At 43.5% G+C, this 72,089-nt stretch overlaps 1 long non-coding RNA gene across 2 annotated transcripts; it reads left to right on the top strand.

The window, feature by feature from the left end:
* Positions 1-25,635: 25,635 nt before the first annotated feature.
* Positions 25,636-62,705, top strand: LOC132593529 (uncharacterized). Of its 2 annotated transcripts, XR_009559141.1 has the most exons (4): positions 25,636-25,997; positions 29,513-29,601; positions 49,713-49,823; positions 62,306-62,705. It is a non-coding gene; the product is annotated as an uncharacterized lncRNA (long non-coding RNA). The 2 variants fall into 2 exon arrangements; XR_009559142.1 differs by lacking the exon at positions 49,713-49,823.
* Positions 62,706-72,089: the final 9,384 nt, after the last annotated feature.

The raw sequence follows: 72,089 nt of genomic DNA, 5'->3' as shown, positions 1-72,089 counted from the left end.
TTGAGATATAATTCGCATACCACACAATTGGCTCTTTTAAATTCAGTGGTTTTAAATATATTCACAGAGTTGTGCAATCATCCCCTCAAATAATTTGGGACTTTTTACCACCACAAATGTAAACCCTTTACCCATTAGCACTCTTAATTTCTTCATATCACTTTTCATTTCCTCTCAACCTCCTCAATTCTAACCAAGCATTAAATTACTTTCTGTCTCTATAGATTTGCCTTTTCTGGACATTTTGTATAAATGGAATCATTTAATATGTGGTCTTTTGTGACTGGCTTCTTTTACTTAGCATGTTTTCAAGGCTCATACATGTTGGAACCTGCGTCAATATTTCGCTCCTTTTTATTGCTGAATTAATTATATTCCATCATATAGCTATACCACATTTTAAAAAATCCATTCATTAGTTGATGGACACTTGGGTTGTTTGCACTTTTTGCCTAACTATGAATAATGCTGCTATGAAAATTTGTACACGATTTTTTGTGTGGACATATGTTTCAGTTTCTCTTGGGTATGTACCTGTAAGTGGAATTGCTGCATCATATGGCAACTTTGTGTAAACACAAAATCTTTTGAGGACTTGCCTGACTCTTTTGCAAAGTGACTGCACATTTTACATCCCCACTGCCAATGTACAAGAGTAACAATTTCACCACATCCTTGCTAGTTCTTGTTATTGTCTGTCTTTTTTACTACAGCCATCCTAATGGTGGGAAGAGATGTCTCATGGTTTTGATCTGTAGTTTCCTAATGGTGGATGGTGTTGCATCTTTTCATGTGATAGTGGTCATTTGTTTATCTTCTTCAGAGAAATGTCTATTCATTCATGTTCTTAGCCCATTTTTAAATTGGGTTATTTGTCTTTTATTTTTGAGTGGAAGAGTTCTTTATATATTCCGGATACTAGTCCTTTTTTATATTTGTGATTTGCAAATACTTTCTCTCATTCCTTGTATTGTCTTTTCCACTTTCTTGATGATGCCCTTTGTAAGCACAAAAGTTATTACTTTTAATGAAGTGCAGTTTATCTTTTTTTTTTTTTTTAATCTACCAAACGTTTCTGGTATTATGTATAAGAAGGCCTTGCCTAACTTTAGGTCATGAAAATGTACTCCTTTTTTTTCCTGAGTTTTATACGCTTAACTCTTACATTTACATCTATTATCAATTCTGAGTTAATTTTGGTGGACGATGTGAGGTAGAGATCCAACTTCATTCCTTTGTGTGAGGCAAAGGAATACAGTTGTCTCAGCATCATTTGTTGAAAAGACTCTTCTTCCCCCATTGAATTTTCTTGGGACCAATGTTGAAAATCAATAGATGATCAATGTAGGGGTTTATTTCTTACCTCTCGACTTTATTCCATTGATCTTTCTATCTATCCTATGCCAGTACTACATTGTCTTGATCACTGTAACTTTGGGGTAAATTTTGAATTCAGGAAGTGCAAGTCCTCAACCTTGTTCTTCTTTTTCAAGATTGTTTTGACTATTTGGGGTCCCATGAGATACCATATGTATTTTAGGGTCACCTTGTCAATTTCTGGAAGACAGATAACTTGGATTTGTTAGGGATTGTATTGACTCTATAGATCAATTGAGGATTGTTGCCTTCTTAATATTAAGTCTTCTAATTCATCACCATTGAATGTTATTCCATTTATTTAGGAATTTAGAGCAAAAGTCTTGTATGTATTTTGTAAAATTTACTTCTAAGTATTTTTCCCTTTTGATACTAATGTAAATGGAATTGTTTTATTAATTTTATTTCATATTGTTCATTGCTAGTGTAGAGAAATAAAACTGATTTGTATACCTTGTATCCTGCAGACTTGGCAAACTCATTCATTGTAATAGACTTTAATGGTTTTCTTAGAATTTCCTTTATACAAAATTTTGTCATGTAAAAATATAGGTTTACTTGCTATAGAATTCTTTCCTTCCCCTCACAGCACTTTAAATATGACATCCCACTGCCCTCTGAACTTCATAGTTTCTGATGAGAAATCAGCTGTTAATATTATTGATGATCGCGTATAAGTGATGAATTGCTGCTTTCTTGCCGCTTTCAACATTCTCTCCCTGTCTTCACCTTTCAAGAGTTTGAATATAGTGTGTCTAACGTAGATCTTTTTGAGTTTATCCTGTTTGGATTTCACTGAGCTTCTTGCACATTTAATGTTTTTTAACAAATTTGGAAAGTTTTTGGCCACAGTTTCTTCAGATATTCTCTTTGCTTTTGTGTCCCTTTTTTTCTCTCCTATCTGTCTGGACTCCCATTATGTATACATTGGTAGACTTGGTGGTATCTCACATGCCTCTAAGCAACTCTTCATTTTAATTTCTGCTTTTCTTTTCCTGTTTGTTCTTCATTGTACAGTCTATATCAATCTATCTTCAAATTCACTAATTATTTTTTTCTGCCAGCACAAATCTACTTCTGACTCCTGCTGGTGAGGTCTTTCAATTCAGTTATTACATTTTCAACTCCAGAATTTCCACCTGATTCTTTTTTTGGTAATTCCTATCTCTTTACTGTTATGCTCTATTCAATGAGACATTATAATTACAGCTTCTATTATTTCTCTTTTTTAGAGTAAAACCAAAACATGTTTATTTAGAGCTGTTATTAAATTACTAATTTAAAAAGAAGTTTTTAATAATTTATTTTTAATATCAAATATAGCTATGATCTTGGGTTTTCTTTTTTTTTTTTTTTTTTTTTTGCAGTACGCGGGCCTCTCACTGTTGTGGCCTCTCCTGTTGCGGAGCACAGGCTCCGGACGCGCAGGCTTAGCAGCCATGGCTCACAGGAGCAGCCGCTCCGCGGCATTTGGGATCTTCCCAGACCGGGGCACGAACCCGTGTCCCCTGCAGCGGCAGGCGGACCCTCAACCACTGCGCCACCAGGAAAGCCCCTATGATCTTGTTTTATTGTTTATAAGGAGACCCTGCTCTTAGACTGTTGCATACAAAAAAAGGCAACAGTGAATAAAAGTAGTCTTGTTTTCTTTATTAAATTTAATTTTATTTATTTTTTTATACAGCAGGTTCTTATTAGTTATCAATTTAATACATATTATTGTATATATGTCAATCCCAATCTCCCAATTCATCACACCACCACACCCCCACCCAACCACTTTCCCCCTCTGGTGTCCATACGTTTGGTCTCTACATCTATGTCTATATTTCTGCCCTGCAAACCAGTTCATCTGTACCATTTTTCTAGGTTCCACATATATGCATTAATATATGATATTTGTTTTTCTCTTTCTGACTTAACTTACTTCACTGTGTATGACAGTCTCTAGTTCCATCCACATCTCTACAAATGAACCAATTGTGTTCCCTTTTATGACTGATCAATATTCCATTGTATATATGTACCACATCTTCTTTATCCATTCGTTTGTGATGGGCATTTAGGTTGCTTCTATGACCTGACTATTGTAAATAGTGCTGCAATGAACATTGGGGTGCATGTGTCTTTTGGAATTACTGGGTATAGCCCAGTAGTGGGATTGCTGGGTCATATGGTAATTCTATTTTTAGTTTTTTAAGGAACCTCCATACTGTTCTCCATAGTGGCTGTATCAATTTACATTCCCACCAACAGTGCAAGAGGCTTCCCTTTTCTCCACACCCTCTCCAGCATTTGTTGTTTGTAGATTTTCTGATGATGCCCATTCTAACTGGTGTGAGGTGATATCTCATTGTAGATTTGATTTGCATTTCTCTAATACTTAGTGATGTTGAGCAGCTTTTCCTGTGCCTCTTGGCCATCTGTATGTCTTCTTTGGAGAAAAGTCTATTTAGGTCTTCTGCCCATTTTTTGATTGGGTTGTTTGCTTTTACAATATTGAGCTGAATGAGCTGCTTATGTATTTTGGGGAATAATCCTTTGTCCGTTGCTGCATTTGCAAATATTTTCTCCCATTCTGAGGGTTGTCTTTTTGTCTTGTTTGTAGTTTCCTTTGCTTTGCAAAAGCTTTTACGTTTCATTAGGTCCCATTTGTTTATTTTTGTTTTTATTTCCATTACTCTAGGAGGTGGATCAAAAAGATCTTGCTGCGATTTATGTCAAAGAATGTTCTTCCTATGTTTTCCTCTAAGAGTTTTATAGTATTCAGTCTTAAATTTAGGTCTCTGATCCATTTTGAGTTTATTTTTGTGTGTGGTGTTAGGGAGTGTTCTAATTTCATTCTTCTACATGTAGCTGTCCACTTTTCCCAGCACCACTTATTGAAGGGACTTTCTTTTCTCCATTGTATATCCTTGCCTCCTTTGGCAAGAATATACAACTAATTATAGTTGGATAGCAGAGCATAGGTGCGTGGGTTTATCTCTGAGCTTTCTATCCTGTTCCATTGATCTGTATGTCTGTTTTTGTCCCAGTACCATAATGTCTTGATTACTGTAGCTTCGTAGTATAGTCTGATGTCAGGGAGTCTGATTCCTCCAGCTCCGTTTTTTTCCCTCAAGACAGATTTGGCTATTTGGGGTCTTTTGTGTCTCCATACAAATTGTGAGAATTTTTGTTCTAGTTCTGTAAAAAAAAATGCCATTGGTAATTAGATAGGGATTACATTGAATCTGTAGATTGCTTTTGGTAGTATAGTCATTTTCACAATATTGATTCTTCCAATCCAAGAACATGGTATATCTCTCCATCTGTTTTTATCATCTTTAATTTCTTTCATCAGTGTCTTATAGTTTTCTGTATACAGGTGTTTTGTCTCCCTAGGTAGGTTTATTCGTAGGTATTTTATTCTTTTTGTTACAATGGTGAATGGGATTGTTTCCTTAATTTCTCTTTCTGATCTTTCCTTGTTAGTGTATAAGAATGCAAGAGATTTCTGTGCATTAATTTTGTATCCTGCAACTTTACCAAATTCATTGACTAACTCTAGTAGTTTTCTGGTAGCATATTTAGGATAATTTATGTATAGTATCATGTCATCTGCAAACAGTGACAATTTTACTTTTTCTTTTCCAATTTGTATTCCTTTTATTCTTTTTCTTCTCTGATTGCTGTGGCTAGGACTCCCAAAACTAAGTTGAATAATAGTGGTTAGAGTGGACATCCTTGTCTTGTTCCTGATCTTAGAGGAAATGCTTTCAGTTTTTCACCATTTAGAATGATGTTTGCTGTGGGTTTGTTGTATATGACCTTTATTATGTTGAGGGAGAGTTCCCCTATGATGACTTTCTGGAGAGTTTTTACCAGAAATCGGTGTTGAATTTTGTCAAAAGCTTTTTCTGCATCTATTGGATGATCATATGGTTATTATTCTTTAATTTGTTAATATGGTGTATCACATTGATTGATTTGCATATATTGAAGAATCCTTGCATCCCTGGGATAAATCCCAGTTGATCATGGTGTATTATCCTTTTAATGTGTTGCTGGATTCTGTTTGCTAGTATTTGGTTGAGGATTTTTTCATCTATATTCATCAGTGATACTGGTCTTTAATTTTCTTTTTTTGTAGCATCTTTGTCTGGTTTTGGTATCAGGGTGATGGTGGCCTCATAGAATGAGTTTGGGGGTGTTCCTCTCTCTGCAATTTTTTGGAAGAGTTTGAGAAGGATGGGTGTTAGCTCTTCTCTAAATGTTTGACAGAATTTACCTGTGAAGCATCTGGTCCTGGGCTTTTGTTTGTTGAAAGATTTTACATCACAATTTCACTTTCATTACTTGTGATTGGTCAGTTCATATTTTCTATTTCTTCCTGGTTCAGTCTTGGAAGGTTATACCTTTCTAAGAATTTACTCATTTCTTCCAGGTTGTTCATTTTATTGGCATAGAATTGCTTGTACTAGTCTCTTAGGATGCTTTGCATTTCTGTAGTGTCTGTTGTAACTTCTCCTTTTTGATTTCTAATTTTCTTGATCTGAGTCCTCTCCCTCTTTTTCTTGATGAGTCTGGCTAATGGTTTATCAACTTTGTTTATCTTCTCAAAGAACCAGTTTTTAGTTTTATTTATCTTTGTTATTGTTTTCTTTGTTTCTATTTCATTTATTTCTACTCTGATCTTTATGATTTCTTTCCTTCTACTAACTTCGGGTTTTGTTTGTTCTTTCTCCAGTTCCTTTTGGTGTAAGGTTAGATTGTTTATTTGAGATTTTTCTTGTTTCTTGAGGTAGGCTTGTATTGTTATAAACTTCCCTCTTAGAACTGCTTTTGCTGCATCCCATAAGTTTTGGATCGTTGTGTTTTCATTGTAGTTTGTCTCTAGGTATTTTTTGATTTCCTCTTGATTTCTTCAGTGATCTCTTGGTTATTTAGTAACGTATTGTTTAGCCTCCATGTGTTTGTATTTTTTACATTTTTTCCCCTGTAATTGATTTCTAATCTCATAACTTTGTGGTCAGAAAAGATGCTTGATATGATTTCAATTTTCTTAAATTAACTGAGGCTTGATTTGTGACCCAAGATGTGATCTATCCTAGTGAATGTTCCATGTGCACTTGAAAAGAAAGTGTAATCTGCTGGTTTTGGATGGAATGTCCTGTGAATATCAATTAAATCTATCTGGTCTATTGTGTCATATAAAGCTTGTGTTTCCTTATTAATTTCCTGTTTGTATGATCTGTCCATTGGTGTAAGTGAGGTGTTAAAGTCCCCCACTATTATTTTGTTACTGTCGATTTCCTCTTTTATAGATGTTAGCAGTTGCCTTATGTATTGAGATGCTCCTATGTTGGGGGAATATATATTTATAATTGTTATATCTTCTTCTTGGTTTGATCTCTTGATCATTATGTAGTGTCCTTCCTTGTCTCTTGTAACATTCTTTATTTTAAAGTCTATTTTATCTGATATGAGTATTGCTACCTCAACTTTCTTCTGATTTCCATTTGCATGAAATATATTTTCCCATTCCCTCACTTTCAGTCTGTATGTGTCCCAGGTTTGAAGTTGGTCTCTTGTAGACAGCATATATATGGGTCTTGTTTCTGTATCCATTCAGCAAGCCTGTGTCTTTTGGTTGGAACATTTAATCCATTCACATTTAAAGTAATTATCAATATGTATGTACTATTACCATTTTCCTAATTGTAATGTGTTTTTTTTTTTTTTTATATAGTGCCTTTTCTTCTCTTGTGTTTCCCAGTTAGAGAAATTCCATTAGCATTTGTTGTAGAGCTGGTTTGGTGGTGCTGAATTCTCTTAGCTTTTGCTTGTCTGTAAAGCTTTTGATTTCTCTGTCGAATCTGAATGAGATCCTTGCCACGTAGAGTAATCTTGGTTGTATGTACTTCCCTTTCATCACTTTAAATATATCATGCTACTCCCTTCTGGTTTGCAGAGTTTCTGCTGAGAAATCAGCTCTTAACCTTATGGGAGTTCCCTTATATATTATTTGTCATCTTTTCCTTGTTGCTTTCAATAATTTTTCTTTGTCTTTAACTTTTGTCAATTTGATTACTATGTGTCTTGGCGTGTTTCTCCTTGGGTTTATCCTGCCTGGAACTCTCTGCGCTTCCTGGACTTGGGTGGCTGTTTCCTTTCACATGTTAGGGAAGTTTTTGACTATAATCTCTTCAAATATTTTCTCGAGTCCTTTCTCTCTTTCTTCTCTTTCTGGGATCCCTATAATGCAAACGTTTTTGCGTTTTATGTTGTCCCAGAGGTCTCTTAGTCTGTCTTCATTTCTTTTCATTCTTTTATATTTATTCTGTTCTGCGATAGTGAATTCCACCATTCTGTCTTCCAGGTCAATTATCCGTTCTTCTGCCTCAGTTATTCTGCTTGATTCCTTCTAGTGTAGTTTTCATATCAGTTATTGTATTGTTCTTCTCTGTTTGTTTGTTCTTTAATTCTTCTAGGTGGTGTTCTTTCATTCTTCTAGGTCATTTTTTTTTTTATGCGGTATGCAGGCCTCTCACTGTTGTGGCCTCTCCCTTTGTGGAGCACAGGGTCCGGACGCGCAGGCTCAGCAGCCATGGCTCATGGGCCCAGCTGCTCCGCGCATGTGGGATCTTCCCGGGCCGGAGCACGAACCCATGTCCCCTGCAACGGCAGGTGGACTCTCAACCGCTGCACCACCAGGGAAGCCTATAGATCTGTTTAATTTTTATTTTATTTTATTGTTTTCTGGTTCTAGGTCTTTTCTAAACATGTCTTGCATCTTCTAGATCTTTGCCTCTATTCTTTTTCCAAGGTCCTGGATCATCTTCACTATCATTATTCTGAATTATTTTTCTGGAAGGTTGCCCATCTCCACTTCATTTAGTTGTTTTTCTGGGGTTTTATCTTGTTCTGTCATCTGGTATATAGCCCTCTGCCTTTCCATCTTGTCTATCTTTCTGCGAATGTGGTTTTTGTTCCACAAGCTGCAGGATTGTAGCTCTTCTTGCTTCTGCTGTCTGCCCTCTGGTGGATGAGTCTATCTAGTATCTTGGTTTTTTTTTTTTTTTTTTTTTTTCTTTGCCGTACTTGGGCCTCTCACTCTTGTGGCCTCTCCCGTTGTGGAGCACAGGCTCCAGACGCGCAGACTCAGCGGCCATGGCTCACGGGCACAGCCACTCCGCGGCATGTGGGATCTTCCCAGACCGGGGCACGAACCCGTGTCCCCTGCATCGGCAGGCGGACTCTCAACCACTGTGCCAGTAGGGAAGCCCTTGTTTTTAAACAACACTTTTTTTTCCCTTCGATGATTTTGCTCAAAATCCAACAGCCAAATGAGGCAATTCCCAGAGAGCTTGGTTATCAAAATATTTAGCCACATAAAGTGCTTTCCACATTTTAAGAATTAGGAGCAAAAGTTTCACTTGAAGCAGCAAAATCCTCTTGGTGGATTTATCTACATATTTTTAATGATGATTGTATCCAATGTATTAAATAGTAAGATTAAGAGGAGTAGGCATGCACTTAGGGAAATTCACATTTTCCTTTGTAGTACACACCTTTAACTAATACTGGCATGGAGAATGCAACCAGCATACCTCATTAAGCTAGAAGTACTCAGAACTGATCTCTATCACCTATGTGAATTCCCAGATAGCTAAGTTTTACACATTACTGATGAAATCCATCTAAAATATATTATGTTTTCTTATCTTCTGAGACAACACCAAGCATATTTAGACTTTAAAAAAAATCATAACTGTTGCAAAGAATACCCATTTATGAAAGGAGCTATATAATGTGGAGAAGGCATATAGCTGTTGAGAGCTACTGGCCTATTCTCTCAGCAGCCCAACATTTTCATGCTCTTTTGTCCGGTTTTAAGAATGTCTCTTCCTTTGTTAGGCTCCCAGCCTTCACTCTAACTTCTGCCTGTGTGCCCTAACCTAGTCCTTTACTTCTTTAAGTATGGTCTCCTTTAGTTCTTTGAGCATATTTATCATAGCTGCTTTGAAGTCTTTGTCTGGACCCTCTCAAAGGCAATTTCTGTTTCCTGTTTCTCTTCTTGATTGGCCATACTTTTTGCTTCTTTGCATTTGGCATAATTCTTTTGAAAACTGGGCATTTTAGATAATATATTGCAGCAACTCTAGATATATTTCCCTCCCCTCTCCCAGAGTTGTTATCTTGTTTAATGACTTTGCTGGAATATTTCAATAAAATTTCAGCCAGTCTTATTTATCTTGGCTGCTGGGATGTCTTATAATGTAGGGGTTAGACAAGGTTTGAATTATGTTTCTGTCATTGTGCCTAACAACCTTGAATGTATGGTTTAACTTTTTGTGCTGCAGTTTTTCATCTGTTCAATGGGGACAATAATAATAACTTAAATTATAAATGCATATTGTGAGGTAGACACTGTTCTAGGCTGTTTATATGTTTTAGCTAATTTAATCCTCACAACAACCCTGTGAAGTAAGTACTTAATATTATCCCCATCTTACATATAACAAAACTGAGGCAGAGAGACTGAGTAATTTTCCCAAGCATATACAGGTAATGACTGGTAATTCTGGGATTTGAACCTAAGCGTCCAGCTCCACGGTTTTACCCACCACTTATTTTATATATATAACATTCTGAGTTCAATATATGTATTCAAATGGATTGCCAAAGAGATATTTTTTAAAATAAAAATCTGATTATGCCACCCATCTACCCACTCTGACCCAGTTTAAAACGCATCGGTGGTCCTACATCACTCTTAGCATCAAGGCAAAATCCTTAATCATGACCTCTAAGCCCCCACCCACCTCCCAGGCACTCTCAGGTCACCCTCTTCATCATTCTCTCTGCTCCAGTTACCCTGGCCTCCTCCTGTTCCCTCACACTCACCAGGCTCCCTCTCCTGCCACAGGACCTTTGCCCATGCTGCTCCCACTGTCTGGAATGTTCTCCCCCATCATCTTTCCTCCTCTCTACCTCCTAACTCCTGCTCATCCTACACTTCCTCAGGGAAACTCTCCCCATCAACCCAGATTAGCTCAGGTCCTTCCATTAGAGAGATTTGGGGCACCAGGTACCTCTCCTTGGTGCACATTTATATTTCGTTTGTGTGATTATTTTGTAGTATTTGGACTGTAAGCTCTAGGGTGTCAAGGGCACTGCTTGCGTTTCGTAATCCGTATCGCTTGCACCTACTTTAGAGCCTTGTACTTAGTAGGGGTTTACTCAATATACATTTAGGAATATTAACAAACGAATGAATGATCAGTAGGTGTCTCTGACCTAGACTGTAGCCCCAGGCCTCATCCTTGGCTCAAGGCAAGAATCCCGAAGTTGTGTCTCTGCTGCCCAATGCAGCTGCTCACCTTGGCCAAGGATGTCACAAAGACCTCATACATTTTTCATTCAACAAAGATGTATTTAGTCCTTATGTACTTGGTATTGTTCTAGCAGCTAGGGTTTTTAGTGGTAAACAAAAATGTCTTTGCTTTCATGGAACTAACATCCTGGATGAGGTGGGTGTATATAATAAACAAATATGTCGAGTACTGTCCAGTGGAATAAAACCAAATAGGGTAAGTAGAATGGGGTGGGGATGGGTGACCACTTTTGCTTGAGTGGCCAAGGAGGCTCCTCTGATGAGGGGGCATTGGAACAGAGACTTGTAGAAAGTGATAGAGCCTGGAAAAAAACACTCTAGGCAGAGGGAAGGGCAGAGACCACGATTCTGAGTAAGAAGCAGCCTCCCCTCATCTGCAAACAGGCAGGAGGCCCACATGGCTGGAGCAGTAAGTTGGGGGACCAGGCAAAGAATGGAGCAGAGTGCTGGGGGTTACACTCCAGCTCTTAAGGGTGAGGAGGTTGACAGCTACAAACATTTGTCGCTGTACTTAACCTGTTTGAGGTATTGCCAGAAGCCCCCACTCGGAAACAGTGGAGCTGGAAATGAGTCTGCTTAAGAGACCACTTGTGCCCACTCTCCAGCACCCTTGGGTGGGTCAAGCAGGCCCCTGCTGCCATGCTCACTTAGGATGTCTCGCTGCGGAAGTGCTTCTGTCCTGGGAATCATTGTTTTCAAAACGGAAGCACTTTTTGAATCCAGCCTTCCTCCCCCTCCACTCCCCTGTGCCAACCTAGTGATTATGTGTGTGGAGTGACCTGGAGAAGTCAACCAGGAGACTAAGAAAAACCCGCAGAAACTGAGGCCACGAGGAAGACCTGTCTCGAGATGCTCTAGCTCAGAGGACCTCACACTCCAGCAAGCATCGGCATCACCCGGAGCACATGTTGAAGCGCAGGTGGCCGGGCCCAACCCCCAGACTTTGGGATCAGTAGGCTCCCCTCCAGCACCACCTGTGGCCACTCCCTTCTCCACAATCTCACACATGTCTTCACACTCCATGGACGGCAACCTCTGCCTGCCCAGGCCTCTGCCAGTTTTATTATCTCCGTCTGCAGTGCCCTCTCCTGACTTCTCCGTGGGCCAACTTCTGCACTTGGGAGTCCTAGCTCGTGTGTCTTCCCAGAGCTCTCCCTGACTGCCCTCTCCACAGCCAGCATCCCAGAAAGCACTGGTCACTCTCTCCTGGGCTCCTTTAGCACATGTTTCAAGAGGATGTTTAGCATGGAAATTCAGAGGCCTGGTCCCTAACCCTGTCCATCAAAAGTTCTGTGGCACTGACCTCAATTTCCTCATCTATAATATGTCAGAGAGGTCCTCCCCAACCTCAATTTCTATTGCTCCCTTTTCTCATTTACAATAGAATAAATATTATTTATTTATACTTATTTGTTATATTATTATAATATAATGTAATATAAGGTGGAGATAGAGATGGCTCCCTCTTCATGGGTTTGCTAGGGGCATTCGGTGAGTTAATCTGCCTTCAGAGCAGTGCCGGGTACTTAGTAAATATTGAGTTAATCTTAGCTCTAGTTATTCTGGGGCCATTCTGGTGAACGTTCCAACTGTTAAACCCTCCTTATTTGTACCCAAGGTGCACTGGACAGCTCTTAACAGAATCACCTGAATACTTGTTAAAGGAGGATTTCTTCTCTAGCCCGTAACTCTTGGATCATAATCTGAGGGGATGAGTGAGGCTCTGGATTCTGCATTTTTTACCAACATCTCTGGGTGACTTTTCTTTCCCCTGGGTAATTCTGATGCAGAGTATGGCTTGAGAACAAGAGCTTGAGTTGGCTAAGCCTGGGTTTGAATCCACTTGAGGCAACTGTTATGGAGTGGCCTTGAACAAGGCACTTCCCTGGGACCACGGGAGCCTCGTGTATTAAAGTGGTACAAAAGGTGCAGCCCCCAGGCTGTCGTGACCAGCACATGGAGCCCTCAGCCTGGGCCCGGCGTGGCAGGAGTGTTCCACGACTTGCTGGGGGCGGGGTCCTGGCTGCTTTAACTCCTCCAGAAGCCTGACCTCTGACCTAGCCGGCACCAGGCCAGGCCCCTTGTCAGCGCAGTCAGAACTGGGCTTGAACTGGGCTTGCTCCTCCCTGGGTTCCCATCTGTCAATGTGGCCCTGTTCTTTCTCTTCCTTCCTCAGCCCAGGGTCCCCACCTGGGTCCTTACACACAGGATGGGCGGGGACAGAGCTGATTTCATAGAGGAAACAGGACTACACAGAAATTTTACACCATGCAATCTACTTATTCTTTTTAAGTTGTTTGAGATTGTAAACCATTAATGCTGAGTGCTGGGTGTAAGAGAAATGACATGAATGAATGAAGTCATGGGTGACGACCTGATGGATGGATGGATGGATGGAAGTCCTCCACCTGAGACAGAAGGCAGTCTCGCAGAGAGTGGGTGGCAGCACTGCTCTGCACAGAAGCCACACTTGGAATTGGGGTGGAGAAGCGCTCTTCCTTCCGCCCTCAGGGACCCTTCATCTACATAACCGTCCACCAGCTCACAGGACTTTAAAAGGTGATACCCGAAATCTGCCTTTGGTAAACTCTCTTTTTTCTATGCTTTTGGAGGGTGTATGTTTCTGTAGTTTCCTAGCTGATGTTTTATTTGAAAAATTTCAACTTGGTCTCAGGCTGCTCTAAGAAAAAGAACCTTCCCCACATTTCAGTAAAGCAGTAATTCTCACTTAATATTGACATATTCTCCCATGGTGCTTTAGAGAGTGCAAAACTGAGGCAGGAGATAGACGGTCCCTGGCTGAGCAGCTGGACAGACACTCCAAGATGAAGACAATAGCAGGAGGGAGGAGGAGCTGAGCTCTGCCCAGAGAAGAGATAAAGAGACCACATATTTCTCATTCTCAAGGTCAAGGAGACCTCCCCGACTACACATACGCAGAAAGGCTCCTCAGGGGCCAACAAGAGATGGGGCACCACCCCATAGTAGGTGATGTCCACCTCCCCGTAGACCTCTTCACTGGAGCCCATCTTGGCTAAGAGATGCACGCACACTGGGGAGGATCCTGAGATAAACCAAGTACGGATCAGAGCCAGGCAAAGCAAGATGATTAGCCAGCGGAAACGCAGAAGAAATGCCCCATATAAGTGATTCAAACTACCACAAGGGCACGACTCTCTCTCTCTGAGCCCACCTTTGTGAGTCTATTCATGCATAATCTTTTTCCTCCTAATAAAGACTTTACTTGCTTCACTACTTTCCTTCTCTTTGTGGAAATTCATTTCTACAAAGCCGACAGGCCTGGGCCTTGTCACTGGCCACTGGCCCTCATGGTCTAGTGGCTAGGATTCAGCGCTCTCACTGCCAGGGCCTGGCTTCAATCTCTGTCAGGGGAACTGAGATCCTGCTTCAAGCCACTGCAGGCTGAGGCCACCTGAGATCAAAACCTGCCTCTACTAACCCTGCCACCCCCCCACCCATGCCCAGGTGTAAGACGCTGTGCTCCCCCAGGGCCCGGCACCAGTACTGACTCGCAGCCTGAGCTCCAGCAGTGGTACTGAATGGTCCGATTTGAGCCTGTAATGATGAGTCATCCTAGTTTTATCATTGGAAACTGAGGCTCAGAGGAATGAAATGGCCTGTCCATCCTGCCCAGCCAGACATTGGCACAGCCTAGACCAGAACTTAGGTATAGAAGTCACATCTCTGATGATCCAGCATGGTGAAGGGCCCGGGGGAGGGACCTGGCACTGGGAACACCAAGAGTGGGAATTTGCAGAGAATAAGAGGTTTTCACTTCAAGGGACTTGCTGAGTCCAGGCTCTGGCTCCTGGCTAAGACTTGTGACCTCCAAGCCGCAGTTTCCATCGGTAAAATGGGAGGAGGGGGGTTATAACTGCTTAGCAAGGTCGCTGGGATTAGATAGGACCCCGTGTATAAAGCACTCAGTCCGCAGCAGGGACTAGGAAATGTTAGTGTCCCCTTGTCCCCTACCCCGAAATCAAGGATGGCCTCCTTCCTCGCCCTCCTCCATCTCTGCCCTCCACAGTCTCACTTGGGCTTTGGCAGCAAGATGAACACTCTCCTGTATTGAAGACTGACATGAATAAAAGGGCCCAGAACAGCTTTTTTGTTCCCAAAATTTTGCAAGAAAAAGACCTCTTAAGTTCTCAGTTACCGTCTCTCTGGCACACCCTGACTGGCTTCCTGAAGAATGAATGACAAAGCTGGTTGCTACTTCACAGAGAGGAGGCAGAAAAGGAAAACAGGACGCACATTTTAAGGCTTTTCATGTCAGTGACTTAGCAGGGGGAGCTGTGAGCTAGAATTCTGCTTCCCGAGCTTCTGGGCCTTCATTTTGCTCATTTACATTCTGCATTTCAGCCCACTCTGCCCCTATTGATTGGCTTCAGTCTGACTTTTCTAATCTGAGTAGCTCTAACTGGCCCAGGAGGACAACTGCATGGCAGATACTCTCCAGGGTTGGCACACTTTGGGGACTTTAACCAAGGATGGCACAGAAAGACCACAGCTTTGGAGACAGACAGGCAGGGGTCCTTCTCTGGATGACCTTGGGCAATACAGGGATACTCTGAGCTTCGGCTTCCCTGCCTATAAGTTGCAGAGGATGTCTGTGACTTCCTAAGATCATTGCAGGGGTAAACAAGATCAGATGTCATGGCACAAGGAAGCAGAGATTTTTGACAATAATCCACTCCATTCTCACAAAAATTTTATTACACCTAAGAAAATATATAAGCGCTGAAATACCAGGTAGCAACAATGGCTCTGTGAGCAACATGGCACAGGTGACATCTGTTGTCAAATTTCAGACACTTACTACTCTCTCCAGGTCATTACAAATCCAGCAATTGTTCCTGTGGCCTGTGGTCTAAACTGAGAAATAAAATATGAACACGATGTCTGGAAAATGACTTTGAATTTCGGCACTTAGATTAGAAGTCAGGTTCAATTCTCTGGCTTTAAATGTTGGTGTTTCTATCAGTTATAACAGGTAAATATGTGGAGGCAAGACTGATCTACTGTTTCATTGCTTTTAAGAAACGACGAGATGAACAACTTCCCTAAATCAATGTGTCACTGCATTTAATTTGATGATGTTGTTTAGAAACTCTATGTACTGTTTTCCAGTCCAAAAAATATGAACCATTCATGAGAAGAAAGACAAACGACCAATTCCCAGTAAAGAGGGAAATTACGGTGGTGGTTGATTGTAAGCACAGTCTCCGTTCCCAGGGGAAGGGCCGGGGCTCTTTCAGGATTAGAAAACAATACAAAGAAAGGCCGGTCATGCACAGGGGCTGAGCCTGGAACCAGAGACCTGGGACTGGAGACACCGTGCTGCCCAGGTTCCAAGGCCAGGGGCAGTTCACTTTCCTGCCTGCGGGGTCTACAGTCCCTCCTAGTCCCCTTACTCTTGGGTGGCCTGAGGCTCCACTGAGGGACGCCTGCCAGAATTGTCACTTTATTCCTCAGATGTCATTTAATCTTCACAAACCCCGTGAGGCCTGTGACCTGCCCAAGTTCTCAGAGCTAAGAAGAGAGGCCGGGATTAGAATGCTAGTCCACTTGCTGTCACTATGAACTGTGAGAAAACACAACAAGCGCTATTGTACATATCATGGCTGTCAGGAGGTTGCAGCCAATATAGAAAGACACTCATTCATTCATTAACAGATATTTATTGTATAGTATGAGCCAGACACGTTTCCAGGCATCAATATTATGGTGGCTTGTGGGCACAGCCAGGGAGATGGACAATAAGCAAGAAAATAAATTAATTTTGGATGGTGCTAATTGCTATGAAGACAGTAGAACATGGATTTTCAGTGATGGGAGGTGAAGGGTAGCAAATTTAAGCTGAGGTCGGGGAAGACATCTCTGAGGAAGTGACTTCTGAGCAGACATTATGGGGAGTGGGTCGTGGAGAGCTATCGGGAAGCCCAGGCATAGAGATCAGGAAGAGCAAAAGCCCAGGGAGGGACTGTCTTGGCCTGTTGGGGTTCAAGAGGACGCGGAGTGGTTAGAACTCGGTAAGGAAGTGCTGGAAGACGAGAGCAGAGATGGGGCAGGTCCTGTTATGAGGCTTTGCAGAGAGGGGTGAGGAGACTAGATTTTCTTTTCCTTTTTTTTAAATTTTATTTTATTAGGGTAGAGTTGCTTTACACTGCTGGGTCAGTTTCTGCTGTACAGCAAAGTGAATCAGCCATAAGTATACATATATCCACTCTTTTTCAGATTTCCTTCCCATTTAGGTCACCCCAGAGCATCGAGTAGAGTTCCCTGCGCCATACAGCAGGTTCTCATTAGTCGTCCATTTTATACACAGTAGTATGTATATGTCAATCCCAATCTCCCAATTCATCCCACCCTCCCTTCCCGCCTTGGTTTCCATACGTTTGTTCTCTACGTCAACGGAGACTAGATTTTCTAAGTGAGCTAATTATTTAATTCATGTAAACTTTTTAATTGATCTATTGTTGGACAGGTAATATGGTCATTCGATTCAAAATGCAGAATTACCAAAAGATAAGCTATCTCCTCCCAACCTGCCCAGATCATCTCCCTGGAAGCCATTTAGGAACTGGTTTCCTGTGTTTGTTTAATATCTCTGTAAGCTATCACACGCACGTACAACCAGACATGTGGGCGAGCACACACACACTGCCCCCCCTCCCAAATGGTGGCTTAATAGTCACACTCTGCTCTTTTCTCTTCACGTCCTGGAGATCATTTGTATCTGATAGTACTGACAGAGTGTTCTCGTTATCATTTTTGGGTAGGTCTGCACGTATTCCTTTCCACAGGTGTACCAGCATTTATTTAACAGTTTTCCTAGCGATAGTCATTAGGATATTTCACTTGAGTGCTTTAAGAGGAAGGAACATTCAGATTTATATTTTAAAGTTACTTTTTAAAAAAAATTTATTTATTTAATTTATTTATTTTTGGCTGCGTTGGGTCTTTGTTGCTGCACGCGGGCTTTCTCTAGCTGCGGCAAGCGGGGGCTACTCTTCGTTGCGGTGCGCGGGCTTCTCATTGAGGTGGCTTCTCTTGTTGTGGAGCACGGGCTCTAGGCGTGTGGGCCTCAGTACTTGTGGCACGTGGGCTCAGTAGTTGTGGCACACGGGCTTAGTTGCTTCACAGCATGTGGGATCTTCCCGGACCAGGGTTCAAACCTGTGTCCCCTGCAATGGCAGGCAGATTCTTAACCACTGCACCACCAGGGAAGCACCCAGATTTATATTTTAGACAGAGCCCTGCTGCATGGAGGATGACTCATGGGAGAGAGACGGCGGAAGCTGCAGTCTAACTGCCCAGTTAGGGAGGGCTGCCACTGTTCAGGAAAGAGAATAGGGTGGTGGCAGTTAGGGCATTAGAAATGGGTGGATACGGGATGTTTAGAAAACAGAGCCATCAGTGCTAGCTGATGGCTTAAATATGAGAGGTAAATAAAATGGGATCAAAGACAACTTTGAGCTCTAGGAATTGTGGGGGGGATGGTGACTCCCTTATTCTCTCAACAGCATTTCATGTCTGACTTCTGCAAATGGGGCAGAAGGTAAAGGCGGGAGAACTGGCAGTAAAGGATGGATTCTCTGCATAACACTTAGCCTTTTCTTTATGTGGCCGAAAACAAACAAGAAAAAAGCACATATTATATACACTGAATGTTACATAACCCTTATTTGGAACTTTCCACCTTCCATGTCTGAATGGAATCCATCCCAAGGAGTTTCCTCTGGTCTCACCAGCTGCTCTTTCTCAGGCTCCTTTGCAGGTTTCCCTCTACCTGCTGCCTGAACATCCACTGGCGCTCCTCAGGGAGCAGCCCTGAGCCCCTCTCCTTCCCTGCCTACAGTTCTCTGTCTCCCTGGAGGATCTCATTCTGACCTGTGGTTTTTAATGCATCTCTATCCTGAGTCACAGATTCCTATCTTCGGCTCTTAGATACCCAACTGCTCACTTGACATTGTCACCTGGATGTTTAACAGACGCCTCATGCTTAACATGTTCTATACGGAACACTCCACTTATAAGCCCGTCTTCCCAGGTCTGCCACAGATCAGTAAATGGCCACCCCATCTACCACATGCACTAATTACAATCCTAGGAATCCTATTTGATCTCCTATCTTCTCTTCGGCAAACCTCATCAGTGCTAACTAGAAGCATCATCACTTCCCTTCATCTCACCATCCCCACCTCTCACCTCCATCATCTCTCACTGGATAATGCTACCCCATAGCCACTTATCTACTCTCTCTTTCTCCATCTTCATCTTCCTGGAGCTATTCTCCACACACCAGGTAAGTCAGCTCATGCCAGTCCCCTGTTGAAAATTTCAGTGTGTTTTCATCACAGCTGAAATAATGTTAAAATTCTTTCCCATGGCTCCCGACCACCTCCCAACTCCACTGACACCTCTCTCCCTTCTCCTTCCTGAACCTGGGACCAGGGTGTTTGCACTCACTGTCACTCTGCCTGGAAGACTCTTCTCTTGGTTCCCCCCCTGGCTGGCTCCTTCACCTTCAGTAGTCCTAGCTTGAAAGTTCCCTTCCCAATTTGATCTAAAGCCCCCTAACCCCTACTTCATGCAGCCTGCATCAGTGGGAGTGGGACCACTTAACAGCTTACCGACTCTGAAATAATCCTGTGTGAAATTCATAAGTAACTGACACCATGTTTCCCATCTGTCCCCTTGATTTTTTTTAGATGAAATTTACATATTTATTATTATTTTTTTTTAATTTTATTTATGTTTAGCTGCATTGGGTCTTCATTGCTACAGGCGGGCTTTCTCTAGTTGCGGTGAGCAGGGGCTACTCTTTGTTGCGGTATGCGGGTTTCTCATTGCAGTGGCTTCTCTTGTGGAGCATGGGCTCTAGGCATATGGGCCTCAGTAGTTGTGGCTCACAGGCTCTAGAGTGCAGGCTAGCAGTTGTGGTGCATGGGCTTAGTTGCTCCGTAGCATGTGGGATCTTCCCGGACCAGGGCTCGAACCAATGTCCCCTGCATTGGCAGGTGGATTCTTAACCACTGCGCCACCAGGGAAGTCCTCCCCTTGATGTTTTAGTGCTGCTTATGGATTAGTGCTTTGGGCAGCTGTGCAGGTAACTCACCCTTTGATCTGGCTCAGCCTGCTACATAGTACAATAAATGTCATGATAAATGTCAGCCAGCATTACAGTGCTTCCTTCACCGACCCTAGCACAGAAGATTTCAAATAAAGATTGTTCTGTTGATTCATTAACTTTCCCTAGTTCACTGCCATTTTGATCATTTGTACACTTTTTGCTTAAAAGTTCTGTGAACTTCACTTTGGTAAACTAAATAGTTTCTCAAAAATCCACACAATGACTTTGGCAATGTGCAACCTTCATTTCTCCACTTGGTAACAGCGCTTAGCATTTAGCTTAAGCTTCTTTCTGGAACCTCCGCCTCCAGCAGAAGTAGTTAAAAGTAGTTAAAAGTCAATATTTTGTTGTATTACAAGAGAATAGTTACTAAATTCTTTTATTAAATTCAAGTTTTATAAAACAGATCATCTTCATGAAGGAAGAACTACACATAATCACACTAAATGACTTTAAGTACCTTTATTTCAAGACTGCCACATCACTCAGTTGAATGGTCACCCTGGACACAATTTCCTTCAAGGAATTGTACTTCCTTCTGGTACAGCCACCTCAACTGCTTAATCAATGGCTTAGAGAAGGCCAGGAGTGTCGGAAAGCCTGAGAGATCGTCCAAGTCCATCTTCTTTCTTAATGAAGGAAATAAATACCCGGTAGTGTTGCTGCCTGCTTTCTAAGATCAGTTATGTTCACTGAATCATACACAGTGGATGTTTTATACACAAAATTGTGTTCTAATTGCATCGTCATGCTGTTCTAATGAATCACCATCCACTCCATTTGTAGAGTGCCCTATAGGTATAGTTAGAAAAACACTGGTCTTCTCTTAAGCAGGGTACATGGGCTGCACAGGGTGATCCACTGGGGTGGGAAAAGAGAATATTAGGATTTGTATTTGTGTTTATTTTAAAATGAGGTGGACATTAAGCTTCGTTAGTATTTACTATGCGGTTTGACCCCAGAGGCCACCCTCAGTCATGTGTCATGGACAGTAAGCATGGGAATTCTAGCATGGGAGCCTGGGGCTCTCAGTCAGTTACCGGCCTTCAGCATGTTACCATGGACCGCAGTTTCCCTGCTACAGGAAATCACCACCAGCGTTCATCTGACAGAACTCAGATCTTTAAATGGTAGAATTTTTACAATACTTTAAAAGTTGGCTGCATAGGCTTCCAGATTTTTTCCCTAAGCATTCGCTAACAAACGGTTCTATTAAAAAACACAAAATAGGTTCATAATCTACATACATTTTCCACATCTTTTCATGTCAGTATAGCTTCAGCTGATTTTTTCCTACCCTATTCTTTTTTTTTATATACACATTTATTTATTTTTGGCTGCGTTGTGTCTTTGTTGCTGTGCGTGGGCTTTTCTCTAGTTGTGGTGAGCGGGGGCTACTCTTCATTGCAGTGCGCGGGCTTCTCATCGCCGTGGCTTCTCTTGTGGCGGAGCACGGGCTCTAGGCGCGCGGGCTTCAGTAGTTGTGGCGCACAGGCTTAGCTCCTCCGCGGCATGTGGGATCTTCCCGCACCAGGACTTGAACCCGTGTCCCCTGCATTGGCAGGTGGATTCTTAATTACTGCTCCACCAGGGAAGTCCCCCTACCTTATCCTTTTTAATATTTGCATAGAATAGTCCTCCCTCTCATTACAAGACTAATTGCTCCTAAAAAAGTTCAATAAATTTATTTAATTTGGTTAGGATGCCATTGCCCCCACCTCCCACAGAACCCTGGGTTTTCTTTGCAGCAGTTATCAGTCATTATAATCAAGAGTGTGATTGTTTAAAATGCATCTCTATCACTGAACTGAGAGCTCTGGGAGGGCAGGGACCCCATGGAACTCTTCATCTCTGCATCCCCAATGCCCAGCCCAGGTCCTGGCATAGAGTAGGCACTCAATAAATAGTTACTGAATGAATAAACACCTTGTATTTGGCTGTTCCCTCCACCTGGAAGGCCTTTTTTATTCTCATCCAACTGGCAAATTGAGGCCAGCCAGATCCTCTATCTCTCTGATTAGACTGTGAATTCCTTCACAACAAGGTCCATGTTCCCAGTGCCCAGTAAGGGCATGGTGACACATGGTAAACCTGCCAATTGAAGCAAAACATGTTTACTTCTCTGTGTGTCCAAGTCCTACATCTTAGTCCTACTGATAGTTCTTGAGTCAAGAAGTAGATACCAGTTATCAATCTTCTGTCCAATTCACAATGACAATTACTGGTAGAAACAAATAATACAGAATAAAACTGACAATGATTAAGATGCACCTGCTGCAATCATTTTTTTTTCCTTTCTTTTTTCTGCGGTACGCGGGCCTCTCACTGTTGTGGCCCTTCCCATTGCAGAGCACAGGCTCCGGACGCGCAGGCTCAGCGGCCATGGCTCATGGGCGCAGCCACTCCGCAGCATGTGGGATCCTCCTGGACCAGGGGACGAACCCGTGTCCCCTGCATCGGCAGGCGGACTTGCAACCACTGCACCACCAGGGAAGCCCTGCAATCATTATTTTTCAAATACTCAGAGATGGATGGACAAAGAAGATGTGGTACATATATACAATGGAATATTACTCAGCCATAAAAAGGAATGAAATTGGGTCATTTGTAGAGATGTGGATGGACCTAGAGTCTGTCATACAGAGTGAAGTAAGTCAGAAACAAATATTGTATGTTAATGCATATATGTGGAATCTAGAAAAATGGTACAGATGAACCTATTTGCAGGGCAGGAATAGAGACACAGACGTAGAGAACGGACGTGTGGACATGGCGGGGTGAAGGCGAGGGTGGGATGAATTGGGAGATTAGGTTTGACATAAATACACTACCATGTGTAAAATAGATAGCTAGTAGGAACCAGCTGTATAGCACAGGAAGCTCAGCTCAGTGCTCTGTAATGACCTAGATGGGGGAGATGGGGGTGGGGAGGGAGGGCCAAGACAGAGGGAATATATGTATACATATAGCTGATTCACTTCATTGTACAGCAGAAACTAACACAACATTGTAAAGCAATTATACTCCAATTAAAAAAAAAAACTCAGAAGACTCATATCCTGAGGGTAACATTGAAAATCGCAAAAGCTGGGAAAAATCAGATCTGGTTGAAATAATCAATCTAACTAAAATAGTCAGTCCATGTGAAATTTGTTCCTTATTAAACATTTATGGAGGACTGCCATTGACAAATTTTAGACCTGAAAAATTCTACCATAGAAAATTGAACTTGCTAGTGGCAATGCCTTCTAGCCAAAGACCCCCAGGAATGCAGCTGTAATTGACCAAGCTGGGTTTATTACTTGCTGCAGCCAGTGAGAACACACACCACAGGGGAACTACGGAGTATCTCAGAAAAAGGGTTAGAAAGAAACTATTATAGGATTTGAGCTCTGGTTGGTTGATTTGGGGAGGGTCTATGAAAGTGGGGTTTGCTTTACATTGGATGCTTTAAGAAAGCAGGTGCAATTCTGTGACTGGGTAACTTAATAAATCTAATCTCTAGGGAAGGTGAACTACAAGGAGGATAAAACTCTAATTGTTTTTTCCTTTAATTTTTATTGGGGCATAGTTGATTTACAATGTTGTGTTAGTTTCAGGTGTACAGCAAAGTCAATCTGTTATACATATATCCACGCTTTTTAGATTCTTTCCCCATATAGGCCATTACAGAGTATTGAGTAGAGTTCCCTATGCTATACAGTAGGTCCTTATTAGTTATCTATTTTATATACAGTTGTGTGTATATGTCAATCCCAATCTTCCAATTTATCCCTCCCCCACTTACCCCCAGTAATCATAAGTTTATTTTCTATATCTGTAACTCTATTTCTGTTTTGTAGATAAGTTCATTTGTACCCTTTTCTTAGCTTCCACCCATAAGCGATATCATACGATATTTGTCTTTCTCTGTCTGACTTACTTCACTCAGTAAAAACTATAATTGATAAAGAAGTCACAGTCACTCATTTTAGCCAAGAGAGGGGGATGTTTGGTATTTTGTGGGTGAGATAGTGACAATGTTTATGTCTGTGCTTAGACAAAATTTTGTGGTAGCCTAGCTCTGTCTCATTAAAGGATGCTACCAGAGTAAGCTTGTCTGAGATTGGTATTCTGTGATATTGTTTACGTTCAGTAGGAGAATAACATGGCCACACTACGTCAAGCCAGCTTCTGAATGTCAAAGGCTGGTTTTTCATTTTTGTTTTCAGTAAAATGATGCTGACGTAAGAAACTTCACGAGAGAAACTAAAGTAAAATTCTATATACAAATTACTAAATAAGTATAATGTTTATTGTGAAGTCTACATGTAGAAGAATCACTCAGAGAAGATAATTTCCATAAAATAAAATGGGATTGGATACTGTTTGGCTACATTGCATTAAAAATAACTGATCAAAGAATTAAGTTGGCTTAATGGCATTGGCTCTGGAAAAATTCTTTCGCAGTAGTTTATCACTATTGATATAATCCCAATTAAAAATTATTGGATTCCAGTTTTGTTGGGGGTGTTAATTTGCGTCTTTGGAGAGCAATTTGGCCGTATCCATGAAAATTGCATTTGGCTTTTGACACAGCAATTTTACTTTTGGAAATTTATTCTACAGAGAAAACTGCACATGTACACAGAGGTATAGTCAAAGGTATTACTACAGCATTGTTTGCAGTAATAAAAGATTGGAATAAAAATGTCTTCCAGTAGGGGACTGGTTAATACTTTCATGGCACATTCATGCCACTGAAAACTAGGCGGTCTCTAAAAGGTCAGGCGGTCCCGCAGCGACAGGCATCATCAGTTCACCCTCTTGCACCCTCACCCCGCGATGAGAAGCCAAGAGGCCCCGAGAAGGGTGTCCATTCCCCAAAGTAGCTCTCCACCTCACAGCCCTGAGAGTCTTGCTGCGCCTGTGGTCGCTGTCTACTACCCATAGCAGGGAAGTGGGGGAAGCGGGGAGCGGACCTCGAGTCACTTGTGACCCGAAGCGCCTTTGCTGCCCGCATCACCATGGCAACCGGGGGCTACCCAGAACTGATGGAGGGAAAAGCAGGACCGGAGCTGAGAGGCTTCTTCCCAACCACCCCTGCAATCCGGAGAGCCAGGGAGTCTCTGCGTCCCTCAGCTCCCACTCTTCTTGCAGAGCAGTGACTGCAGCCCGGCGGCGGGAGCCACAAGGAGCTCCCCCGACTACCGGGAGACGAGAGCTCCTATACCGGGGTGGAGGAATCCGGACCTCCGCCGCCAGATCCCGGGTGCTCGCAGGCCCCCATCGAACCCAGCCCCTTGCGACTCGTCTCCCTGGCTCCGCATCACCATGGCAACCCGGGGGCGCTCGGCCAACTTTCGGGTCCTGGGCGCGCGCCTACGGCCCCGGGACCCCGCCTCTTCCGGCTCTTCTTGGCTGCGCCGCACCACCGTGGCAACTCGGGGTAGAACGCTGCGGGCTTGCGCGGAGTCCAGTGTAGGCAGCTGGGCAGTGGCCTGGCGTCCCAGGGAAAGGGACGGAGAGTGGCAGAGAGGAGATGTGGGAAGGGAAGTGAGGGCGAAGAGAAGAGTGCAGAAACTTCAGGGAAGTCGAGGTCCTTTTTCTCTGGGTATGGGGAGCGGCGGGGGGCGGGAATGGCAATCCGGGTGTGGTGGTCCCGGCTGCAAGGGGGACGGGACCGGGGTCGGGCAGCGGTGTGCTCTCTGCTTCAGGCCGGGTTCTCCTGGAAGGACCTAGATGGGCGGGGCCTGGGCTTCGGGTCGGGCTGGCGGCAGGGGGCAATAGCGGCTCTCAGTGCGCCGAACATCCCGGCGCAGAAATCTCCGGGTTGAGGCGCGGAGATTTGGAGAGGCCGAGGGTCCTCCTCACACTCAGATCTGACCCCGGCGCGGACCAGGTTGAAGATTCCATAGTGACGCTCCGTGTCCTGGAGCGAACAGGTCTCCGCCCAGCGCTCGGTGCCCCTCGCGCCCAGGCTGTATCAGCTCTCCCGCTCTGCACGCTGCGGCTTACCTACGTGGTTAAAAGCACGCGCTCTGAGCTGAGACTGCTAGGACTGGTTACCGTCCCCAGCCCCACGATCTTCATCTGCAAGTGGTGGTAATGATAGTAATTATCTTAGGATTGCTTTGAGTGTTAAACGAGATAATGGGACTTGTACAATTTCTGGACTCGGTTTCTGGCACACGGCAAGTGCTCGGTAAATGCTACTTATTCGGTGACCTTGGGTAAGTTACTCTCCGTACTTAACCTTACCTCGTTGAAAAAATGCAGACAGTAATAGTACCCACCTAACACAGTTGTGAGGATTATAAGAGTGAATATTTGTCAAGTCCCTAGAATAGTTCCAGGCGCATAGTACGTGCCATATAAATACTCTCCGTTATTACCATGATTATAGTATTGTTATCACTATAATCATCTGTTCACCCGTGGTTGCTTATAAATAGGAATCTGTCCTGCTACCAAAATGATTTTTAGCTTCTGGCTAGATTACAGATATATTTGCCCACATGTCTCCTTTTTCCCTCTCAAAGTTTTTCAGCCTTTCCCATGGTGAAAAGAGGCAGTGTGATGTCCTTAAAAGATCACTGGGCTGTGAACCAGCTGGATTTTGGTGTTTGTTATGCTGCTGTTTCTTTGTGCGACCTTGGGCAGATCATTGACAGTTTCCACATCTATCTTTGGGGCTGTTTCAACACGGGCACCTGGTATTATACATGTTTAGCCTTTCCTAGTAATATATTCAGTAAAAATTAATTAGCACTGTGTGTCAGCGAGTCTCTAGAACAGTAGAATAGAAAGTAGCAAGTGCTGTGAGGAAGTTACAGATGAGATACTGTGGGCATTGCGAGGAAGGGGAGTAAATTTCTATCCCTCCACCCAATAAAAAGTCTAGGACATGAGACCCCCATCCCCCATCTCTGTTGGGAGCTGTGCAGCTAAATGCATTCCTGCCCACCACTCTAATCTGGCCACTGCTACGGATTCCCAGCCTTGGACTCCTGGGCTGACCTCCTCTGCCAGCTGCAGCAGGAGCATCTGGTAATAGTATTTTTCTTCTTTTGTTTTCAGAAATCCTCCCTTAACTCACCTTAAATGTTAACCCACTAGGTCAAATGGTAAATAAGCAATGTTTCATGGAGGTCACAGAGAATAGGCTTTGAAAGTCAGAGGGGATTTGAGCCCCATGTGACCTTGGATAAGTCTCTGAGCCTCAATTTCCTCATCTTTGAAACAAGGATAGTGATACCCATATGAGATACTGCACTTAAAGGGTCCAGCAGTACCTGGTACAGAGCAAATCCTCAAAACATGTTAGCTGCTCTTTTCATCACCGTCATCATTGTTATTATATTGTTAGCTTACAAAAGGCAGGACAATCTTTTATAGCCTTTTTTCCTCTCCTTATTGCCTAGCACGTCGTAGGGGCCTAGCAAATGTTTGTGGAATGAATGAGCGAATCCACGCAGGAAACTTTAGTAACAGTCGGTTTCACATTGCTCTGACTACTAGCAATTAACATTTGTTGAACATGTGTTCCAGGAACTGTATTACGTCCCATTACCTCGTTTAATAGTCAAGTTCAATGACCTTGTCTAGCCTTCTAGTTTGATTCCTGAAGCGTTGGTGTCATTGATTCACAGTCCAGAAGCTGACAGTGACATCTGCTGCAGATTTCTGTATTATTTTCATAATGAGGTTGACAAGAGCATTATTTCTGTGACGTAGGCTCTGCTAAGAGTCTGGTGTCATGCTGACGTCAGGCCCTGTGTTCTCATCTCCCCAAGGGTGAGCTGGCTTCCTTTATGCAATTTCCTCATCCCTTAGTGGATTGCTTGACATTACACTCCTGAGACAGCGGGGCTCAATGAGAGTTTATCGCTGCAACCCTTCAGCTGCACGGGCCCCCGTTCACCAGGACAACCTCACACAGCATCAGGTTCCTCCTTCTACCTCTGTGGCTGCTTTCAGAGCAGGGCAGCAGCCCCAGGGAAGGTCTTTCTGCTCCTGATCCTCTCACGGTATTTGACTTTTGGGTTAGAGAATCCTTTAGGAATCACCTAATCTAGTGCTTTTAATACTGCTCTGTGGGAGTTTTGGGGTTCAAAGGGCCCCTCCCCCCCCACCAGGAGCTGCTATTTTGGGGAGAAGAGCTACACAAACAGGCAGAGTTTGGAGCATCCTACCTCTGATTCAACCCGAGTGAGCTCTGTGACATCTTTGGAATATTGAGGAACAAGTCTCTTTTCATCTTGCAGTAGAACCTTTAGTAGCAAGTCAGCCCAGTCATCAGACAGAGGCTTTGAGCAAGATATTTATTCATTTAGCTCTTCATTCACCTCATTCCCAGACTCTCTATGAGGGTGTTGGGGACCCAGCAGTGAACAGAAGAAGCTCCTGCCATCAAGTAGCTTATATTCTAGTGGGAGGAGACAGACAATAAATTTATGTGCCATGGAGAGCCTCTCCGAGGAGAGGAATTGTGAGCAGAGACCTGAAGGAAATGAAGAATGATAAATGGTGAAAGACTGTTCTGAGCAGAGGGGTGGCTGTGCGAAGTCGCTGAGGTGGGAGACCAGAGTGGCTGGCGAGGAGGAAATGATGGAGCCAGTGGAGGGAGCAGGGAGGGGTGGGGTCTGCTCTAGGACCCTAGAGAGAGTGGAAAGGACTTCAGATTTTCATTCTAAGGGAGACAGGAAGACATTGAAGGAGTGAGAGCAGTGGGGTGACATCGCCTGACGGATAGGACCATTCCGGTGACTGGGGAGTGAATAGATTTTCGGGAGGAGACCAGTTAGGAGGCTTTTCCAAGAGCCCAGGTGTGAGGTGACGATAGCTTGGACTCGGGCGGTGGAGAGAAAATGTGAGAGGTACTAGATTTGGGAAGGTAGAGCTTCAAAGTTCTGCTAATAGTTCCATGTCTGGTGGGAGAGAACGAGGAATCCCGAATGACTCCAGGGCTTGGGCCTGAGCACCTGGGTGAAAGGTGCCATTTACTGAAGAGGAGAGGCAACAACAGACATGGGTCACAGTTTGCCTGTGCAGCTGCTCTCATGGTGGCAGAGGAGTGATGTTAGAATGTCTGAGACCTGAAGTGGGTGCTAACTGAGGTTTTTTTCCGTAATCGTGATTTTCCTGAGGGCACACAAGCTGGATCTAGAAGCTGGGTCAACTGATCCCCAGTGCTGAGGCCCCCTGGTGGCTGTTGAGTGTCGATACACTGTCACTTCTGTTGGCTGCACTTCAGGTCCAGCGGCTGGACCAGAGGCAGCAGGCCGCCTGCGGTGCATTCTGATGCTCGGATGGCTGGTGCCGTGAAGAGCTCAGGTGTACAGATTAGCACGTGGGCTTTTCTTTTCTCCCAGTGGCATACTTGAAGGAGAATCAGGCAAACCACAGTACATTCAGGAGAGGATGTTCAGAACGGCCAGGGCACTGAACACCGCACCCTGACCGGGGACAGCCCAGAAAACCGGGATGTTTGCCTGGAGACGAGTCAGTGGGGCTTGAGTGTTTCCTCTGAGAGTGTGCTTCCTGCTACTGTGTTTGCTGGTTCCAAATATATGTAGTTTATGGTTTTCATTATTTAAAATATTATTCATTAATTACAGGGTAATCCTTCTGCTCTTGTTGGTTTGACCGCTGAAGGGTTTGACAGGGGTAGGGCAGCGCTGCCCAGTGGAACTTGAACTCGAGCCAGGTATGTAATTTTAAATGATCCAGTAGCACACTTTTTAAAAGGTGTTAAAAAAAACCCAGCTGAAATGAATGTTTAAAATATGTTTTATTTAATTCACTATATCCCCAAATCATTTTAGCATGTAATCAATATACAAATTATTGATGAGAGAATTTGGACTTTTTTTTTTTTGTATGAAGTCTTCCAAACCTGGTGTATTTAGCACATCTCATTTTGGAACGGCCACCCTTCAGGGCTCAGTAGCACACGTGACCAGGTACCACAGGTGTGGATAGCGTGCTGAGTGAGCAGACCAACAGTGCTTGCCATAACTGTTTTGTTCCTACTAGTCTTTTCTATAATTGTTTTCCTTTTAATTCTCTCAGTTGAATTTGGAAAAGGCACCTTGTCTTGGCCTGCTGAAGAGAAAAAAGGAAAGAGGATTTTGGTTTGTGTTAGAACGAAAGTAATACAAAAGGAGGGAGGTGCAAGTCAGACTTTGAGAACCATAGGGACGGGGTCGTTGATGGTGGGAGGAAAGGGACAACAAGAGGTGAGCTGACAGCCGTGATGATAAAGGTAAAGTTCTTGTCAAAATCAAAACTTAACTTGAGACTTCCGGGAAGATGGCGGAAGAGTAAGACGCGGAGATCACCTTCCTCCTCACAGATACACCAGAAATACATCTACGCGTGGAACAACTCCTACAGAGCACCTACTGAACGCTGGCAGAAGACCTCAGACCTCCCAAAAGGCAAGGAACCCCCCACGTACCTGGTTAGGGCAAAAGAAAAAACTAAACAGAGACAAAAGGATAGGGACGGGTCCTGCACCAGCGGGAGAGAGCTGTGAAGGAGGAAAAGTGTCCACACACTAGGAAGCCCCTTCGCGGGTGGAGACTTCGGGAGGCAGAGTGGGGGAGCTTGGGAGCCGCGGAGGAGAGCACAGCAACAGGGGTGCGGAGGGCAAAGCGGACAGATTCCAGCGCAGAGGATCGGGCCGACCGGAACTCACCAGCCGAGAGGCTTGTCTGCTCGCCCGCCGGGGCGGGCGGGACTGGGAGCTGAGGCTCCGGCTTTTGTCGGAGCGCCGGGAGAGGACTGAGGTTGGCGGCGTGAACACAGCCTGCAGGGCGTTAGTGCACCGCGGCTAGCCGGGAGAGAGTCCGGGGAAAAGTCTGGACCTGCCGAAGAGGCAAGAGACTTTTACGTCCCTCTTTGTTTCCTGGTGCACGAGGAGAGGGGATTAAGAACACTGCTTGAGAGAGCTCCAGGGACGGGCGCGAGCCGCGGCTAAAAGTGCGGAGCCCAGAGACAGACATGAGACGCTAAGGCCGCTGCTGCCGCCACCAGGAGGCCTGTGTGCGAACACAGGTCACTAGCCACACGCCCTTCCGGGGAGCCTGTGCAGCCCGCCACTGCCAGGGTCCCGGGATCCAGGAACAACTCCCCCGGGAGAACGCACGGCGCGCCTCAGGCTGCAACGTCACCCCGGCCTCTGCCGCTGCAGGCCCGCCCCACACTCCGTGACCCTCCCTACCCCCCCGGCCTGAGTGAGCCAGAGCCTCCGAATCAGCGGCTCCTTTAACCCCGTCCTGTCTGAGCAAAGAACAGACGCCCTCCGGCGACCTACACGCACAGGCGGGGCCAAATCCAAAGCTGAGCCCCTGGGAGCTGTGAGAACAAAGAAGAGAAAGGGAAATCTCTCCCAGCAGCCTCAGAAGCAGCGGATTAAAGCTCCACAATCAACTTGATATACCCTGCATCTGTGGAATACCTGAATAGTCAACGAATCATCCCAAATTAAGGAGCCCTGTGGATGAAAGGCTCTTGGTGCTGCAGCCAGGAGTCAGTGCTGTGCCTCTGAGGTGGGAGAGCCAACTTCAGGACACTGGTCCACAAGAGGCCTCCCAGCTGCACATAATATCAAACAGCAAAAATCTCCGCGAGATCTCCATCTCAACGCCAGCACCCAGCTTCACTCAACGACCAGCAAGCTACAGTGCTGGACATCCTATGCCAAACAACTAGCAAGACAGGAACACAACCCCACCCATTAGCAGAGAGGCTGCCCAAAATCATAATAAGTCTACAGACACCCCAAAACACACCACCAGACGTGGACCTGCCCACCAGAAAGACAAGATCCAGCCTCATCCACCAGAACACAGGCACTAGTACCCTCCACCAGGAAGCCGACACAACCCACTGAACCAACCTTAGCCACTGGGGACAGACACAAAAAACAACAGGAACTACGAACCTTCAGCCTGCAAAAAAGGAGACCACAAACACAGTAAGATAAGCAAAATGAAAAGACAGAAAAACACACAGCAGATGAAGGAGCAAGATAAAACCCCACCAGACGTAACAAATGAAGAGGAAATAGGCAGTCTATCTGAAAAAGAATTCAGAATAATGATAGTAAGGTTGATCCGAAATCTTGGAGATAGAATGGACAATAGAATGGACAAAATGCAAGAATCAGTTAACAAGGACCTAGAAGAACTAAAGATGAAACAAGCAACGATGAACAACACAATAAATGAAATTAAAAGTACTCTAGATGGGATCAATAGCAGAATAACTGAGGCAGAAGAACGGATAAGTGACCTGGAAGATAAAATAGTGGAAATAACTACTGCAGAGCAGAATAAAGAAAAAAGAATGAAAAGAACTGAGGACAGTCTCAGAGACCTCTGGGACAACATTAAACGCACCGACATTCGAATTATAGGGGTTCCAGAAGAAGAAGAGAAAAAGAAAGGGACTGAGAAAATATTTGAAGAGATTATAGTTGAAAACTTCCCTAATATGGGAAAGGAAATAGTTAATCAAGTCCAGGAAGCACAGAGAGTCCCATACAGGATAAATCCAAGGAGAAATACGCCAAGACACATATTAATCAAACTGTCAAAAATTAAATACAAAGAAAACATATTAAAAGCAGCAAGGGAAAAACAACAAATAACACACAAGGGAATCCCCATAAGGTTAACAGCTGATCTTTCAGCAGAAACTCTGCAAGCCAGAAGGGACTGGCAGGACATGCTGAAAGTGATGAAGGAGAAAAACATGCAGCCAAGACTACTCTACCCAGCAAGGATCTCATTCAGATTTGATGGAGAAATTAAAACCTTTACAGACAAGCAAAAGCTGAGAGAGTTCAGCACCACCAAACCAGCTCTACAACAACTGCTAAAGGAACTTCTCTAGGCAAGAAACACAAAAGAAGGAAAAGACCTACAATAACAAACCCAAAACAATTAAGAAAATGGGAATGGGAACACACATATCGATAATTACCTTAAATGTAAATGGACTAAATGCTCCCACCAAAAGACACAGATTGGCTGAATGGATACAAAAACAAGACCCATATATTTGCTGTCTACAAGAGACCCACTTCAGACCTAGAGACACATACAGACTGAAAGTAAGGGGATGGAAAAAGGTATTTCATGCAAATGGAAACCAAAAGAAAGCTGGAGTAGCAATTCTCATATAAGTTATATATATATATATATATATATATATATATATATATGTAGTTTGCTTGAGTGCAGTGTTTTTTGTTTTCTGTACTGAATTCATTAGCATGGGTCGGTATAAAATTTAGCATAGGTCAATATGTAATTTGTAAACTAATAAGGTCTTAAAAGTGAGGAATTAAGTCTTTTAAATTTAATTATTTATTGTAAAGAGCAGAATAGCATACATAAACAGGTGCCTAAGGAAAACTTGTATTCTAATATGGAACTCTCATGAACACCTTTTTTTTTTCTTCTAACGGTATGATAGTGGGCCATTTGATTATTTTTATGGCTTTAACTTTACAACAATGAAATATTCGTAAATTTTAAAAAGTATTTTTCTTTATTTGATGCAGGTGGGATACTGGAGAAATGAAAGGTCAAACACCTATTGAGGAATCCATACTTGTCTATATATTGTGTACTTTTATTTCAAGAACTGATTTAAAATTCCTAAAAGGATGCTATAATAAGTTATTATGCCATTTTACAGACTGAATTAAGTGAATTTCAGGGAGGTATGAAACTTGCCTAAGGCTATCCAGCTACCAAGCGGTAGAAGTGAGAATTAAATCCAGGTATACCTATTGCCAAAGTTTCTGCTCATCTCTTTACATCATCCACTTTTAATAACCAATGCTTTCCTGCTTACAAATATGACTGAGGTTGCCAGACAGTCAACATTCCTTTTTAATCAGATAGAAAAATTACTGTTGACTCTCTAAAGACATATTCCTTTTCCATTAAGTGACTTTAGTTGTTCAAATGATACTTCCAGACAGTAGTAATCATACAGTTGGGGGCTAAGAACAGAACTCAGGGATGTGTCTAGCAGTCAGTAAAGACCAACTGGGCTCACTGATGATATTTATGGTCATTTCCTCTAGACTAACATAATCTTATTAATAAGACCCTAATAATTCACAGTACTGCCCTTGCCTGATTGTTTGTTCTTCTCCCTCTATCACTCTCTCTTTCCCCATATTATTATTATTTTTGGCAATTTTTGGTGAATTAAATTCAGGGATTAGTACTCAGGAGTACTCGTCACAAAAGCAGAGAATCTTAGCTCACACCAAAGGAAGAAAATAGAGAAAAAGTATAAATTATATGAATACACACACATACACACATGTGCCAACTATATGCTGCACTTCTCCAAAATCTATTCGGTATCTGCACATTTACTGTATATTAGCAGTAAGACCAGAAATGAGCGTAACGCTCTGTTTACAAGGCACAGAAAAGAGACCCAAATATGGAAATTACTAGCAATGAGAATGGGGAAGAAAGACTACAACAAGGAATGTAGATGATATTTTTGTTTCCTAGCTATGATGCCAAATATTGAACTTTCAACTTGAGACAAGGAGGCCATAAAAAGTTGTATTAGTTTCCTAGAGCTGCCATGACAAAGTACCAGAGACTGAGGAGGTTAAACAACAGAAATTTACTCACTCACAGGTCTAGAGGCTAGAAATCTGAGATAAGGTGTCAGCAGGATTGATTTCTTCTCAAGTATCCCTTCTTGGTTTGTAGATGCCATGTTTTCCTTTTGTCTTCACATGGTCTTCTCTCTGTGCATGTCTGTGTCCTAATATTTTCTTTTTATAAGGACACCAGTCATAGTGGATTAGAGCCCACCCATTTGACCTCATTTGACCTCAGTTACCTACTTAAGGGCCTTATCTCCAAATACAGTCATATTACCAGGTATTGGGGGTTAAGACTTCCACATATTAACTTGAGCAGGACACAATTCAGCTGATAATAGAAGATAAGAGTAATTTAAGCAAGTAAGTAACTGTTGTTTACAGTGAGTTGCTTAAGGATATGAATTTACTCAAGAAAAACAAGAAGAAATTACATAACACTGTACGTTATACAAAGATATTAAATTAATCATCATAAAAAATAAAACTTAACTTGAGTATTTTGTGATTATAGAAGTAAACATTTTGTAAACTGTTAAAGAATTTCGATCTAAAATGGAGCCAGAGGATATAAAATGTAAAATCTCACACATGTGCCCTCAGGAAAACAAAACCTAAGGACCGAGACACTGATTTCCTGTAAATGCCTGATTACAGAAAATTGATAATATTGGCATTTTCTTAAATGATAGGCACTTGGTCAGGGGTTGCCTCGTATCAACCATGGGAAGTTTTGCTTATGGTTGCCAGAGGCGTGAATCATGACCCAGGTCGGGTTGGTCTCAAAAAACAAGCTGAACTGAGCTTTGTATGGCTGTACTGGTTTTGTCTGCTCAGGGAATCTTCAAGCTGGTCTCTGTTTTGTAACTGACTCTAAGTGAGCTCTCCTTTCTTTGCTTTCCTGCCCCCAAGCCTCAGCACCTGTAGCTTGCTATAGTCTGTGTCCTGAATTGCATTTCCTCTGCTATTCCTGCAAGAGCTCATCTTTTTGATAACTTTGAGCTTGGCTCAGTTTAACTCTTTATTTAGGCCGACAAGACTATGAGGAAAACAAAAGTGCCAAAGGTACTATAATGCTAGAGATAATCCCTGTTAATGGTATATTTTATTTTATTAATTTTTTATGCTTATATATGCATGTATACTTACATTTATATTATCTTCTCAAGACTTTGTACTAATTGGGACTGCTGACGATTGAAAGAGAGTGCTCATTTCATGAGTGAGAACTTTTGTGGTCTCAACTCTGTTTTCCTAATACTGAGCATGAATTATAACAGCTTCTAAAAAGAGTGAGTCCCTTTATCTTGCCCCATAGTTGGACATCACGGAGCTAGATTATTTGGTGGAGGAAATACTGTGGAAAGAAGTACTGCCTGGGGCCAGAGCTGGTATAAATGACCTTTATGACTTCTTTCAACCTTAATGATCTATGATACTTATCTCCTTCTGACCAGTTGTCCATATGAAGTTTCTGTGCTGATTCTGAAATGTGGTCCATACTGCTTGTCTGTGCTCTCAGGAGGCAGGGATTTGGTGATTTCCTCAAGGGCTTTTCTCAAAGTATGAATCCTTTTGAGGTAGAAGCAGTTCTCCCAGAGGATAGAAATTGTATCCTAAAATCAGCATTGTGTTGGTCAGCTCTTAAATATCTTTGCTAATCTTCTGTCTAGTAGTTCTGTTAGTTGCCGAGAAGGGGTGTTAAAGTTCTCAACCGTAACTGTGGATTTTTCTGTTTCTTCTTTCAGCTCTCTCAGTTTTTGCTTCTTGTATCTTGATGCCCTGTTGCTTGGTGCATAGACATTTAGGGTTGCTATGTCTTGGTGGATTCATTCTTTTATCAGTATGTAATGTCTCTCTTTTTCTCTAGTGATGTTCTTTGCTCAAAAGTCTATCTTATCAGATATTAATATAGGAACTCCTGCTTTTTTTTTTTTTTTGTGGTACGCAGGCCTCTCACTGCTGTGGCCTCTACTGTTGTGGAGCACACGCTCCGGACGCACAGGCTCAGCGGCCATGGCTCACGGGCCTAGCCACTCCGCGGCATGTGGGATCCTCCCGGACCGGGGCACGAACCCGTGTCCCCTGCATCGGCAGGCAGACTCTCAACCACTGCGCCACCAGGGAAGCCCATTTTTATCATTTTTTTTAAAAAATCCGTTGTGCTGACTTCTGTCTTTTGATTGATGTGTTTAGACCATTTATGTGTAAGATAATTATCGATATGTTAGAGCTTTGGTCTGCCAAAGCTTTTATTATTCATTTTCTGTTTGATTCCTCTGATTGTCATTTCTCTGTTTCTCTTTTCTTGACTTCCTGTCTTGAACATTTTTTAGAATTCCATCTTGATTTATTTATAATGTTTTTGAGTGTATCTCTGGGTATAGTTTTCTTAGTGCTTGCTGCCAGTGTTACATTATGCATATGTGACTTTACCACTTCAAGTAAAGTGTGGAAACCTTACTTTCATTTAGGTCCCTTTACTTTCTCTGTTTTTAAATACTGTGTACATGGGTATCAGATAGTGTCTTATATTTGTTTCAATCATCAAATATCCTTATAAACGTCATGAAGAGAATATTCTATTGTATGTAACCATATATCTGTTTTATCCACTCTTCCTTCTTCTTTCCTGATGCTCCAAGATTCCTTCTTTTATCATTTCATTTCTACTTGAAGAGCATCCTATAGCAGTCTTTAAGGGTAGGTCTGCCAGTGTCAAATTCTTTTAGCTTCTCTTTGACTGAGGATGACTTTATTTCCCCTTTATTCATGAAGGAAAATTTTGCTGGACATAGAATTCACTGTTGACAACTTCTGTTTCAGCACTTGAAAAAATGTGGTGCAATTTTCAGCTGGCGTCCGTGGATTCCGATGAGAAATTTGTCATTCAAATTGCTGTTCCCCTATAGGTACTGTGTTGTTCCTCCCTGGCTGCATTCAAAATTTTGTATTTGTCTTTAGTTCTTAAAAGTTTAATTATCATGTGTCTTAGCGTAGATTTCTTTAGATTTATCCTCTGGATTCACTCAGCTTCTTGAATCTGTAGGTTGTGTCTATAAAATTTGGAGAAAATTTTTGTTTTCAGCTATTATTTTTTTGGATACTCTTTTAACTCCTCTCTTTCTGGGACTCCAGTGATTAATGTTGGCTTTTTTGTTATTATCCAACCAGAGCCTGAGGCTCTGTTAATTTTTTTTTTTCTGTTTTTTCTCTGTTCAACTGCTTAAATTCTTTTGGTCTGTCCTCAAGTTCACTGATTCTATCTTATCTTGTCATCTCCTCTCTAATATTGAGACTAGCCAGCAAGATTTTTATTTTTGTTATAGCATTTTTCAGTTGGTTTTTGCATTTTCATTGGTTCTTTTTTTTTTTTTTTTTTTTTTTTTTTGCAGTACGCAGGCCTCTCACTGTTGTGGCCTCTCCCGTTGCGGAGCACAGGCTCCGGACGTGCAGGTTCAGCGGCCATGGCTCACAGGCCTAGCTGCTCCGTGGCATGTGGGTTCTTCCCGGACCGGGGCACGAACCCGTGTCCTCTGCATCAGCAGGCGGACTCTCAACCACTGCGCCACCAGGGAAGCCCAATTGGTTCTTTTTTATGATTTCTCTTTTTGCTGAGAATTTCTATTTTTTCATTTGTTTCAAGAGGATTTGTAATTAGTTGTTGAAGGATTTTTATGACAACTGCTTTAAAATCCTTGTCAGGTAATTCCAACATTAATTTATCTTGATTGGTATCAGTTGATTTCTCATGCAAGTTGTGATTTTCTTGGTCCTTGGTGTAATGGATTTTTAAAACATTGTTTCCTGGACATATTGTCTATTATGTTAGGATACTTGAGTAGCATACTTGAGGTCCTATTTAAATTTTTTTATTTTAGCAGGCATTCACTGTGCTTAGGTTTAGCACACAGGTCCTGGTCTACTTTGGTGGGCTGTGGTTTCAATGGCAGTTTAATTTTCAGAGCCTTTGCAGTGTTATCTGGGTCTGCTTGGTTTATCGGATGCTGTTCCCATAGGCCTCTGCTGGAGCTGCCTATGGGGGAGGAAGGGGTTTCCCCAGACTGGGGCCACTGAGTGTCTCTCAGTTGGGGAGGGGACAAGGCCCATGGGGACAAAGAGGCTTCTTAGGCCAGGCAATTGCTATGGCAGAATCCCTCATGTCAATATCACCTGGCTACCCCCATCTTTGGGTGGGAGAATGGAGTTTCAAGCCCATGGGGACAAAGATGCTTCCTGGGCCAGGCTGCCTGTGGTGTTAGAGTCCCTCCTGCCAGTACCACCCACCACCACAGTATCCCCTTGATGGGCTTGGAAGGAGTCTGAGGCCCAGTGAAGAAGTGGAGCATTTCCCCCAGCTGCACTTTTTGTTCAGCAGGGCTCCCAATCTGTTCCACTTGCTAGTACTGCTGGGCTCCCCTAGTGCTGATGGAGAGATTCTTGCTAGATCTGAGGAAGGAGTGAGCTTACCTGGGCTGCCTTCTGTGGCTCAGTTGTGGGTTAGAAATGCTGTGCCTAGGGCGCCTTCCATTTGGTGGGGGGACATAAAACAAGGACTCTTCAGTTACTTCTTGTACGAGCACCCTGGCCTCCTCCCCGCTTTCCTTCTTCCCTTGCTCCTTGTGCACTAACTGCTTGTGGAGTGACCCTCACAGGTGACCTGGTATTGTGCCTGGCACTCTACCTGGCTCGGAAGTGCTCTGAAATTGTACCCTTATGTGATGACTTTGAGAGTAAAGCCCCACTAGCCTTTTCGGAACACATGGCTAATGGTTGTATCATGTTCAATTACAAGCCTGTGTTTGATGGCTGGACAGGTCCCTTTTAGCAGGTGCCAAGAAGGGGGTGGGGGGGAAGGAATGGAAAGTTCTTCCTCATTGTTCCATAGGTTCACAAAGGTTCTGGGCTGCCCTCTAAGTAGAATTTCTTTTTCCTCCCTAATGTGACTATTTCATAAGAGCCAGGAGGTTTAACATACTTTGAGATCTTATGGACACAATTATATCAGACATCTTGCAAATTTCCTGCCATCATTTTTGGCATATTTTTTATCTCCAATAAAAGGTCTAGTTGTCCATTATTAACACAGAGCTTCCTTCCTTTAAAATATTTATTCGCAAGATTTATTTAATTCGTATTTTGGGTTTGATTTTGTTAAAGGGCTGTGACAGAATAGGTGTCCTCCACCCAGCGTGGCCTTATCTGCTGGTGTGAATCCTACCTTCCTTCACGCCCAGCTTGCTGATTATTCCACCTGTGAAGCCTTCCTCACTCTCCTGCCCAGTGTCCTTACCTTCCTCACCGCGACATCTGAACCGGGAAGTTATATACTGTTTTGCTCTCTCTCCTGCAAGGGCATTTTACTCTCGCTTAGTATTTTGTTTAAACCCATTTAGAATAAAATCCAAAATCTTTTCATGTTCTAAAGGGCCTACAGGATGCCGCTACCCTGTAATCCCCTCCCCCCCACCCCCCCACCCCTGCTCCTTCCTCCTCCCTCCTTCCCTCTGCCTCAGCCACGCTGCCCTTCCTGATCCTCGAGATGTCAACACACACACTGTTGAATCCCAGCTTCTAGAAGCATGCCTGGTGCAAGAGGCACTCAGTGAGGATCTACTGAGTGCATTAATTAATGGATTTAAATAAAGTTTACTATTTTGCCATCCGAAATGTAGTGTGTTTATTTTAGAACTTTAGGAAGTACAGAGTAGTGGGAAAACCCTTACCTAATTTCACATTGAGAGGAAAAACATAATTTACACTCTTTTTTAAGAATATTTCTTCCCAGTCCTTTTACTGTTTATAGTATTCTGGTTGGTTTGTTTTATATGGTTATATTCATAATATATTTTGTGTAGAACTTGATCTTTTTATGTGTGTATGCCTTGCTTTTTCTGTTATATTTATTTATACTGCTTCTCATTTCAAAAATGATTTGAGGCCCTATGAGTTATGTAAGTACAGTATTTCGTTCTATTGCCCTCAGCTTGCAAGCCTGTGCTTTACCCCTGCTATGTGCTTGGGAAACTCGCTTTCCAGTGGAGAGCAGATGCACACTGTATCTGACTCCAGGAAGCAGCCAGGACCTCCCAGCTGTGCCGTCCACATAGTGCCTTTGAAAATGAGTTTGTCTCTGGTCCTTTGTATCCATCTGAATTTGTCTCTCCTTTCTGGAGAAGGAGTGGCCTCCCTCTAGACCAGATTAGACTCATTCCCTCCTGCAGATGTGTATCCCCAAAGGTGCTGTTTGCATGTGAAGCATGCTAAGCCCCAGCCCAGCAACTGGAAGTATCTGGGCCTCCTTCCCTCCCAAGCCCTAGAGGCAAACACTCCAGACCCGGACAAAACTGCCATCACCCTGCACCCTACCAAGCGCCAGCATTCTGTGGCTGGGAGATTGCAAACAGGACGACATGTGTAGGTTTCCCAGAAGCCAGGGCCCTAAAATAGTGCTTATAGTTACTGGTGTAAGTGTTTACACCACACTCCCTCTGCCACAGGATCATTACACAGGTTGTTCTCTGCACATTCACACACACACACACACACACACACACACCCCTACCTGCCCCAACCTACTCCCCCGTCAGATCTCAGCTTTGATGTGATTTCCTCAGGGTAGCCTTCCCCGCACCCTGGGTTCATCATGTGACCTATTCAATGGCCTCCTAGCAAAACACTGTATATCCGTCTTTCTTGCACTCATTATACTTTATAGTTAGGCATGCTTTTGTATGTCTTTGTCCCCCCACTAGACTGAAAGCTCAATGAGGGTAGGAACCATGTTTACTCTTGTTCGCTGTCTCCAGTGCTTAGCACGGTAGTGCTCAATAAAGATTTCCCAATGAACGAATGAGTGAATGAGTCATGAACGTTTGCGTTGAGGCAGTGAAGAGTATTGCTTAAGAGAGTGAGCTTTGGAGCCAGATATCTAAGTCAAACCAGCTATGTGACCACATTTCGGTGCCACCGTTTCCCAGTCTGTAAAATGGAACTGATAACAGCACTTCTCTGGTGGGGTGCAGTGCAGGTCAGATGAGGGTCTCAGTGTAAAGACTTCAAGCAAAGCCAGACTCACAGTGAGTCCTCAATATCTATTACCTATTATGACTACTATTTTCTACTCTTTTGGCCAATACAAGCATTGCTGTAATGAATATTCTTTAACATATGTCTTGATATACTTTTTTTTTTTGCGGTACACGGGCCTCTCACTGTTGTGGCCTCTCCCGTTGCGGAGCACAGGCTCTGGACTCGCAGGCTCAGCGGCCATGGCTCACGGGCCCAGCCGCTCCGCGGCATGTGGGATCTTCCCGGACCGGGGCACGAACCCATGTCCCCTGCATCGGCAGGTGGACTCTCAACCACTGCCCCACCGGGGAAGCCCGTCTTGATATACTTTTTATGAGCACTGCAATAGTTGAGATTCCTAGAAGTTGAATTGTTGCATCAGAAGGTTAATTTATTTGAATTAATTTTGGTGAACAGATTAAGGGAGAGATCAATTTTGCACTTTTCCAAATGGAGATTTGTGAGAGGCCAAGGCCCCCGTTAGTTGCTGGGTCAGCGGAAATTAGACATTCAGACGTGGAGTCAGTGAGGGCAAGCGATTACTTAACTCAGGTGAAGGGTAACTTGATGGAAAGCTTTCACAGTTCCTCACGACCCACCTTCTCTCTCTGAGGCTCACATAGGGTGGCAGAGGTTAGGATTAGGGGAATCTTTTGTATCTCCTCTGCTCGAGTTTTTATTCCCAATATAGTAGGAAGTCATGTTATTAATACAATAGCTCCCAACCCTACAGCAGTGTAACTACTCTGTACCTGCCAATCTAGACTCCAATTCTAGATGTCCTGATGTCTGGGTTCTTGTTCTCACATTAGCTGTGTCACAGACCTAGGACTTTTCAGTTTGACACGAGGGCTTTCCCTGCAGCGGAGAAGCTTTCCGGCCTAGAGCCGCCCAAGCAGCAGGCCAGCCGTGGCCTCTCACACTGGCCAGCTGTCCCAACATCATTTACAAATTTCTTATAAATATAAGGGTCTATTTCTGAACTCTCTTCTGCTCCTCTAATTCTATAGATGTTGCTTTACTCCACCCTCATTGTTCCTATTTTTAAAAAACTCTTGGCTATAGTCTCATCCAAGAAAACCTGAGAATCAAGTTGTCCAAATTGTGCCCCTACCCCCTGCAAAAGTACTTGCTTACATGCACTACACACATGCCCACTAACGCATACACGTACACATTCTCACACACACTTGCTTCCACTAGAAATTTCACTGGAATTTTATTGAACCTATGGAATAATTTGAAGGGGATTGATTTCTTTTCAATACCAAGTCTTCCCATCCTGGTACATGGAATATTGTTCCTTTTATTCATGTCTTTTTTGTTCTTCAGTAGAATTTTATAGTTCCTGTATATTGATATCACACATTTTGTGTTCCTTGTTGCCATTGTCAGCAGGGCCTTATTTATTATATTTATATTATATTATGAAATGAATATATTTATTTTTATATCTTATATAATTACTATACTTTAGGTTATTACTGGATATAGGAACAACATCTTTTACGTTTGCTACTCATGGTAAGAGGTGAGCTGAGACTCTGAGGCAGATGGCAAAGCTGACTTGGTTGGCATGTAACAGGCAGAGCGCTAAATCAGACATGGCAAACAACTCCCAGGCAGGGCCTAGAATAACCTGGGAGTTGTTCGATGGCGTGGAGTACACAATGGCCAATAACATCTTTACTTGGTTTGGTTGCCACGTAGAATTGCATATAGGTTTAGCTTTTACCTCATAATTACTATCCTGAGCAATCTGGATATAATTTAAAGTAGCCAAGGGAAGGTGACATTAAAGTATCTTTTTAGATGATCCACTTTTATCTGGTTTTGAAGGTTTGGTTTTCTCAGAGTGCCTTCCTTACAGCATGTAGCACCCATTTTGCACTGATGATTAGGTTCGCCTAGGGGATTATAGTTATTCAGACTATCTTTTGACCTTCAGTCTTTAGCCTTTCTTATCAAGATTCTGTCCTGCGTGTTTATTTATTTATCTATCTATTTATAGTATAACCATTTTATTGGGATGTAATTGACATACCATACAGTATACCCAGTTAAAGTGTACAGTTCAGTGTTTTTTCAGCATTTCACCAAGTTGAGCAACCATCACCACAATCAATTTTAGAACATTTTCATCACGCTCTAGGGAAATCCTGTACTATGAGCAGTCACTCCCATTTCCCTCCAACCTTCCTCAGCCCTAGGCAACTACTAATCTACTTTCTGGCGCTATAGATTTGCCTATTCTGCACATTTCATTAAAATGAATCATACAATATGTGATCTTTGATGACTGGCTTCTTTCACATAGCGTATCATTTTCAAGGTTCATTTTTGTGTGGACATATGTTTTCATTTCTCTTGGATATATAACTAGGAGTGAAATTGCTGGATCATATATATGATAAATCTATGTTTAACCTTTTAAGAAACTGCCAAACTGCTTTCCACAGCAACTCCACCATGTTATGTTCCCACCAGCAGTGTTTGAGGCTTCCAAATTCTCCACCCTTGTCAACACTTGTTACTATCTGTCTTTTATTTTTTTGTGTGTGTGTCAAGATTTTATTTTATGTTACTTTTTTTAACATCTTTATTGGAGTATAATTGCTTTACACTGATATGTTAGTTTCTGCTTTATAACAAACTGAATGAGTTATACATATACATATGTTCCCATATCTCTTCCCTCTTGCGTCTCCCTCCCTCCCACCCTCCCTATCCCACCCCTCTAGGTGGTCACAAAGCACCAAGCTGATCTCCCAGTGCTATGCGGCTGCTTCCCACTAGCTATCTATTTTACGTTTGGTACTCTATATATGTGCATGCCACTCTCTCACTTTGTCACAGCTTACCCTTCCCCCTCCCCATATCCTCAAGTCCATTCTCTAGTAGGTCTGTGTCTTTATTCCCGTCTTACCCCTAGGTTCTTCATGACATTTTTTTTTAGATTCCATATATATGTGGTAGCATATGGTGTTTGTCTTTCTCTTTCTTACTTACTTCACTCTGTATGACAGACTCTAGGTCCATCCACATCACTACAAATAACTCAATTTCATTTCTTCGTATGGCTGAGTAGTATTCCATTGTATATATGTGCCACATCTTCTTTATCCATTCATCCGATGATGGACACGTAGGTTGCTTCCATCTCCTGGCTATTGTAAATAGAGCTGCAATGAACATTTTGGTACATGACTCTTTTTGAATTATGGTTTTCTCAGGGTATATGCCCAGTAGTGGGATTGCTGGGTCGTATGGTAGTTCTATTTGTAGTTTTTTAAGGAACCTCCATACTGTTCTCCATAGTGGCTGTATCAATTTACATTCCCACCAGCAGTGCAAGAATGTTCCCTTTTCTCCACACCCTCTCCAGCATTTATTGTTTCTAGACTTTTTGATGATGGCCATTCTGTCTGGTGTGAGATGATATCTCATTGTAGTTTTGATTTGCATTTCTCTAATGATCAATGATGTTGAGCATTCATTCTTTCTTGTTGGTTGGCAATCTGTATATCTTCTTTGGAGAAATGTCTGTTTAGGTCTTCTGCCCATTTTTGGATTGGGTTTTTTTTGTTCTTGTTGTTATTGAGCTGCCTGAGCTGCTTGTAAATTTTGGAGATTAATCCTTTGTCAGTTGCTTCATTTGCAAATACTTTCTCCCATTTTGAAGGTTGTCTTTTGGTCTTGTTTATGGTTTCCATTGCTGTGCAAAAGCTTTGAAGTTTCGTTAGGTCCCATTTGTTTATTTTTGTTTTTATTTCCATTTCTCTAGGAGGTGGATCAAAAAGGATCTTGCTGTGATTTATGTCATAGAGTGTTCTGCCTATATTTTCCTCTAAGAGTTTGAAAGTTTCTGGTGTTACAATTAGGTCTTTAATCCATTTTGAGCTTATTTTTGTGTATGGTGTTAGGGAGTGTTGTAATCTCATACTTTTACATGTACCTGTCCAGTTTTCCCAGCACCACTTATTGAAGAGGCTGTCTTTTCTCCACTGTATATTCTTGCCTCCTTTATCAAAGATAAGGTGACCAAATGTGCGTGGGTTTACCTCTGGGCTTTCTATCCTGTTCCATTGATCTATATTTCTGCTTTTGTGCCGGTACCTTACTTTTTTTTTTTTTTTTTTTTTTGGCGGTACACGGGCCTCTCACTCTTGTGGCCTCTCCTGTTGCACAGCACAGTCTCCCGACGTGCAGGCTCAGCAGCCATGGCTCACGTGCCCAGCTGCTCCTAGGCATGTGGGATCTTCCCAGACTGGGGCACAAGCCTGTGTCCCCTGCATCGGCAGGCAGACGCTCAACCACTGCGCCACCAGGGAAGCCCTCTCTTGTGTTTCTTGCCTAGAGAAGTTCCTTTTGCATTTGTTGTAAAGCTGGTTTGGTGGTGCTGAACTCTCTCAGCTTTTGCTTGTCTGTAAAGGTTTTAATTTCTCCACCAAATCTGAATGAGATCCTTGCTGGGTAGAGTAATCTTGGTTGTAGGTTTTTCTCCTTCATCACTTTAAATATGTCCTGCCAGTCCCTTCTGGCTTGCAGGGTTTCTTCTGAAAGATCAGCTGTTAACGTTATGGGGATTCCCTTGTGTGTTATTTGTTGTTTTTCCCTTGCTGCTTTTAATATGTTTCCTTTGTATTTAATTTTTGATAGTTTGATTAATATGTGTCTTGGCGTGTTTCTCCTTGGATTTATTCTGTATGGGACTCTCTGTGCTTCCTGGACTTGATTAACTATGCCCTTTTCCATATTAGGGAAGTTTTCAACTATAATCTCTTCAAATATTTCCTCAGTCCCTTTCTTTTTCTCTTCTACTTCTGGGACCCCTATAATTCGAATGTTCGTGCATTTAATGTTGTCCCAGAGGTCTCTGAGACTGTCTTCAGTTCTTTTCATTCTTTTTTCTTTATTCTGCTCTGAAGTAGTTACTTCCACTATTTTATCTTCCAGGTCACGTATCCGTTCTTCTGCCTCAGTTATTCTGCTATTGATCCCACCTAGAGTATTTTTAATTTCACTTATTGTGTTGTTCATTGTTGCTTGTTTCCTCTTTAGTTCTTCTAGGTCCTTGTTAAATGTTTCTTGCATTTTCTCTATTCTATTTCCAAGATTTTGGATCATCTTTACTATCATTATTCTGAATTCTTTTTCAGGTAGACTGCCTATTTCCTCTTCATTTGTTTGGTCTGGTGGGTTTTTATCTTGCTCCTTCATCTGCTGTGTGTTTTTCTGTCTTATTTTGCTTATCTTACTGTGTTTGGGGTCTCCTTTTTGCAGGCTGCAGGTTCGTTGTTCCCGTTGTTTTTGGTGTCTGTCCCCAGTGGCTAAGGCTGGTTCAGTGGGTTGTGTAGGCTTCCTGGTGGAGGGGACTAGTGCCTGTGTTGTGGTGGATGAGGCTGGATCTTGTCTTTCTGGTGGGCAGGTCCACGTCTGGTGGTGTGTTTTGGGGTGTCTGTGGCCTTATTATGATTTTAGGCAGCCTCTCTGCTAATGGGTGGGGTTGTGTTCCTGTCTTGCTAGTTGTTTGGCCTAGGGTGTCCATCACTGTAGCTTGCTGGTCGTTGAGTGAAGCTGGGTCTTGGCATTGAGATGGAGATCTCTGGGAGATTTTCGCCGTTTCATATTACGTGGAGCTGGGAGGCCTCTTGTGAACAAGTGTCCTGAACTTGGCTCTCCCACCTCAGAGGCACAGCACTGACTCCTGGCTGGAGCACCAAGAGCCTTTCATCCACACGGCTCAGAATAAAAGGGAGAAAAAGTAGAAGGAAAGAAAGAAATAGGATAAAATAAAATAAGATAAAAAATAAAGTTTTTAAAATAAAGAATAATTATTAAGAAAAAAAATTTTTAAAGTAAAAAAAAAAATGGATGGACAGAACCCGAGGACAAATGGTGAAAGCAAAGCTATACAGACAAAATCTCACATAGAAGCATACACATACACACTCACAAAACGAGGAAAATGGGAAAAAATAATATATCTTGTTCTCAAAGTCCATCTCCTCAATTTGGGATGATTCGTTGTCTATTCAGGTATTCCACAGATGCAGGGTACATCAAGTTGATTGTGGAGCTTTAATCCGCTGCTCCTGAGGCTGCTGGGAGAGATTTCCCTTTCTCTTCTTTGTTCGCACAGCTCCTGGGGTTCAGCTTTGGATTTGGCCCTGCCTCTGCGTGTAGGTCGCCTGAGGGTGTCTGTTCTTCGCTCAGACAGGACGGGGTTAAAGGAGCCGCTGATTCGGGGGCTCTGGCTCACTCAGGCTAGGGGGAGGGAGGGGCACAGAGTGTGGGATGAGCCTGCGGTGGCAGAGGCCAGCGGGACGTTGCACCAGCCTGAGGCGCACCATGCGTTCTCCTGGGGAAGTTGTCCCTGGATCCCGGGACCCTGGCAGTGGCGGGCTGCGCAGGCTCCCAGGAGGGGAGTTGTGGAGAGTGACCTGTACTCGCACACAGGCTTCTTGGTGGCGGCAGCAGCAGCCTTAGAGTCCCATGCCCGTCTCCGGGGTCCGCGCTTTTAGCCGCGGCTCGCGCCCGTCTCTGGAGTTCCTTTAAGCAGCGCTCTTAATCCCCTCTCCTCAGGCACCAGGAAACAAAGAGGGAAGAAAAAGTCTCTTGCCTCTTCGGCAGGTCCAGACTTTTCCCCGGACTCCCTCCCGGCTAGCCGTGGCGCACTAACCCCCTGCAGGCTGTGTTCATGCTGCCAACCCCAGTCCTCTCCCTGCGCTCCGACCGAAGCCCGAGCCTCAGCTCCCAGCCCCGCCCGCCCTGTCGGGTGAGCAGACAAGCCTCTCGGGCTGGTGAGTGCCGGTCGGCACCGATCCTCTGTGTGGGAATCTCCCCGCTTTGCCCTCCTCACCCCTGTTGCTATGCTCTCCTCCGCGGTCCGGAGCTCCCCCCTCCGCCACCCGCAGTCTCCGCCCGCAAAGGGGCTTCCTAGTGTGTGGAAACCTTTCCCCCTTCACAGCTCCCTCCCACTGGTGCAGGCCCCGTCCCTATTCTTTTGTCTCTGTTTATTCTTTTTTCTTTTGCCCTACCCAGGTATGTGGGGAGTTTCTTGCCTTTTGGGAGGTCTGAGGTCTTCTGTCAGCCTTCAGTAGGTGTTCTGTAGGAGTTGTTCCAGGTGTAGATGTATTTCTGATGTATCTGTGGGGAGGAAGGTGATCTCTGCATCTTACTCTTCCGCCATCTTCCTCCTCCCCCCTGTGATCTATCTGTCTTTTAGATTATAGCCATCCTACAATGGTAGGTGTGATGGTATCTCATTATGGTTTTGATTGGCATTTCCCTGATGTCTAAACCTATACTGTGTCTTGAATCTGATATTTAAATGCCCTCTTTTGCCTCTCCTTGGAGCTACTCTGGCTGGATAAATGATGGGATTTCATACTTACTCCCCCCCACCCCCGCCGATCCCAGAAACCCACACAACTGGACAATGTGCTGTATGGCCATTGTTATTCCAGCAGAAAGGGTGGGACTTTATTAGACCCTCAGGAGGAAAGAAGCATCTAGAATGCATGTGGCTCATAAAAGAAGAAAAGTGGTTATTTAGCTATCTCAATCAACCATAAAATCTTTGTTACAGGTAATACAAAACTCAGAGCTAAATCAGGAAACTTTTTTCTAGTAGCTCTTATTCATTATTAACTCTTAGTGTCTCAACTGAAGAAAAAATTAATGTGTCCTATCTGCTGTGAAAATGCTGCCTGTAGCCTGGAAAGTGCTCTATAAACACCTGCTAATTGACTAAGAGAGTCGTGAGGAGGAAGCACCAAGAGTGGATTTGAGATAAAGATTGCTGAACCGGGGGTCAGAGGGCGCACGGGACTCAGATGTCAGAGAATAATCCGTAAGGGAAAAGAAGAGAGAAGACAAATAGGGAGTTAATAAAAGATGAGGGAGAAATGGAAAAAAAGTCCATACTTTTGTCTGCATGGGGGCCTCTAAAACCTGAGTTTAAGGAGACTTGGAGAAAGTCTTTGCTGTGGCAAGTGATATAATAACAGCCACCTTTTATTCCAGGTTTGCTATGTGAAGGGCACACAGCTAAACCTGTCACATGGGTTATTATATTTGCTCCTGTTTTACAGGTGAGAAAAACGAGGCCCAGCGAGATTACGGAACCTGTCCAAAGTCCACTGGTGGCATTTGAAACCAAGCCCTTTTAGATCTTAACTCAGAACTCTGGTTGTTTCTGCAAGGTAATGGACCACAAAAGGAATAGTCTAGTTTGGGGGTAATAGAATTTGGGTGAAACTAAGAAGAAAATAGAGATTTCTTAGTAAACTGCCAAAAGGAAAACCCAGATTAGGCAAGGCTAGCCCCAGGTGACTATATCAAAGAATGAAGACTTAAGGATTCTCTAAAAAAAAAGACTACATCTTACAAAGACTCAGATGGTCTTCACGGTTGTATAGGAAAATCAGGTACCTACCTCCACATACAGGTATGGAATTGTGTGAGCAGCACTCTGTACCCTTTGCAACCCCATAAACTCTCCCATCTGTAGTTGAATACGTTGTTACTTTCAATACTGTAGATATTCTGTTTTCCTGGGAGGAGTGAGGAGTATGTCTGGAAAGAATGAAAAGAAAAAGTCTATACTGCCAACGTTAGAGCTCTAGGAAGAAAGGCAGTCCCGTGGATGATGGGGAATTGACAGTGAAGGGCTTGCCCGGCCTCATATTTTTTACCCCAGCTCATATCTTATAAGGTGTGGCAGCAACAAAAATTATGACTTGTAGCACAAAAAGGCCATCAACCCTCCCCCACCCAGCTCTCCACCCCCAGCTCCCCACCCCCATTTCTCAGAGAACCCTGGCTTAGTACTTGGGGACCATGGCAGTTTGCAGAGCGGAGCCAGTGTGAGGAACCAGTGTTTGGTCTGACAGCTCCTCCCTCAGACACACCTTTATGACTGAGACCCCTGGAGCCAGGGCCTGGCTGGGAGAACGTGCAAATTCCTGAACTTGGGGACAGTGAAGATCAGAGGTCCGGGGTGCATCACCCTTCACTCATCACATGTTAATTGGGGCTACTTTGGATTCTGGCATGGCATGGAAGATTCGCCCTGCACCTCCTTTTACAAGCTTCGTGACCATCAGCCTTTGTTTCCTCCTTTGGGAATTGTCTCAGGAGAATCCCAGACCATTCCAGTATGGAGCAATCACAGAGTCACAGGCTGCTGGAGTGAATAGGCACCCAGAAAGCACGCGGTCGGCCCACATATGTTGCTAAGGCTCCTGGCGACAAGCAGCTGGGCCTGGGTGTTACCTGCCTGGTGCTCCGGATGCAGTCATGGGATAGGTGGGGCTGGAGGAGCACACCTGACCTGCACCCCACATTTTTCTGAGAAGCTCTAGGCTTATTTTAGATAAACATCTGATGTTCTATCTTCCTTTGGAACTGAGGCAGAGAGAGATGGGAGGATGGCCAGGAGCATAGGGAGGCCATGCAGGTTTAGATGCTGACTATACTTCCCAGCCCACATCCACCTGAGGGGAGACATGTCAGGGGTCCCCGCGACCACCCCTAGATTTGGTAATTTGCTAGGAGGACTCACGCGACTCAGCATATAGTTGTACTTGTGGCTGAGGTTTATTTCAGGGAAAGGATACAAAGCAGAATCAGCAAAGAGAAAAGCTGCATGGGGTGAAGGCCAGAGGAAACAAGGCCTAAGCTCTCAAGAGTCCTCTCCCACTGGAGTCATGCAGGATGTGCTTAATTCCTCAGCAGCACACAGTAACAACACATGTCAAATACCGTCAACAGGGGAAACTCATTAGAGAACTAGTCCCCAAGGTTGCTTCCAGGGGCTGGTCACATAGACACCCTCTGCCTAGCATTTACCAAAATTCCAGACTTCCAGGAGGAAAATGGTATTCAGCATAAACCATATTGTTTGCACAAACAGTCTAGGCACCTAGCTATGTGATCTTGGGCAAGTTGCTTAACCTCTCTGGGCTTCACTGACCTCATTTGTAGAATACAGGTACTAAAGGTACCTGATAAGATTGTTGTGAGGTTTAAGTGGGTTAATATATGTAAAGTGCTTACAATAGTACTTGGCAATGTGGCGAGCACTATATAAAGGTATTGTTATTAATGTTATTATTATTTTTATTATTCAAGGTCCAGTTTCCGTGATTCTCCTAGGTCTTTCTTCCTAGGTACTTGCACATTATTCTGTCCTTACTATCTCTTCCCTTTAGGCAGTGCTCTTATGGAGAAAGGGCTACCTTATTTCTCTTTATATCCCCTGTATTTAACACCAAATAGATAATCTGCTGATGTTGAGTAGATGTTCACTGAAGGATGAGACAATAATTGTAGTAATAATTCTGAATTCTTATATCTGTCCTCATTTCCTTGTCCTGTCCATTTGTTTATGCAGCAACCGATGATTTTTTTGTCCTGGGGGTCTTTTCACATGCTCAGTAGGATTTGTAAGTGAAAACTGCATTGTAGAAACCATTCACATTAAACCAGCGTTTCTCCAACCATGGTCATGCTCATAGGTATTCTCCAAAAACAGGTTGCATGGATAAATAAGTTTGAGAAATTCTAGGTTACACAGGATTTATTTGTTGTTGTCTTTTTTATGTTTTTTTGACAGCGCCACATGGCTTGCAGGATCTTAGTTCCCCTACCAGGGATCAAACCCCGGGCCCCCTGCAGTAGGAGTGCAGATTCCTAACTGCTGGACCACCAGGGAAGTCCGCAGGTTACACAAGATTAACCAAATATCTTTCCTATAGGACTTCTCAGGCCTTTACTAGGGTAATTAATGCCCAGGGAGTTGGGTAGGATGCCAGGTAAAGTTAGCACATTTCTTAACTTTTTTTGACCAGAGGACCTTTTTCTCAGAACGTTATCATCGTCTAGTGGGACTGGTTCTATGGAGTGTAGTTGGTGAAAAACTGCACTAAGCCTCATTCTCTCCTAGAGCCGACTGGCCTAGGGCTTGGGTGTGCAGATGGGTGCCATTTAATTGCCATCTGTGGTCCCAGGCCTGTAGAGTGTCTGTACCTCTCCTAAAGCCTTTACCAAAGAATTACTGTGCAGCTCATGTATCCACTCAGTAAAGATTTATTGAGTTTCTGCTATGTGCACTGACTGTGGAGAAAACAGGATTCTTGCCAATCAAGGAACTGAGGACTCAGAACAGGGCCTGGTGAGTTGGATGTGGAGAGAGCAGGGCCCTCTGCTGGCTGCCCTGGGAGCTTGAAGGGTGAAGCTTTTGATTTTCCATCCAGACCTCTCAGTGTATAGGTGGGTATATGGGGAGATTGAAGTCAAGGAAGTGATAATTTTTAAAATTTAAAAATTTTCAAAAATTAAAAGAAGTTTTTAGTCCAAACATCTATTTGGAGGCAGACTGGAAGCAGTACTTCTCCACTGTATCACACTGACTCTGAGCCTAAGTGTCTGAATCAGAGAAACACATAGACAAGTCCAACCCGGGAAGAATTTATTCTGTGTTGCTGCCTGGTGGTCTTGAGCCTGTTCAGGACCATCATAGGTTGGATATCTTTCCCACTTCCATTTTCCCGTCAGTGACCCCAGATCAGGTTTATTTTTGCATATGTCTGTCTTCTCATTGCTTCCCTCTTTGAGCATCCTTGGTGAGGATGCCTGTGGCCTGACATGGACTGCAGTCAGAGAAGGGCACACTTTAGGAGCCAGAGGGCTCTGGCTGTGCTTTGCCAGCCAGGCAAGCGCTGGTGGGAAGAAAGTGATGAGAGTAATGCCTTCAGATGGGAGGGAGTTTGTGGTACTGCGGTTCCTGAGGTTCTGTGTACACACTAAGCAAACAGGAATGTAATGTGTGTGCTACAGATTAGAAGGAAACAGGCCACCCACTCTTGCTCCAGCCTGCTCACCGAGGCACCTGGTGTCTGATGCCAAGGAACTAACATCAGCTCCCCAAGGAAGTGCTGCTCCCTTCTCAGCAATCCCTCTCTGCTTTCTGAACGAAGTCCACAGGCTTCCAGGTTCTGTCCCCGGCACCAGACTGCATCTCTCAACTTCTCCTCTGATCTCCCTCTGTACTCGTTCCTGCTTCCTGAGAATGTGCCCCATACATTCCCCATCCTGGAGTGCTTGCTTTTACACCCTCCTTGCCCTCCACCTCTGCTTGTTTGAAATCCCATGACTTTTCCAAGGCCTGTGAAGCAGCCAGTTTGGATTCAGCTGCATATAAGAGAAGTTCTGCTGCAGGGGCCGAACCAATAGGGATCAATGTATCTCATGTAACAGGAAGCCCAGGAGCAGGCAGTCTAGGGCTGGTGTGGCAGCTTCATCCTGAATTCCTTCCAGAACCAGACTCTTTCTATCTACAGACAGCTGCTGTACTCTAAGCATAACCCAAGTTCCTGGAAGAACGAGGCAGAAGTGGTAGAAGCTGTCCTAGAAGGAACCTGCTTATGTCTCATTGGCCAGAAAGGAGTCTCCTCACCACCCCAACTGCAAGGGAGTCAGGGATGGTCTCTGGCTTTCTAGCCTCTAAGGGCCAGCTAGAAGGGAGCTGAATGGGTGGTGAATGATTTAACCTGTTTGAATTATTGCCTCTTCCCCGAAGCCTTTATCAAAGCATCTTAAACTTCCTTCATTCTTATCTAACAAGGGTAAACCTTTTTAGAGCCCTTATATATTGCCGTGGGTTATGTACTTGTCTTGCTTTTTCTTCTTCTTCTTTTAATAGATCTTTACTGGAGTATAATTACTTCCCAATACTGTGTTAGTTTCTGTTGCACAGCAAAGCCAATCAGCCACATGCATACACATGCCCCATATCCCCTCCCTCTTGAGCCTCCCTCCCATCCTCCCTATCCCACCCCTGTAGGTCATTGTAAAGCACTGAGAAGATCACCCTGTGCTATTGCCTTTTCTTCTTGATCATAAGCCTCTTAAAGATGATGAATACATCCTTGTCCCCCTCACAGCTTCTTTTGGATCGATTTGTGATTTCTGCTCCTTTCTCATATGTCCTTCCTCCTCAAAGTTTTCTTCCAGCTGTAAGACCTCAAGGACTCTTCTGACTGGGATTGATTAGCTGCCCTGGGACACTGCAAGGAGGTAAACCCCATCCAGGCCCAGAGAGAGTCAATGAAAGAGGGAGTGGAGACATCCAGGACCTCTCACTCACTGCACAGTGCAAGGGCCAGGCTGAGCCCAGAGGGACAGGAAGGTGAGAGCGGAAGGTAAAGAGAGACTGAGCCAGAAAGGCATGGATAAAAGCGGGGGGTAAGACACTAGTTCTGGTGGCAGCAGGCAAGAGAAATCTGGGGAGGTCACGTTTCAGGAAGTGAGAACTCTCTGATCCCCAAATCTTGAAGCCCTTCTGAACCTCACCTTCTGATGACAAGAGGAGGGCTCTCACGAAGACCTCCTTTAGTTTTGGGGCAGGTAGAGGCCCATGTTTGGTATTATACATCAATTGGAACCAGTGCGTCTATCAATTTTATCAATTTATCCTCATGTGGGTTAGGGAAGCAAGACTTATGGGTTGAAGACTCAGGTCTGCCCTTGAGTTTTTCTGAACAAGTTAATTGCCCTCTCTGGGCTTTAGATTCCTAACTATAAAAGATAGGCCTGGCGTATATCACTAATTTTTAGATCTCTACCACTGGAACAAAAACAGATTAAAAGCTTGAAAAGATTCCTCAAGCAGCAACACATCTTCTTGGCAAGAGACACTTAACGATTTGTAGTATCTGGAGCATCTCTGAAGACTCCTGTGGCTGCAGGGAATACCATTAGGTGATCTTGTAGCTCCGTCCCTGCTCGCTGACCTTGGCCTTTTCTGATTATGGTTACAGCTTTTTTTTCCCCTCATATTTTCTGTCTACTGCAGTTTTTGCATTTTTAAAGAGATAACTAAGGTACCATCATGACGTGATTTCAAGTTGGCATGTCTCAACTCTGTACATTGCTTGTTTCTGGTCATTCCTCAGTTTCTTCATTGGAGTTTTTAATTGCCCTTCCCCACCCTAAGAGTTTCCTTTGTCCTTGCCCAGACACCCATTCATGAGATGCGAAGAAAAAGTCAGCCATTCCACATTGAGTGAGTCACAGGCAGTCAGTGAGGCTGATGCTGAAAAGAAGCCTCACACCTGGATGAGATGCTTGGTTCTACTTGGTGCCTCATCCAGGGGTGGAAGCTGCTGACTTTAACATTTTACTCATGTGGTCTCTTAGGTGCAGGCCTTTTGTGGTTGGTTTCACAAGTGACCTGCTAGACCAGTTTCACTAGGTTCTGCAAGCCAAAAAGGTGATCTTCTTCCTCCTGTTTCAACGTATTAACAGCAAAAAAAAAAAAAAATAACAGTGATACTCAACTAGCATTGATAGAGAGCCTGTTAGGTGCCAGGCCTAATCTCATTTCATCCTCCGACAGCCCTTCAGCTGACAACAGATCAATGACTTGTTGATTCAACACCTACTGTGTGCCAGGTTATTCTTGGATCTGGGTGGAACACAGAGATGATAGATTGCGTGTTAGGTGCCAGGCCTAATCTCATGTCATCTTCCAACAGCCCTTCAGGTGACAACAATGAATTGTTGATTCAACACCTACTGCGTGCCAGGTTATTCTTGGATCTGGGTGGGACACAGAAATGACTAAAATAAGGATTACATGAGATTTTTATTTTGTTTTAGTTTCATTATTTTCCCACAATGAATTTATCATGAGAAAAGATTATCCTCTCCCCCATCCCAAAAAAAGATAAGAAAAAAAAGTCAGAGCAGGCCCCATGAAGGAAATCACAGTCTAGTAGAAGAGACAGAAATGCACGGTGAACCAGCACATGTGGTAGGTCATGGTGAGTTTTATCAAAGTGGTACAAACAGCTGGGACAATTAATTGTGACTCTAGAAGCAGGAGGCCTTTACATGCTCTGTGAATTAGGAGCAATAATCATCCCTGTCCAGTCTGCCTCACAGAGTGGTTGCAAAAGCTCAACAAAATGGACACAAAGTCTCAAATCCTGTGCATCTGTACATCCTAAAAGGATTACTGCCCCGTCTGCTCATGTTTCCAGTAGAGTTGGGGGTGTTGGTCATTCTGTTCCCTCTGGCAGTTGTGCTGTGCAGGGGTCATCTGAGGACTGTCCTCTGGACAATCCTGTGAACCCTTGAGTTCACATTGTGGGTGGCAGCCCCAGGGCCACAAGTTCAGTCCTGCTGCTATATTGATTCTTGCCTCGTTTCCTGTCTTTGTCCCTTTTCCCATCTTCTTGTATTGAGCTTTCTTCATCCTTCCTACAAATCTCTTAATCCTTCTTGTCCTTTTTCCATAGTGTGTAGGTATCCCCAAGACCACTCCCAGGTTCTGTGATCTGTTAGGAGGACTCACAGCTGTGATTTATTACAGTGAAAGGACACAAGGTGAGATCAGTGAAGGGAAGAGGTACACGGGGCAGTCTAGAGGGCACCAGGCTCAGGCTTTCTGGAGTGTTAATAGATTCCCAGTAGATGTACCTTAATTCCTCCAGCAACAAATTGTGACAACACATGTGATATGTCATCTATCAGGGGTGCTCACTTGAGCCTAGGGGCCCAGGGTTTTATCGGGGGTCAGTCACATAGGTAGCCTCTGCCTGGCAGGCACCCAGACTCCAGGCTTCCAGAAGGAAAGCAGATATTCAGCATGAATCACATGGTTTGTACAAATAGCTCAGCACAGCGAGCCATTCATCATCTCAGGACTGGAGAGAGCCCTCCTGAAACCCATGTTGCCCAGTGCTAGCCAAGGGCCGGTCTTTCTGAAGTGCAGCCTCGGGCCTGCTATACTGGCTCTTTTCTGCACTGTCCACCCCCTCCATTCTTGGCCAAGGCATCTTTGCAGCAAAATTATTCTCATTAGGAGCGCATGCAGCAGGATGAGACCAGCCTGCAGCACTGACCTCAGTCATGCCCTTTAGAAGTTCGGGACTCTGCCAGTTAAACAAAGCCCAATAACCATAAAGGGCTGTTTTAGCAATCCAGCTGGCTTTCTTGTCAAGTTTTTACTGGTCCGAGGCATCAGGTGAGGTTCAGCACAGCTCTGCACGGAATGTGAAAGCTGACCCGAAGGCTTCCAAGGACGGAGGTGGTGCTAGAAAGTGCAACACACAAGAAGAGTACCCCAGAGGGTGCACGTGGAACCCCTGGAAACCAAGGGCTGATGATCTTTGGGGCACCCCATGCAGGACAGCCACTGGGCAGGCAGTACGGGTTCACAGGGCCCCCACTGTGGGTCCCCATCATGGGGCTCCCTCCGAAGGCCTCCAGTTCCATCCAGTTAGTTCAATTCAGTCCTCGGATTCGGAGGGACTGCCCAAGGCTGGCAGTTACGAACGGTGGGCTTGTCTGTGACAGAAGTTCATCCACCCGCAAGTGGACAGCATCTGCAGGTGTTCTCCACGTGAAGTGCGGGGAGCTGGGCTGCCCCTGCTGTCCCATGCTCAGAGCTGTCAGGTGTGATAAAGGCTCAGTGTGAGTTAAAAGCTTCCAGCCGCTTGGAAAGGTGCTCAGGGAGTTTTCCTTCAGGAAGAGGGGCAGCTTCCAGGGACAGTTTTGAAAAACAGGGCATTAGAGCTGCCCTGAGCCTCTCTAGGTGCTGGGATTTGGTTTTTCCTCTGTTGTTTCAAACTCAGTGTGTCCCATTCAGCAATCATAACCTTACATGTTAAAATCATCCCTTACTGTCATCCAAACCCTTCACCAGAAGGGTTGTATGCAAGAGGATCAAAAGCATTCTTACAGGGACTTCCCTGGTGGCACAGTGGTTGAGAGTCCGCCTGCCGATGCAGGGGACACGGATTTGTGCCCCGGTCCGGGAAGATCCCACATGCCGCGGAGCGGCTAGGCCCGTGAGCCATGGCCGCTGAGCCTGCGCATCCGGAGCCTGTGCTCCGCAATGGGAGAGGCCACAGCAGTGGGAGACCCGCGTACCGGAAAAAAAAAAAAAAAAAAAGCATTCTTACAGAAAAACATTTTTATACAACTGAACCAGAAAGATAATCCTGTTCAAGAATTGGTTGGGATGAAATTCAGCATCTTCAACGCCTTTCAGAATGGACTTACATAACTTCCCATCCTTTTCATCCTGATCTTTTATCCTGTGAGCATCGATTTCTAGAGCAGGCTGCGTTTGATTATCAAACTGCCTCCTAAGGTATGGGCCCAGGAGAGAGGGGAGGGGAAGGGCAAGGGAGCTGGGCCATCGATGCGTCTGCTGAGCTGAACTGACCTGGGAACAGCAGGGAGGCATCCCTGAGAGGGGCTTGAGAGCCCCATCTGTCAGGAGGGGACTGAGGGGTTACAGGCCCTGAGGTGTGCCCTCCCCACCTGGCAGCCGCCATCAGAATACCATCAGTCTCTGTATCAGAAGCGCAGAGCCTATCAGGAGCTCCTTTTCAGAGGGTCCCATCTTGAACCTAAGCCCTTTCCTGTGGACCCTTGTATGCGACCCAGACAGTGCAGCCAGAATCCATGACATTCTCATTGTTTAGGGCCCTTTATCTACATAGGTCCCAGAGTTCCCAGAGCTCGGGTCCAGCTTTTCGTTCAGCCCAGCTCCAGCTGAGGCTACAAAGACCCAGAGCAGAGAGTATCAGATTTCAAGTTAGGCTCAGGCCCTTAGAGTCAGTGAATTCAGGACTCCAAAAAGGCCAATAGCATTTCTTTGGCAGCAGAAAAGTCTGACACTGGTGGACCAAAGGGCTGGGTTCCAAGCCCAGTGATAAGCCAGTCTTCCCTAAGCACCTTCTGTCTTATTCTTAGAGTCCAAGTTGATACACTCAGAATTTACACAGCAGACAAGAAAATCATCAGCCTGTTAGGGTCAGCGTTTACAACATCTGATATGATTACAGGTGGGCATTAGCTACTAAAGACTGCTTTTTAAATCTCCGAAGTGTGTTTTCTACTGGTGAGTGCTTCTCTTTTCATATCAATTGCCTTTTCCCAGTGAAACCAAGGGCAACCATCAATTAGATCCCTTAAATTATAACTTGCGTAGTAAATAATATCCTGTAACCTGCCTTCATTGATTAAGCTCACCTTAATTGTTCTCTCAAATCATCTCTTCCAAGCTTCATGAAACTTAGACAATATATCACGAGACTCCTTTAACCAACCCCTATAGATAACACCTTTGATGTGTGGGTCGCTATAGAATTGGTTGCTTAAGTTGTTTTCCAGGAACATGGAGCTAGTCTTGTCCAGTTCAAACCAGTAGAGACCACTTAACTGGGCCTGTGCGAGTGTCCAGTGGATGACCTTTTGACATCAGAGGCCAAAATCTCCACCCTCAGATCATGCTAGCCACCATTTTCTGAACACACGTCCGATGAAGGAGCACACAAGCCAGATACACCTGCACAGAACACCGCTTACTTCACCTTTTCTTGCCTCCAGTCGTCTGTCCCCACACCTCAGACCACCCTGCTTCTTTATCCCATGAATATCCCAGCCCCTCGGATTTGAGACTTGTTCTCCCATGTCGTTGCTTGGCCGCCTGGTGAATAAACCCTTCCTCCACTGCAAACCTTGGCGTCTCAGCGTTTGGCTTGCGCTGGGCATTGGGCAAACGGACCCAGTTTTGGCACGCCAGAGGCTCCAATAGGCAAAACTCATCGTGAAAATCATCAGTATGGAGACTTATTCTGCTTAATATCCAAAGAGTTTAAATTCTAATTTACTCATCAGTGGCAAAAAAGCAAGGAAGTTGTGTTTAATACTTTTTATTTTTTTTATTTTTTTGCAGTTCCCCTGCTTGGGATGATCCCTCTAGCATTTGTGAAATTACAAGGATAACACTTTTCTTCAATTTTTGCCATACATCCAAATGCCCTAGCCACAAAATAAAAGCCATTTAAAAAATTTCCCCTCCCCTTTTCTTTCATTTTTCAAATTTACTCAAATCCCACGCAGTAAATTCAGCATTTACATGGTTAACATTACAGCTGCCAGGAAATCTTGGCTGGAGTGCCAGGGGTACATGGGCCTGAAGAATTGGCTGCATTGCCTCCTCCTTTATTTTTTCTCTAGTTGGTCTAAAGCTTTGCTCCTGGGAACCAATTTGCCCTCCCCCTTAGAGGAAAGAACATTACAAATGTCAACCTCTGTAGCCCACGCGAGCTCCTCTTTTGCAAGAGTTGGGCTCTGGAGGAGAGGACGAAAGCAAAGGCAACTCTCAGGCTGGATTTCCCCTCTCACTCTAGCCAGCAAGTAGCCAGGGCAGCTGCAAGCCTGTTTTTCTGGAGTTGAGCTCTCATTTTCAAAGTCTATGGGTCACTTTTCCCTCTCAGAAGAGGCAGCAGCCGAACTGCTGTTTTATGCCAGCCCTATCTCCAGAGTCATCCTGACACCAAGTGTTCAGCATCTCCTGCCCCTTCGTCCTTCATTTTCCCAAACAGTCCTTTCACTGTATTTCAGAGTCAGGGTCCTTCTGGGGAAGCCCACTTCTGACTCTGCATTGGGGTCCCCCAGAACACCCACAGGTTCATTGATTCCTTATCAGGACTCACAGGACTCAGCATATAGTTGTACTCACAGCTAAGGTTTATTACAGTGGAAGGACACAAAGCAAAATCAGCAAAGGGAAGAGGTGCATGGGGTGAAGCCCAGAGGAAACCAGGCCCAAGCTCCCAAGAGTCCTCTCCCAGTGGACACATTTAATTCTTCCAACAATGAATTGTGATAGCAGGTATGTAATCTTGCCTACCAGAGAAGCCTGCCTGACCTCAGGGGCCCAGGACTTTTAGTAGAGGTAGGTCACATAGGCACCCTCTGCCTAGCATGCACCAGAATTCCATACTCCCAGAAGGAAAGCAAAACCACATGGTTCCTACCAACAGTTTAGCACAGCAAGCCACTCTTTTCATTTAAGGAATGATAGAAACCTTCCCAAAATCTAGGTTCCCAGACTTATTGTCATATAATAATGTGAATAAAATAATTTTCACAGAGTGAACACATTTGTGTAACCACCACGTAAATCAAGAAAAAAAAATACCAGAATCCCCAAAGCCTCATTCGTGTCCTCTTCTGGTCATAAATCCATCTCCCCAAGGGTAACCACTATTGTGACTTCTAACACCATAATTTGTTCTATCTGCCCTTGAACTTCATATGAATGGAATCATGTAGCATGTATGCTTTTGTGTCTCGCTTTTTTTCTTATCATGACGTGAAATTCTCCCATGGTGTTGTGCATACGTTGCTCATTTTAATTGTTGTGTAGTATTCTTTTTGTGTAAATAAACAACAATTTGTTTATCCATTCTAATGTTGATGGAAATTTGGGTTGTTTGCAGTCTTTGCTATGAACATGCTAGTGCATATCTTTGGTGAACATACGAATACAATTGTGTTGGGTACACATCTGGGAGTGGAATTGCTGAGTCATGGGGTATGAATATGTTCATTTTACTCAATGCCCCCACACATTATTCCAAAGTAGTTCTGTTTTACACACCCATGAGCAAACCCATGAGAGATTTAGTTGTTACCCATCCTTGTTAACATTTGCTATTATCTGTCCTTTTCATTTTAGCCATTCTGGTGGGTGAGGTTGGTATTATTACATTGTGGTTTTAATTTGTATTTCCTGATGACTAATGAAATTGAGCACTTTTGTTATGCTTATTTGCCACTTGGCTATCGTCTTTTTTTTTTTTTTTCCGGTACGCAGGCCTCTCACTGTTGTGGCCTCTCCCGTTGCGGACCACAGGCTCCAGACTCGCAGGCTCAGCAGCCATGGCTCATGGGCCTAGCCACTCCACTGCATGTGGGATCTTCCCGGACCGGGGCACGAACCCATGCCCCCTGCATCGGCAGGCGGACTCTCAACCACTGCGCCACCAGGGAAGCCCAGATATCGTCTTTTATGAAGGACTGGTTCAAGTCTTTTTCTCCCCTCTCTGTTGGGTTGTTTCCCTTCCAGTTTTTACCATTTTAAAAGCAGATCAAAAAGGCAGACAAAGGAAACAGGGATGGGGAAAAACTGATTAAAGGTCGCTGCTGCATATCAGACACTGTGTAGACTTATGTCATTTACTCTGTGTGACAATCCTGCTAAATCAATATCATATCATTTTACAGATCCATTCACATTTCAAAAGAAATGAAGTGCCTACCATATTGCCCAGCACAATCCTTGGCGCTGGAGATACAATGAAGATCAAAATCAAGATGGTCCCTCCTATGGCACTTGCTGTGGGGGATAGTCAGGTAAAAGGCAGTTACAGTGCATCCTGTGGTTATAATAGAAGAAGCTCAGAGTTCTGTACGAGCACTTAGATGGGTTCTAACTCAGAAATGGGGAAGACAGGACTCCCTGAAGCAACTAAAAGGACCTGGGTGACCAGGCACAGGATAAGGGGATGGAGGTGGTGGGTCGGGAAGATGAGAAACAAGGACGGAGTGGTAGGTAGACAGCAGACCCTAGGGAGCCTGGTAAGAATTTTGGACTTATCCTGAGTTTGGTAGGAAGGTTTTCATTGGTGGGATGACAGCACGAGATGTCCCAGTTCTGAAGAAGACTTAGCTAGAAGTGAGGTCACCTATGACCACGATCCAGAGCAGCAGGAACAGCAGCCTGAATGGGAAAGTATTGGGGGAAAGAAAGAAATGGAAGAGTTAAAGAAATTAGTGTAGGAATCAGCAGGACTCGGTGATTGATGTGCTGTTAGAAAAATCCAGCATGGCTCTCAGGATTTGTCTTGGGCAGCACTTATGTTACATTGCCACCATCGACTCAGTTGCCCACAGGAGAGAACTGAAGTTCACAGAAGCAACTTGTCCAAAGTCAATCAGCTCATAAATAGTACAGCTGGGACTCAAACCCATCCCTGTTTGACAACTTCCTAATTCTATTGATTTCAGAATTTTCCTATTCAAGATTGTCTGGAACAGGAGTGCACATGCTCAGAGGAAAGGCCATGTGAGGATTCAGCAAGAAGATGGCCATCAGCAAGCCAAGGAGAGAGGCCTCAGACAGAAGCAAAGCACTCTCTGTGATCTAGGACTGTGAGAAAGAACCAAGATGGCGGAGTAGAAGGACGAGCTCCCACTCCCTCTCGCAAGAACACCAGAATCGCAACTAGCTGCTGGACAATTATCGACAGGAAGACACTGGAACTCACCAAAAAAGACACCCCACATCCAAAGACAAAGGAGAAGCCACAATGAGACGGTAGGAGGGACTCAATCACAATAAAATCAATTCCCATAACTGCTGGGTGGGTGACTCACAAACTGGAGAACACTTGTACCACAGAAGTCCACACACTGGAGTGAAGGTTCTGAGCCCCACATCAGGTTCCCAACCTGGGCGTCCGGAAATGGGAGGAGGAATTCCTAGAGAATCAGACTTTGAAGGCTAGTGGGATTTGACTGCAGGACTTCAACAGGACTGGGGGAAACAGAGACTCCACTCTTAGAGGGCACACATGAAGTAGTGTGCACATTGGGACCCAGGGGAAGAAGCAGTGACCTCAGGGGAGACGGAACCAGACGTACCTGCTAGTGTTGGAGGGTCTCCTGCAGAGGCAGGGGGTGGCTGTGGCTCACTGTGGGAACAAGGACACTGGCAGCAGAAGTTCTGGGAAGTACTCCTCCCAGAGTCCGCCACTGGCCCCAACAAAGAGCCCAGGTAGGCTCCAGTGTTGGGTTGCCTCAGGCCAAACAACCAACAGGGAGGTAACCCAGCCCCACCCATCAACATTAAAGTGGATTAAAGTTTTACTGAGCTCTACCCACCAGAGCAACAGTCAGCTCTACCCACCACCAGTCCCTCCCATCAGGAAACTTCCACAAGCCCCTTACATAGCCTCATCCACCAGAGGGCAGACAGCAGAAGAAAGAAGAACTACAGTCCTGAAGCCTGTGGAACAAAAACCACATACACAGAAACATAGACAAGATGAAAAGGCAGAGGGCTACGCACCAGATAAAGGAACAAGATAAAACCCCAGAAAAACAACTAAATGAAAAGGAGATAGGCAATCTTCCAGAAAGAAAATTCAGAATAATGACAGTGAAGATGATCCACGTCCTTGGAAAAAGAATAGAAGCAAAGATCGAGAAGATGCAAGAAATGTTGAACTAAGATATAGAAGAATTAAAGAACAAACAAACAGAGATGAACAATACAATAACTGAAATGAAAAATACACTAGAAGGAATCAATAGCAGAATAACTGAGGCAGAAGAACGGATAAGTGACCTGGAAGACAGAATAGTGGAATTCACTGCTGTGGAACAGACTAAAGAAAAAAGAATGAAAAGAAATGAAGACAGCCTAAGAGACCTCTGGGACAACATTAAACACAACACTTTAGCATTATAGGGGTCCCAGAAGGAGAAGAGAGAGAGAAAGGAACCAAGAAAATATTTGAAGAGATTATAGTCAAAAATTCCCTCACATGGGAAAGGAAATAGCCACCCAAGTCCAGGAAGCACAGAGAGTCCCATACATGATAAACCCAAGGAGAAATACACCGAGAAACATAGTAATTAAATTGGCAAAAATTAGAGACAAAGAAAAATTATTGAAAGCAGCAAGGGAAAAATGACAAATAACATACAAGGGAACTCCCATAAGGTTAACAGCTGATTTCTCAGCAGGAACTCTACAAGTCAGAAGGGAGTGGCATGATATACTTCAAGTGATGAAAGGGAAGAACCTACAACCAAGATTACTCCACTGGGCAAGGATCTCATTCAGATTCCATGGAGAAATCAAAAGCTTTACAGACAAGCAAAAGCTAAGAGAATTCAGCACCACCAAACCAACTCTACAACAAATGCTAAAGGAACTTCTCTAAGTGGGAAACACAAGAGGAGAAAAGGACCTACAAAAGCAAACCCAAAACTGTTAAGAAAATGGTCATAGGAACATACATATTGATAATTACCTTAAACGTGAATGGATTAAATGCTCCAATCAAAAGACACAGGCTTGCTGAACAGATACAAAAACAAGACGCATATATATGCTGTCTACAAGAGACCCACTTCAGACCTAGGGACACATATAGACTGAAAGTAAGAGAATGGAAAAAGATATTCCATGCAAATGGAAATCAAAAGAAAGGTGGAGTAGCAATACTCATATCAGATAAAATAGACTTTAAAATAAGAATGAGACAAGGAAGGACACTACATAATGATCAAGGGATCAATCCAAGAAGAAGATACAACAATTATAAATATATATGCACCCAACATAGGAGCACCTCAGTACATAAGGCAACTGCTAAGAGGTGTAAAAGAAGAAATTGACAGTAACACAATAATAGTGGGGAACTTTAACACCCAACTTACACCAATGGACAGATCATCCAAAATGAAAATAAATAAGGAAACAGAAGCTTTAAATGATACAATAGACCAGATAGATTTGATTGATATTTATGGGACATTCCATCCAAAACCAGCAGAGTACACTTTCTTCTCAGGTGTGCATGGAACATTCTCCAGGATAGATCACGTCTTGGGTCACAAATCAGCCACAGAAAATTTAAGAAAATTGAAATCATAGCACACATCTTTTCTGACTACAACGCTATGAGATTAGAAATGAACTACAGGGAAGAAAACGTAAAAAACACAAACACATGGAGGCTAAACAATACATTACTAAATAACCAAGAAATCAAAAAGGAAATCAAAACGTACCTAGAGACAAACTACAGTGAATACACGACGATCCAAAACCTATGGGATGCAGCAAAAGCAGTTCTAAGAGGGAAGTTTATAGCTATACAAGCCTACCTCAAGAAACAAGAAAAACCTCAAATAAACAATCTAAACTTACACCTAAAGGAACTAGAGAAAGAAGAACAAACAAAACCCAAAGTTAGCAGAAGGAAAGCAATCATAAAGATCAGAGCAGAAATAAATGACATAGAAACAAAGAAAACAATAGCAAATATCAATAAAACTAAAAGCTGGTTCTTTGAGAAGATAAGCAAAATTGATAAACCATTAGCCAGACTCATCAAGAAAAAGAGGGAGAGGACTCAAATCAATAAAATTAGAAATGAAAAAGGAAAGTGAGAGAGTGGCATGGACATATATACAATACTAAATGTAAAATAGATAGCTAGTGGGAAGCAGCTGCATAGCACAGGGAGATCAGCTTGGTGCTTTGTGACCACCTAGAGGGGTGGATAGAGCAGGTGGAGGGAGGGAGATACAAGAGGGAAGAGATATGGGGACATAGGTATATGTATAACTGATTAACATTGTTATAAAGCAGAAACTAACACACCACTGTAAAGCAATTATACTCTAATAAAGATGTTAAAAAAAAAAAGAAAAAGGAGAAGTTACAACAGACACCACAGAAATACAAAGCATCCTAAGACTACTACAAGCAACTCTATGCCAATAAAATGGACAACCTGGAAGAAATGGACAAATTCTTAGAAAGGTATAACCTTCCAAGACTGAACAAGGAAGAAATAAAAAATATGAACAGACCAATCACAAGTAATGAAATTGAAACTATGATTAAAAATCTTCCAACAGGGGCTTCCCTGGTGGCGCAATGTTGAGAGTCCGCCTGCCGATGCAGGGGACACGGGTTCATGTCCCGGTCCGGGAAGATCCCACATGCCACGGAGTGGCTAGGCCCGTGAGCCATGGCCACTGAGCCTGCGTGTCCAGAGCCTGTGCTCCACAACGGGAGAAGCCACAACAGTGAGAGACCCGCGTACCGCAAAAAAAAAAAAAAAAAAAAAAAAATCTTCCAACAGGGCTTCCCTGGTGGCGCAGTGGTTGAGAGTCCGCCTGCCGATGCAGGGGCCACGGGTTTGTGCCCTGGTATGGGAAGATGCCACATGTCGTGGAGCACCTGGGCCTGTAAGACATGGCCATTGAGCCTGCACATCCAGAGCCTGTGCTCCGCAATGGGAGAGGCCACAGCAGTGAGAGGCCCGCGTACCGCAAAGAAAAAAAATCTTCCAACAAAAAAAAGTCCAGGACCAGATGGCTTCACAGGCGAATTCTATCAAACATTTCGAGAAGAGCTAACACCCATCCTTCTCAAACTCTTCCAAAAAATTGCGGAGGAAGGAACACTCCCAAACGCATTCTATGAGGCCACTATCACCCTGATACCAAAACCAGACAAAGATACTACAAAAAAAGAAAATTACAGACCAATATCACTGATGAATATAGATGCAAAAATCCTCAACAAAATACTAGCAAAGAGAATCCAACAACACATTAAAAGGATCATACACCATTATCAAGTGGGATTTATCCCAGGCATGCAAGGATTCTTTTATATATGTAAATCTATTACTGTGATAAACTATATTAAAAAATAGAATAATAAAAACCATATGATCATCTCAATAGATGCAGAAAGAGCTTTTGACAAAATTCAGCACCCATTTATGATAAAAACTCTCCAGAAAGTGGGCATAGAGGGAAACTACCTCAACATAATGAAGGCCATATATGACAAACCCACAGCAAACATCATTCTCAATGGTGAAAAACTGAAAGCATTTCCTCTAAGATGAGGAACAAGACAAGGATATCCACTCTCACCACTATTATTCAACATAGTTTTGGAAGTCCTAGGCATGGCAATCAGAGAAGAAAAAAGAAATACAAATTGGAAAAGAAGAAATAAAACTGTCACTGTTTGCAGATGACTTGATACTATACATGGAGAATCCTAGAGATGCCACCAGAAAACTACTAGAGCTAATCAATGAATTTGGTAAAGTTTTAGAATACAAAATTAATGCACAGAAATCTCTTGCATTCCTGTACACTAATGATGAACTATCTGAAAGAGAAACTAAGGAAACACTCCCATTTACCATTGCAACAAAAAGAATAAAATATCTAGGAGTAAACCTACCTAGGGAGACAAAAGACCTGTATGCAGAAAACTATAAGACACTGATGAAAGAAATTAAAGATGATACCAACAGATGGAGAGATATACCATGTTCTTGGATTGGAAGAATCAATATTGTGAAAATGACTATACTACCCAAAGCAATCTACATATTCATTGCAATCCCTATCAAATTACCAATGCCGTTTTTTACAGAACTAGAACAATAAATCTTAAAATTTGTATGGAAACACAAAAGACCCCGAATAGCCAAAGCAATCTTGAGGGAAAAAAACGGAGCTGGAGGAATAAGACTCCCTGACTTCAGACTATACTACAAAGCTACAGTAATCAAGACAATATGGTACTGGCACAAAAACAGAAACATAGATCAATGGAACAAGATAGAAATTCCAAAGATGTACCCACGCACCTATGGTCAACTAATCTGCGACAAAGGAGGCAAGGATATACAATGGAGAAAAGACAGCCTCTTCAATAAGTGGTGCTGGGAACACTGGACAGCTACATGTAAAAGAATAAAATTAGAACCCTCCCAACACCATACACAAAAATAAACTCAAAATGGATTAGAGACCTAAATGTAAGACCAGACACTATAAAACTCTTAGAGGAAAACATAGGAAGAACACTCTTTGACATAAATCACAGCAAGATCTTTTTTGATCCACCTCCTAGAGTAATGGAAATAAAAACAAAAATAAACAAATGGGACCTAATGAAACTTCAAAGCTTTTGCACAGCAAAGGAAACCATAAACAAGATGAATAGACAACCCTCAGAATGGGAGAAAATATTTGCAAATGAATCAACGGACGAAGGTTTAATCTCCAAAATATATAAACAGCTCATGCAACTCAATATTAAAAAAACCAAACAACCCAATCCAAAAATGGGCAGAAGACCTAAATAGACTTTTCTCCAAAGAAGACATACAGATGGCCAAGAGGCACGTGAAAAGCTGCTCAACATCACTAAGTATTAGTGAAATGCAAATCAAAACTACAATGAGGTATTGCCTCACACCAGTTAGAATTGGCATCATCAGAAAATCTACAAACAACAAATGCTGGAGAGGATGTGGTGAAAAGGGAACCCTCTTGCACTGTTGGTGGGAATGTAAATTGATACAGCCACTATGGAGAACAGTATGGAGGTTCCTTAAAAAACTAAAAATAGAATTACCATGTGATCCAGCAATCCCACTACTGGGCATATACCCAGAGAAAACCATAATTTCAAGAGACACATGCACCCCAATGTTCATTGCAGCACTATTTACAATAGCCATGTCATGGAAGCAACCTAAATGCCCATCAACAGATGAATGGATAAAGAAGATGTGGTACATATATACAATGGAATATTACTCAGCCATAAAAAGGAATGAAATTGGGTCATTTGTAGAGATGTGGATGGATCTAGAGACTGTCATACAGAGTGAAGTAAGTCAGAAAGAGAAAAACAAATATCGTATATTAACACATATATGTGGAACCTAGAAAAAATGGTACAGATAAACTGGTTTGCAGGGTAGAAATTGAGACAGATGTAGAGAACAAACATATGGACACTAAGAGGGGAAAGCGGCGGGGGTGCGTGATGAACTGGGCTATTGGGATTGACATGTATACACTGATGTGTATAAAATTGATGACTAATAAGGACCTGCTGTATAAATAAATAAATAAAATAAAATAATTTTTTAAAAAACGTTGTCTGGACAACAGCCATGAACAGCTTTGGCCAAAGCACACAGTTCCTTTGAAAGAAATATTAAGAATCTCTCCCACCCAATCCCCTGTTGCAGAGAACTAGTCACTATCCCAAAATTCAGCCTGGGTCATGAAAGTATCAGTAACCTGGGTTGCGAAACCTGAGTTCAAGTTCTGGTCCTGCCACATTCCCTACCTTCTCTGGGCCACAATTTCCTAATCTAAGAATTAATGGGCTGGGCCTGTTGACCTCTAACAGCCATCTCAGTATCGTCTTCTAAGATTCTACATGTCTGGGGAGCAGACAATGTGCTTAAACATGTAGGGTTATAGGCTAGAGGCATTCTGGAGACCATTTAGTTTGACTTTCTAAATGACATGTTATCCTCCTCTAATGGTGTCCCAGCTGTGACCCATGTAAGCTGGGGCGTGCACAGACCCATGTCACATTGATCAAGCCAGAATTTGTGACTGGAGCTGCAGAGAGGAATCTTTGAACACTCTCTAGGAATCAGTGTGTAATGAGGAATGAGAGCTGCTGTTCTAGAAGATGCTGGGAAATCACCAAGGTGTGTGTCACCCACAGGAAGCCAGTGGGAAGGTCGAGGGCCTCCACAGAAAAGAAATCAGCCCTGTGAAGTGTCAGGCATTCAAGATCAGGGAGGGAAGTGGCTGAGAGTTAATCCTGACTCAGCTCTAAAATGTGTTTCTGGTGCCACAGAAAAAGAATACATAGGGAAAATGAAGCAAGGGTTCAAGCCCTTGAAGACTTAAATATATGACATGACACTGTAAAACTCCTAGAAGAGAATATAGGTAAAACATTCTCTGACATAATTCATACCAATGTCTTCTTAGATGAGTCTCCCAAGGCAACAGAAATAAAAGCAAAACTAAACAAATGAAACCTAATAAAGCTTACAAGATTTTGTACAGCGAAGGAAACCATAAACAAAAGGAAAAGACAACATACGGACTGGGAGAAAATATTTGCAAATGATACAACCAACAAGGGCTTAATTTCCAAAATATACAAACCGCTCATACAACTCAACAACAAAAAACAAACAACCCAATCAAAAAATGAGAAGACCTAAATAGACATTTCTCTGAAGAAGAAGGCATTCAGATGGCCAACACACTCATGAAAAGATGCTCAACATCTCTAATTATTAGAGAAATGCAAATCAACACTAAAATGAGGTACCACCTTATACCAGTCAGAATGGCCATTATTAAAAAATCTACAAATAACAAATGCTGGAGAGGGTGTGGAGAAAAGGGAACCCTCCTACACTGTTGGTGGGAATGTAAATTGGTGCAGCCACAATGGAGAACAGTATGGAGGTTCCTCAAAAAACTAAAAATAGAGTTGCCATATGACCCAGCAATCCCACTACTGGGCATATATCCGGACAAAACCATAATTCAAAAAGAGTCATGTACCAAAATGTTCATTGCAGCTCTATTTACAATAGCCAGGACATAGAAACAACTTAAGTGTCCATCAACAGATGAATGGATAAAGAAGATGTGGCACAGGGCTTCCCTTGTGGTGCAGTGGTTGTGAGTCCACCTGCCGATGCGGGGGATGTGGGTTCGTGCCCTGGTCCGGGAGGATCCCACATGCCACGGAGCAGCTGGGCCCGTGAGCCATGGCCGCTGAACCTGTGCATCCGGAGCCTGTGCTCTGCAGCAGGAGAGGCCACAACAGTGAGAGGCCCACGTACTGCAAAAAAAAAAAAAGAGGATGTAGCACATATATACAATGGAATATTACTCAGCCATATAAAGGAACGAAACAGTTATTTGTAGTGAGGTGGATGGACCTAGAGTCTGTCATACAGAGTGAAGTAAGTCAGAAAGAGAAAAAC

The sequence above is a fragment of the Globicephala melas genome, chromosome 15, assembly GCF_963455315.2.
Source record: "Globicephala melas chromosome 15, mGloMel1.2, whole genome shotgun sequence".
Taxonomy (NCBI): Eukaryota; Metazoa; Chordata; class Mammalia; order Artiodactyla; family Delphinidae; genus Globicephala; species Globicephala melas.
Note: the sequence above shows the minus strand (reverse complement) of the source record. Positions and strands in the feature narration are given on the sequence as shown.